At 35.1% G+C, this 72,089-nt stretch overlaps 5 protein-coding genes and 2 long non-coding RNA genes across 8 annotated transcripts; 5 read left to right on the forward strand and 2 right to left on the reverse strand.

Moving 5' to 3' along the window:
* Positions 1–24,203: 24,203 nt before the first annotated feature.
* LOC110812455 (mitochondrial import inner membrane translocase subunit TIM17-2-like) lies at positions 24,204–27,866 on the forward strand. Of its 2 annotated transcripts, none has more exons than XM_088207449.1 (2): positions 24,204–25,149; positions 27,458–27,866. In XM_088207449.1, the coding sequence occupies exon 1, from the start codon at positions 24,375–24,377 to the stop codon at positions 25,062–25,064; it is 690 nt and encodes a 229-aa protein (XP_088063575.1). In that variant the 5' UTR covers positions 24,204–24,374; the 3' UTR covers positions 25,065–25,149; positions 27,458–27,866. The 2 variants fall into 2 exon arrangements, with proteins under 2 accessions (XP_088063575.1, XP_088063576.1); XM_088207450.1 differs by having other exon boundaries at positions 27,467–27,866.
* A 132-nt stretch (positions 27,867–27,998) lies between these two features.
* On the forward strand, positions 27,999–29,347 carry LOC110812472 (6-phosphogluconate dehydrogenase family protein). Its single transcript, XM_022039257.2, has one exon. The coding sequence runs from the start codon at positions 28,155–28,157 to the stop codon at positions 29,217–29,219; it is 1,065 nt and encodes a 354-aa protein (XP_021894949.1). The 5' UTR covers positions 27,999–28,154; the 3' UTR covers positions 29,220–29,347.
* A 5,191-nt stretch (positions 29,348–34,538) lies between these two features.
* Positions 34,539–38,131, forward strand: LOC110812463 (uncharacterized; the record flags this gene model as incomplete). Its single annotated transcript, XM_022039248.2, is given in 3 exon segments — positions 34,539–34,748; positions 34,750–37,294; positions 37,387–38,131. Coding segments are annotated over 3 exon segments (3,183 nt in total), but the record flags the coding sequence as incomplete, so codon positions are not given.
* Positions 38,132–38,564: 433 nt separating this feature from the next.
* On the reverse strand, positions 38,565–44,866 carry HXK1 (hexokinase 1). The gene is made up of 9 exons (XM_022039184.2): positions 44,259–44,866; positions 42,556–42,706; positions 42,290–42,472; positions 41,567–41,641; positions 41,242–41,397; positions 40,989–41,087; positions 40,778–40,908; positions 39,643–39,724; positions 38,565–39,337 (listed from the first exon to the last, which is right to left on the reverse strand). Exons 1-9 carry the CDS (start codon positions 44,528–44,530, stop codon positions 38,990–38,992), a joined length of 1,497 nt encoding a protein of 498 aa, XP_021894876.1. The 5' UTR covers positions 44,531–44,866; the 3' UTR covers positions 38,565–38,989.
* Positions 44,867–45,962: 1,096 nt separating this feature from the next.
* On the forward strand, positions 45,963–47,014 carry LOC148252920 (uncharacterized). Its single transcript, XR_015813220.1, has 2 exons — positions 45,963–46,024; positions 46,850–47,014. It is a non-coding gene; the product is annotated as an uncharacterized LOC148252920 (long non-coding RNA).
* LOC148252921 (uncharacterized) lies at positions 46,220–47,803 on the reverse strand. Its single transcript, XR_015813219.1, has 3 exons — positions 47,627–47,803; positions 46,575–46,635; positions 46,220–46,456 (listed from the first exon to the last, which is right to left on the reverse strand). It is a non-coding gene; the product is annotated as an uncharacterized LOC148252921 (long non-coding RNA).
* Positions 47,804–63,257: 15,454 nt separating this feature from the next.
* On the forward strand, positions 63,258–65,209 carry ADS1 (MATE efflux family protein). The gene has a single exon (XM_022039251.2). The coding sequence runs from the start codon at positions 63,497–63,499 to the stop codon at positions 65,111–65,113; it is 1,617 nt and encodes a 538-aa protein (XP_021894943.1). The 5' UTR covers positions 63,258–63,496; the 3' UTR covers positions 65,114–65,209.
* The last annotated feature ends 6,880 nt before the right edge of the window (positions 65,210–72,089 follow it).

A 72,089-nucleotide genomic window follows, 5' to 3' on the forward strand; every position in this document is an offset into this window, starting at 1 on the left:
AACATAATATTTTATTTCACTTTCGCACTTAGAATTTTACATATGCGTTTCCAATTTAATTTCTGGGGCCGTTACAGTAGTTTTCTACGTATTTATATATATATATAGTATATATATATACATATATTTAAGATGATGCTTCATTTTACTTTAGCCCAACTTGATATTTGAATTTAAGAGTGTCCCTTGTGAGAGGTATGGTGGGAAGGAAATAAATCCATAAGAGTGGGTTTTGCTTGTCTGTAAGTATATAATTCTGTGATGACAAATTTGTTTATATTGTAAGAAGGATGCCGTGAGTTTTCTTCTTCTTTTTCTTTTGGAATTTTATACGGGGCGAATTTGGAAAATATATTTTAATGCATTTTTAGAAAGATTAGAAGCTATTAGTGATAAGATTTAGATAGTTGAATGGAGGTAATATACGTAGAAAATATTTATTTTATTATATGAAATACAATTGCAATGTAATTATTATTCACTAATAATGAAATTGCTAACATTATAACATTTCATTCTCAATCAGTAATAATAAATTACAAAATCTATTAACATGTTTGGTTTAATGGTATTAAAGATTTTATACAAAAAAATAATAATAATAATAGTAACTTATGAATGATTATTGTATAGGTTTAAAGTTGACAAAAGGACTAAATTATAAAATAGTCTATAGTTCAAATACTAAATTGGTTATTGACCCAATAATATATATGTAGTACATGTATATATTTTCATTTTAAGTATGAACAATATCATATGATAAATTTATTAGGCAATAAAATTATTCATATTATAGTTTAACCTCATTGGTGTAATTTTAATTGCATAAAATTATGAAAGACATAGTGTTTGCTTAACCGAGCATTGCAAATTATGAGCAATGGATCTCAAAAAAAAAATTGAAACGGGTTGGGCCTTGTATGGGAGAATGAAACAAGTGAAATGAGAAGCTTATAAAATTATTTCAAGAGATAGATTGGTATTATATAGCTGAATTTAGTTCTATTTATTTATTTTAAAAAGAATATTGAAAATATAAAATTAATACTAACAACATAAAATAAAATTTAATCTATTCAATAGGTAATAAATTATTTAAAAAATAAAAACCTATTTTTTACAAATTAAAATATTAAAATTTATCTATTGGGTAAAATAAAAAATAAAAAAAATATGAATGTTTACTATCCATCAAATCTACTAGTTGTTTACTACATAAAATTAATTCATATATATATATATATATATTAAGTTTTAGAAAGAATGATATTCACATAAATTTGCTTAGTTCCTTCGACTAAACAAATTATTAAAAACTTAATTCAACAAAAAAATATATTAATTTACATTTAATTATTTAACCAAAGATATTAGATATGCCTTCAATTGGTCATGGGAGCCTTTCCATAATCACACCTTCATCATGATGTTGTGGGATTGTTCTTATTAAGAAATAATATAAATAAAAATACACTGGTTAATAAAAAATAAAATTAAAAATTATTTATTATTCTCTTGGCGAGTATTTTTTGTAATACATCTAGTGTGATTTTAGAAAATTGTATTCAAGTTTTTTGTGTAATTGCCTTTCTGATCTCTAAAATATTATGAATTATGGAATTTTGTGAATCTAGTATACTATTAAATGATAGATAAAAAATAAAAATGTATTAAAATTAAATAAATTATATAAAGTTAAATATGACATAATTTGAATAAAATTAAGTACATTATTAATTTTAATTAATGATATAAATTTAATTTTTACTAAAAGTGTCGGGTGAATTGTTTGAGTTAATATAAAAAATAATCAATGAAAATATAAATAATTGAATATTAAAAAGTAAAATCGTTTTATAATTGTTTATCTTTATTGTATATTTAGAGAACTCATGTAACGACCCCGGAAATTTAAAAAGAAATGTATATAAAGAATTAACTTAATATGTTTGAAAGATATCACATTGAGAGGTTAATATAACATAAAAAAAATGATTCAATAGAACACAATTCAAAACATACAAAAAGTGACATTTTTAATGTACATATAATTAATTATGTATTTGCATTACATTCTAATATAAATTACAACAATTTTTGAGTCAAAATATCATTTTGAACGTTAAAACTATTAGAAAAAATAGATATCAGAATGTAAAAAAAAATAACGTATTAGGAAAACCGAAGTAAACCATAACAACTTCTTTAAAGTTGGCTGCCAATTTAAGGTTAAATTATAATTTTTTCATTCTCTTGAATTTTCTCTGATACCAACTGTAATGACCCCGAAAATTCAAAAGGAAATACATATAATAATCTGAGTGCGGAAGTAAAATAAAAGATTAAATTTAACATCCCTTACACAATAACTTAAAAGTACTAAAAAATATCACGAAATAAGTTTTCTAAAAGAAATACGAGAAAGTGAGAAAAATAAAGAAAACTATAAAGCATTTAGTATTTACTCGCTATCTTCTTGTGGATCAGGCTCGGGAACTAGGTTCTCATGATCTGAAATGGTTAAATAAGGAATGAGGTACACTAGCCCAGTAAGGACATCACACTATATCACCGTCACAGAAGTAAAGGTTGATAGGAAACCAAAAACAACTAATGGAGCACAAATTTTAAATCAATACATTTATTTAAAATAAAACTACTTACTCTTTTTTTTATCCTTGGAGAACCTGTGAAAACAACCTCTAAAGATAATAGCATCATACAGATTACAATTTCATGTATAATCAGTAACATAAAACATATCATAAATCCGTATTCATTAACAATGAATGATTATCACCGTTTTCTCATTTTCACCAGCCTACAATATCCATGGGGATCCATAGGGGTGTCCCCATTACACGTGAACCCTTCTTCTTAACAGCCTTAATTCCAAGGCCGTCCCCATACTCCGTCCGGTATGAGCACCAAGATATTAAACCTCAATACTTTGTCCAGTATGATCGTGAAGCGGACCGTCCCCGTACCCCGTCCGATACGAGTGCCAAATGACCAAGTCTCCATACATCGTCCGGTATGAGACGACGTTCACGTTAGGGTTCTCTATGAACCCAGTCCGTCCACCATCTCCCAAGATATCTAGTGAGACTATCACCTTATCTATTTATCGGATCACATCCTGTTCTTATTTTTCCTTAATCTCCGTCACCAAATCAAACAGTAGTGAAGTAAGTGATATATGTATTTAAAACTATAGAATAAATAAACTAGATACCATAATGCATTTAAACTATAAAATAAATTAAATAAGAATCGACAGAGAATAATGTCCGGTTCGGGCTCCATTAGCAATCATAATTAATTATGCATATCTATTTAATTTGTACAAAATACAATATTATTATTTTTTCAAACTTCACATCTATGATAGGAAATAGGGTGAGGAGTCCTTACTCGATTCGACACCGAAAATTAGATTGTCACTGCGCCTACGGGCGGTCCCTAGGTTCTCTGAATTTTTTTTCGAAAACTGAAACATACTTACAGTACCTACACATATCCCAAATAACCCAAAAATCAGACACAGAGCCTACTCGGTCAATTTCGAACAACTGGGGGTATTGGGCTTTAAAGTCTGATTCTAGCTCCCATGTCGCCTCCCTTGGTGTGTGGTTCTGCCATACGACCGTTACAAAGGATATTTTCCGATTGCGGAGTGATCTGCTCTTTCGATCTGTATTGCCGATTGGTAATTCCTCGTAGGATAAGTCCTTCTAAAGTGGGAGAGGTTCGTGGGCCAAGACATAAGAGGGGTCCGGGTTGTACTTACGTAACATGGACACATAAAACGCATTGTGGACCTTGTAAAGCTCTGGAGGCAATGCTAATCTGTAGGCGGCGGTACCAATCCTGTCTAAGACTTCAAATGGTTCAGTAAATTGGGAGTTCAGTTTTTCACTCCTGTCGAACCTACTAATTCCCTTGAAAGGAGTGACCTTAAGGAACACCCGGTCGCCTTTTTCAAACGCTAAATCTCTTATCTGGGTGTCCGCATAACTCTTCTGTCTACTCTGAGCCATCTGAATATTCTTTTCCTGATCTTAACTATCTTGGATGTAGTCTCCTCAACCAGCTCTGGGCCGAACAATTTTCTATCGCCCACTTCTTCCCAATAAATCGGTGATCTGCATGGGAACCTATATAATGCCTCATATGGAGCCATGCCAATGCTCGCTTGGTAGCTGTTGTTATAGGCAAACTCTATCAGGGGTAGATGGTCGTCCCAATGACCCCCAGAGTCAAGGACACAAGCTCGGAGTATATCCTCCAGCGTACGGATTGTTCTTTCTGACTGTCCATTAGTCTGAGGGTGGAAGGCAGTACTGAGGGACAGCTTCATTCTCATGGCTTGCTGAAACCTACTCAAAAATTGAGAAGTGAACCTGGGTCCCTGTCGGACACCACTGTCACTGGAACTCCATGCAATCTGACTATTTTTCAAATATACATTCTTGCCAACTTGTCCAAGGGATAGGTCATCATGATGGCTAAGAAGTGAAAATACTTGGTAAGCTGGTCAACAACTACCCAGATGGTGTCATGTCCTGAGCGTGTCTTAGGTAACCCTGTCACGAAATCCATAGTGATATGTTCACATTTTCACTCTATGATCGATAAAGGCTGAAGTAACCCGTCTGGGCGCTGATACTTTGCCTTGACCTGCTGACATACCAAGCATTTAGACATAAAGTCAGTTATGTCTCTTTTCATCCCATTCCACCAAAACTAGGGTCGCATGCTTTAGTACATTTTAGTACTTCCGAGATGCATGGCAAACTTTGAACTATAGGCCTATGTCATGATGTCTCTCTTTAACTCACTGTCACCTGGAACACACACTCTGTCCTGGAATCAGAGTAACCCATCGGTGGAGACTCAGAATTCTGAGCTAACTCTTTGTTCTGCATTGTTCTTGAGGGCTATTAAGATAGGATCAGCTGACTGAGTTTTCCTTATTCTCTGGATTAACTCAGGCTGGACGGTCAGATGGCCCAAACATATGATTCTCCTAAAGTCCTGAAGTCGAACCTATTGTGTACCCCCAATTTACCTACATTCTGAGACCATCAAATGGGCTAAGATACATGCACTTTTTATGCTGAGTGCATCAGCTACCACATTGCCCTTACCCGGATGGTACAAGATGTCACAATCATAGTCCTTAAGAAGTTCTATCTACCTTCTCTGACGCATGTTGAGATCCTTTTGAGTAAATATATGTTTTAAACTCTTGTGATCGGTATAGATTTGAAAGGTCTCTCTATATAAATAATGGCGTCAAGTCTTCAAGCCGTGTATGATTGCGGCAAGCTCTAAGTCATGGGTGAGATAATTTTTCTCATGACTCTTTAACTGTCTAGACCCATAGGCTATGACATTCCCATACTGCATTAAAACACAACCCAGGTCTAGATAGGAGGCATCACTGTAAATTGTATATCTCCCCGATCCACTCGGTAAGGCCAGCACAAGTATAGTAGTTAGCCCCTTCTTTAGTTCTGAAAAGCTTTTTTCACAATCCTCATTCCACTCAAACTTGGCATTCTTGTTTGTGAGTCGGGTTAAGGGAGCAGTTAGACTAGAAAATCCTTCAACGAACCTGCGATAATAGCCCGCCATTCCCAGAAAGCTACGAATTTCTTTAACTGATGTCAATTTCTCTCAGCCGAGCACCGGTTCAACCTTTTTAGGATTCAACGATACTCCATCCTTTATATAATGTGTCCTATGAAGGTGGTCTGCTCAAGGCAGAATCCACACTTACTTAACTTTGCATATAGTTTCTTTTTTCTAAGAACCTGCAAAACCTGAGCTAGATGGTGAGCATGTTCCTCTCTGATTTTTGAATATATCAGGATGTCATCGATGAACACGATAACAAATTGATCTAAGAATTGTCTGAAAACCCTGTTCATCATATCCATGAAGATGGATGAGGCGTTGGTTAGCCAAAATAGAAAGCCAGGAACTCATAATATCCGTATCTGGTTCAAAAAGCCGTCTTGGGGATGTCTTCTGTCCTTATTTTCACTTAATGGTAACCTGATCGCATGTCTATTTTGGAGAAGACCTGCGCGCCTTACAACTGATCGAAGAGGTCATCAATCTTGGGAATGAGATACTTGTTCTTGATTGTGACCCTGTTCAACCCTTTGTAATCAATAAATAGCCTCAACGTTCCATCTTCCTTTTTGGCAAAAGTGACTCCAGCACCCCAAAGGGATACACTATGTCTGATAAAACCACTGTCTTATAATTCAATGATCTGTTTCTTCAGCTCCTCTATCTCAACGCAGCTCATGCGTTAAGGAGCAACCGAGATAGGCTGGGTGCCTGGCTGTAGATCTATGGTGAACTCGACTTCCCTGTCCTCTGGCAGTCCGGGTAGTTCATCTGAAAACACATCAGAAAAGTCTCGGACTACTGGAATCTCTTGAATACAATTCTTTTTCTTGAGTTTGCCTAGTTAGAGAAAATACCAAAGTTAAGGTACTCGACAAATAAGAAAACTTACCATCAAGGAATAAGTACTAAATAATTTTATTAATTTATAAATAACTCATCATTAAGAGGATTGAATATAATCTTCTTGCTAAAATAATCTACGGTGACGTGATACGCCGCTAGCCAATTCATCCCTAAGATTACATCAAAATCCCTCGTGTCTAATTCTATTAGGTCTACACTTAGTTTTCTATTTGCTATCTCTACGGCACAAGCCCTAAAGACAACTTCTCCCAATAGTGTTATACTCCCAGCAGTAGACACGAATAACATTGAATCAAGTTTATCAAGTAATACATTAAAATTGGATGCAAAAACAGGTGAAACAAATGAATGCGATGCACCAGTGTCAATCAAAACATGAGCAAGATGGTTACAGATAGTATACATACCTTGTACCACGTCTAGGTCGGCGTCGGCATCCTGCTGGGTGAGGTTGTAAGCCTTGCCCTGGATACAGGTTTTTCCTGATTCTGTTTCCTTGGGCACTCTCTCGCATAGTGTTGGGCACTACCACATACGCAACAGGTGTTGTTGAGGTGGTAGCATGGTCGGTCCCCGTGATCCCTGCCGCAATGCTGACAGATCTTACTATGCCCTGCCACTGGAGCCTGAGGGGGAGCTTGGATCACCGGTCTGGACCTCTTGTTCTGTTAGACAGACGCAATAGGTGCTAGTATGTGGGGTGGAGCTGAGGGTCTGTGGTTCCCTGCTGACTAAGGGAGGGTGTTGAGGCTCCTCTCCACTAACTGTGCCTTGGCCAGAATGGCCGAGTAAATCCCGAGCTCCAGTACAAACAAATGCTGCTTGATCTTTAGGCAAAGGCCCTACTAGAACCTCCTAGCCTTCCTGCTCTCATCCATCAACGTCTCAAGGGAGTATCGGCCCAACTCCAAGAACTTACGAGCATATTCTAACATCGTCATGTTCCCCTGGACCAACTGGTCAAACTCCATCTCCTTCAGATGTCGGATGTGCTCTGGGAGGTACTTTGCATGAAAGGCTGCTAGGAATTGTTCCCAAGTAACTGGAATAGGCAGGGTGGTTTGCTTGAGTTCCCACCAACGGTTTGCTTCTCCCACCAGCATGTAGGTAGCAAGGGTGACCCTTTGCTCGGGAGTCACCCCTAGGGTCTTGAAGGCCTTCTCTGTCTCTGCCAACTAGTACTGGGCATCTTCAAAAGAGGATTCCCCTGTAAAAGTAGATGGGTTCAGTCTCCTGTACCTCTCTATGTAGCATGGGTCAATCATGGAAGGAATTGGGTCCCGTGGAAGAGGGACTGGGCCAGGCTGAGGATAGACTGAGGGGCCCTGTGGTGGTACCTGCTGATATAGTGGGGGCACTGGATTATACTGTGGCGGTACCGGGCAATATTGTGGCTGGGGCACCGGATTATACTACGACAGTGGCACTGGGTGGTACTATGGAGGAGCAGGGTCATACCGAGGCGGCTTAGGATCCTCTCGCTGCAGTGGTGGCTCAACCTGTGGTAGTGGGGGGGTCAGGTAGCTCCCTCATCTCTTCTCGGTCCTGCTGGGCCGCATTGAGTCTTTCTAACATCTTAAATATCTTGTCCACGTCTTTTCTGAGCAAACCCTCCGGGCTGCCCGATTTAGTGGGGGTCTTCCTTTTCTTATCTCTTTATACCTGCATTTCACAAGAAAGAGTTGAGTGATAATTCATTGTTTGGTGTTTCTATAAGTATTATTCTGTAAGGGACAGGTCCGAGGAACGCGACTCTGATACAACTGTAATGACCCCGAAAATTCAAAAGGAAATACATATAATAATTTGAGTGCGGAAGTGAAATAAAAGATTAAAGTTAACATCCCTTATACAATGACTTAAAAACACTAAATAATATCACGAAATAAGTTCTCTAAAAGAAATGCGAGAAAGTGAGAAAAATAAAGGAAACTATAAAGCATCTAGCATCTACTCACCGTCTTCTTGTGGATCGGGCCCGGGAACTAGGTCATCCTGATCTGAAATAGTTAAATAAGGAATGAGGTATACTAGCCCAGTAAGGACATCACACTATATCACCGTCACAGAAGTAAAGGTTGATAGAAAACCAAAAATAACCAATTAAGCATAAATTTTAAACCAATATATTTATTTAAAATAAAACCACTTATCATTTTTCTTACCCTTGAAGAACCTGTAAAAACAACCTATAAAGACAATAACATCATACAGATCACAATTTCATGTATAATCAGTAACATAAAATATATCATAAATCCGTATTCATTAACAATAACTGATTATCATTATTTTTTCGTTTTCACCAGCCTACTAATATCCATGGGGATCCATAGGGGTGTCCCCGCTACACGTGAACCCTTCTTCTTAACAGTCTTAATTTCAGGGCTGTTCCCATACTCCGTCCAGTATGAGTGCTAAGACATTAAACCTTAATACTCTGTCCGGTTTGAGGGTAAAGCATGTCGTCCTCACATCCCGTCCGGTATGAGTACTAAATGATCAAGTCTCCATACCCCGTCCGGTATGAGACGACGTTCACGGTAGGTTTTCCTATGAACCCGGTCCGTCCACCATCTCCCAAGATATCTAGTGAGGCTGTCACTTTATCCATTTATCAGATCACATCCCGTTCATATTTGTCTTTAATCTCCGTCACAAAATCAAACAGTAGTGAAGTAAGTGATACATGCATTTAAAACTATAGCATAAATAAACCATATACCATAATGCAGTTAAACTTTAAAATAAATCAAATAAGAATTGACAGAGAATAATGTCCGGTTCGGGCTCCATTAGCAATCATAATTATTATGCATATCGATTTAATTTGTACAAAATACAGTATTATTATTTTTTTAAACTTCATATCTATGATAGGAAATAGGATGAAAGGTCCTTACTTAATTCAATGCCGAAAACTAGATTGTCACTGCACTGCGCCTACGGGCGGTCCTTAGGTTTAATGAATTTTTTCTCAAAAACTGAAACGCGCTTACGGTACCTATACATGTCCTAAATAACTCAAAAATAAGACCCAAGGCCTACTCGGCCAATTTTGGAATTCCGGCACAGCGGCGCTGCCATGCTCTGATATTGGCGCTGCCGCCCATGGCGGCGATCAGCCTCAAGTTGGCCGTTTTTGGCCGAATTCAGCCAAACTTGCATTGGTTCCTGTGAGAAAATCGAAACTCACCGGCGGTGGGGCTCTCCAGTGCGACGGCTCCTCCAACTCACGTTGCAATTGGGTGTTTGCTCCGATCAACTTGTAGAGGAGGAAACGATGATCACAACGGTGAAAAAATCACATCGAACGGGAATCGGGAAGGGCCTCATCGGAGGCAAAAACTGAAATACCTGCGGCTGCGTCGCTGAGCTTCGGCGACGTTTTTCGGCCAATTGACCAGTGCTATCACTCTGATTTGGCCATAGGTATGTCAGGAATCAAATTCTGAGCAAGTGGTAGAATTTTTACTCGTTTGGCGGCCAAAAATTGCTCCGGTACGACGGCAGGTGGCCGCGGTCGGCTCCCTGGTGGCTGGGCTGTCTTCTCCGGCAAGGGGCTCAGGTGGCTAGGGTTAAGGTTTTGGTGTGGATGGGGTTATTTATACCCATCCGCTTTTGATCTGAGCCGTTCATCACTTTTAATCTGGACTGTCTGATCGCGATTAAATAGGGAGTGAATCTAGACCGTTAATCGCGATTCTATCTAGGTCGTCCGTGCGTGCGGGAACAGATCTTAACCGTTCGATCGTGCGCACGCGGATCACCCACGTGGCTCCCTCCTGCGTGGCTTCCCGCGTCAACGTCTCTGCCACCTAGTTCGTCCTGGTTGGTCAGGGCTGCTGATCGGGCAACTTATGTGGCACAACTTTTTTAAATTACGTTTTGACCTCCGGTTTCCTATTTTTCTTTCAAAAATACCCCAGAACCCAAATTTTCACCATTTTTTCCAAAATAATTTTCAATTAAATCCCTAAATAATTTTTTATCCTTTATTATTATTATTATTATTATTATTATTAAAATAAATTAAATTAAATTAAATTCAATTAATACATATTTATATTTATATAGAATTAATAAAAATAAAATAAAATAAAATAAATAAAAATAGTTGGTATTACACCCTAAATATTTTACTTATATATTTAATCTTTAAGAGAGAAATTTATAGTTTCTTTACCTTTATTCTTTTAGGACATTATAAGGAAGATTTGTAAAAATATTTTAAAAACTTTATATATTGAAGAGTATAAGAAAAAAAGGTGAGTTCGACACCTTGATAGATAATATATAATATTTAATGTAAGGTGAGTGAAATTAATTTGACACGTTTATAAATAAGCTATAGTATTTGGTAGAATAAGACTAATAGGTAAGTTTGTCATATTAATAGATAAGTTATAATATATTGATAAAATGAGTAATATGTAACCTTGATACTTTGATAGACAAACAAGTAATTTCCAGTGAAATATAAATGATTGATGAGTTAGGTATAATAATCAACTAATTTATTATAATATTTTAAAGAAAATAGTGAAAATTTAAGTAGTTGACTTAAGAAAAATGACGTCAGAATAAGTATGTGATTGAACCTCCATAAGTTTAACATATCGTAAGCCACCACTTAATAATTTTACTATAACCTACTCGGTTACACTTATTTTGCCAAGTTCGACAAGTTACACTTTCACAATGTTTATCTTACATGAAGTCGCTACTTATGTCATTTTTGTTTTACATGAGATCGAAAAGCTACACTGAAACGGCCCCGGAAAAATTTAATATTGGAAAGGCATATATATAGATAAATAATCTGAATTTGCGGAAGCGTATTAAACTTTGCAATTAACATCCCTTACGCAATACCAAAACGTGTTCAACAAATGAGGGAATAAACTAATTAAAATAAATGCTCGAAAGTAAGAACTACAATTATAACTATGGGATCTTTAGGCGTCCCCTTCGTCGTCTTCCTGCGGAACGGGCTCGCGAACCACGTCTTCCTGATCTGAAATGGTTAAGTAAGGAGTGAGCTACACAAGCGCAGTAAAGACATCACTCTACCTCACTGCCACAGGAGTAAGGGTGGGTAGAAAACAAAAATGACCAATTGAGCATAATTTGTAATAAACCCATTTGTTCATAAAAACGTTTACTTTCCATTTACCTGGGTGAGATCCATAAAACAATACACAAGCAACACATTATCATCATCACGTTATCACATAGACTTTATAATACAACATTTATCACGCATTTGCATTTCAATCTTTAAACAACATAATTCTTCTTTACCAGCCTACTAGTATCCATGGGGATCCATAGGGGTCCCGCTATCCGTGAACCCTTAACATTTATAACCTGATTCAAGGGTCGTCCCCATACCTCGTTCGGTATGGGCGCCAAAACTATGAACCTCAATACCCCGTCCGGTATGAGGGTGAAACGGGTTGTCCCCATACCCCGTCCGGTATGGGCGCCAAAAACATGAACCTTAATACCCCGTCCGGTATGAGGGTAAAACGGGCCGTCCCCATACCCCGTCCGGTATGAGAGACCACGTTCCCGGTAGGGTTCCCTACGGACCCAATCCGTCCACCATCTCCCAGGATACCTAGTCAGGCTGTCCACATTATCCGTTTGCCAATTCACATAACCTTTTATCCCTTTTTCTTTAGTCACCATCATCAAGTCACACACAAATATGCAAACCAGTAGTTCATGCCAACAAGACAACACACAACACCGGGTTCTCAGTCATTCAGTCCATAATCAATGAAACAGTGATACATGCACACGAAACTATGAAATAAAAACATCAGACATCATACTGCATTTAAAACTGTAAAATAGAACAAACAACAACTGACCGACAAATACACTAGACTCGGGCTCCATTAGCAACCTTAAATAATTTCACACAGCTATTGATTCATGAAATACCATTTTATCATTTATTGCACTTTAATACCGTGATAGAAAATAGGGTGAGGAATCCTTACTTATTTTCGGGACCCGAAATAGGCTTTTCCGAGTGCCTGCGGGTTATCCCTAAATTTTCTGAATTTTTTTCCGAAAAACTGAAACACACTATCGGTGCCTACACGTGTCCCAAAAATCTCAGAATCAGACCTAGGGCCCCTTTCAGCCAATATCGCAATTCCGGCACGGCGGCTCCGCCGTGCTCCGGCAACGGTGCCGCCACTTGCGGCGGCGATTCACCTCGGGTTGGCCGTTTTCGGCCGAATTCAGCCACACTTGCATCGGTCCCTGTGATAAAACAACCCTAGGGCCCTCGGGGGGCCAAAAAATTACGAAAAACCGAAGCTTACCGGCGGCGGTGCTCTCAGGTGCAGCGGCTCTCCGGCATGGTTCGTGTTTTGGTGATTTGGCTCCGATCAACCTGTAGAGAAAAGAATGGTGATCACGGTGATATAAAAATTGTATCAAACGGAGGCGGGGAAAGGCCTCATCGGAGGCAAAAATTAAGGAGGGACGCGGCGGCGCCGCTGGGTTTCAGTCGTGTTTTCCGGCTGTTTGGCCGGGAGTTTGGCTCTGATTTGGCCACAGGGGAACTCAACATTGAAAAATGAGCTGGGGGTATGAAATTTACCTTGATCAGCGGTCGGAAAACTCCCCAGTGCGGCGACGGGTGGCGGCGGCCGGCTCCTCCGGTGTCTGGTTCGTCTTCTCCGACGAGAGCTGGCGGCTAGGGTTTTTGTGGTTAGGTGTGGGGGGTTTATTTATACCCTTTGCCTTTTAATCACAGTCGTCCATCTTGATTTAATCTGGACCGTTTGATCGCGATTTAATTTGGATTAAATCTGGGCCGTCTATCGCGATTAAATCTGGGCCATCCGTACTTGATTGAATCTGGGCCGTCCGTGCGCGTGCATCTGTGTCGTCCGTGCGCACGCTTGATCTAGACCTTCCGTGCGCGCGGGGACGCATCTGGGCCGTCCGATATTGCGCACGCGGATCGCCCACGTGGCCTGTTCCTGGGTCGGCGTGGCCTTGCCACGCGGTAGGTCCTTGTTGGCCAGGGCTGCTGACTGGGCCGCTGACGTGGCTGATGACGTGGCGCTGACGAGGCACAATTTTTCTAAATTACATTTTGACCCACGGTTTTCAAATTTCTTTTCAAAAATACCCCCAGAATCCAAATTTTCATCCCTTTTTTTCAAAATCAATTTTAATTAAATCCAAATAATATTTTTACCCAATTTTATCATTATTAATATTTTTATATTCACAAAAATTAATTTAAATTAATTTACATCAAGAAAAATAAATAAATAAAATAAAAAAAATTATTTTGGGTGTTACATACAATTTTCAAAATGGTAGAGTAAATAGTTATTAGCTTTTAAAATTATTATCTTTATTTAAGGTAATATACACCATAATGTAGACTTACTATTAGGAGGTTTTAATTGAGAAAAAAAAAGTCATGTACCCTTAAAATTTTCAATTCAGATTCTCATTCATAAATAATAAAATAGATAATTGTTGGCCTAATGATAAAATGACCACCCTACTTAGATTTGATTTGAAAAATATTATTTTAAAAAAAAAATTCGTACCTTTATTGATATCTTATAAAATGTTAAAATAGTTTTAAAATATTTTAAAAGTATGATTTTATCTAAACTTAAACAAAAGAACAAAATAATACAAATTATTTATTATAAAAATATTCTCGAATATTTGATTGATTTATTTATTTTTAACTTATTTAATTAATTTTCAACTATTACTATTAAGGTTCTAAGCTTTTATCTTTTAAATTAATTATTTGATTAACTTATTTGTTTTAAAAAATAAATTTTTGAGTACATCATTTTTTAGTAATTATATTATAACAATGTGTATTAATACACTCTATTTAAAATTTTATCCAATCTTAGAATATCTATGTAACGACTCCGGAATGTTCAAAGGAAATAAATTATAATTTAAGTATGGAAGCGAAATAAATAGGTAACATTTACATTCCTTATACAATAACTTAAAGTATCAAATAGTATTATGTGAATTATCATTTTTTAAATAAATATAAAAAATAAGGAAATAAGCACAAAAATAGATAAAACTAGCATCCTACTCGCAACCCTCTTGTGGATTGGGCTATGGGTCCTGACCCTTTTGATATGAAATGGTTAAATAAGAAATGAGCTACACTATCCCAGTAAAAATATCACACTACTCACCGACACAAAAATGAAGGTTGGTAGAAAAATTAAAACAACTAGTGAAGAACTTAATTAAACAAATTCATTTATCACTAATAAAACCATTTACCGTCTACTTATCGTAGCGATATTTATAAAAATAATCTATAGAGACAATAATATAGCACTTATCATGATTTCATATACAATCGGTAACATGCACACATTATAAATCCATATTCAATAAGTCAAATAACAACTGTCCCTTTCCGTCAGCCTGCTAATATTCATTGGGGGTTTATAGGGATGTCCCCGCTACGTATGAATCATTTTCTTTAACATTCTCAATTAACGGGCTGTCCTCATACCCCGTTCTGTATGAACACTAAGTTACTAAACCTCAATACCCCGTCTAGTATGAGGGTGAAACGGGCTGTCCCCATACCCGTCCGGTATGAGCGCCAAATTATCAAGTATCGATACCCGTCCAGTATGAGACAACGTTCACAGTAGGGTTCCTGTATCTGGTTCGTCCACCATCTCCCAATATATCCAGTAAGGTTGTCGTTTCATCCATTCACTTAATCACACAATTTTTTGTTTTTCTTTAGTCTCTATTTTCTAATTCAATGATAATCACATAAATCAAACAATGCATGCATTCAAAACTATAAAATCCATCAATAAAATACTATCATGCAATTAACTATAAAATAATTAAACAGAATCAATAATAGATAATTTCTGATTCTGGGTCTATTAGTAACCGTAATTAATTATAAATATTTTTTAAATTACACAAAATACCGTATTATTATTTATTTAGACTTCAATTCCATAACAGAGAATAAGGTGAGTGATTCTTACTCAATTTGATGACCGAAAAGCTAAACTATTGACCGCGCCTACTGACGGTCTCCGGGTTCCCTGAATTTTTCTTCGGGAATTAAAACGTGCTATCAATACCTATAAACGTCCCAAAAACCCAAAATCAGTCTCAAGGTCCATTTTTTGCAAATTTTGGAATTCCAACACGGCGGCTCTACGGTGCTTCGGCAACGGTGCCGCTGCCCGTGGCGATAGTCCGCCTCAGGTTGGCTGTTTTCGGTCGTTTTCAGCTGAATTGGGCCGATTTTGTAACAATTCCTATGAGAAAATACGTTAAGGGGCATCAGTTGGTCGAAAAAATACAAAAAACTGAAACTCATCGATAGTGGGGCTCTCCGGTGCGGCAGATCCTCTGGCTCACGTTGCAATTAGGTGTTTTGCTCTTGTCAACCTGTAGAGAAATAAATGGTGATTACAATGGTGAAAAAATTACACATAACAGGAATCGGGAAGGGTCTCATCGTAGGCGTTTTGTGAAATTCCCCGCGCCCTCGCCACCAGGCTTTACCTGTAATTTTTGGCTAATCTGCCGATTGTTTTGCTCTGATTTGGCCATGGGGATGTTTAAAATTGAATTTTGAGTAAATGAGAAAATTTTCACCTCTTTTGGCAGTCGGAAAGGACTCCAGCGAGTGGTGGCGAACTCCCTCCCGGCGGCTGGATCTTTTTCTCCGACAAGGGGGGTCTGGCGGCTAGGGTTAGGATTTGGTGTGAAGGGGGTTATTTATATTCGTCTTCTTTTGATTTGGGCCATCCATCGCGTTTGATCTGGACTATTTGATCACAATTAAATAAAAGTGAATATGGGCCGTTCATCGTAATTCAATCTGGACCGTCCGATCGTGTTTAAATAAGAAACGGATCTGGACCATCCATCGCATTTAAATCTAACCGTCCGATCGCATTTGGGGAAGGAATGCATCCGAGCTGTTCGTGTGCGCAGGGACGAATATGGGTCGTTCGATCGCGGGCACGTGGATCGCCCACGTGGCCTCCTGCATGGCACTATGTCAGCGTCCGTTGTCACGCAGCATGTCCTAGTTCGTCAGGGCTGCTGATTGGGCATCCCACGTGACACAACTTCTCTAAATTATATTTTGACCCCTAGTTTCTGATTTTTCTTTTAAAAATACCTCCAAAACTCAAATTTTCACTCCTTTTTTTCAAAATTATTTTCAATTTCATTCTCCATCAAATTTCTTTCATTTTTACACTAAATTAAAATTAAAAATTAAAAAATTACATTTATAAATTAATTTAATTTATATTATATTAAATTTGGGCATTACAACTCTCTCCCCCTTAAAAGAAATTTGGTCTCTCAAATTTGTCTCTTTCACTCACAATCAAACAATTGGGATATTGAGCTATGAAGTCTGATTCTAGCTCCTATGTGGCCTCTCTCAGTGTGTGATTCTGCCATATGACCCTAACAAATAGAATTTTCCAGTTGCGAGGTAACCTGCTTTTTCGGTCCACAATACCGACTAGTACTTTCTCGTATGACAGATCCTCCTGAAGTGGAAGAGACTCGTGGGCCAAGATGTGAGAGGGGTCCGAGTTGTACTTGTGTAGTATGGACACATGAAATACATTATGGACTCTGAAAAGCTCTGAAGACAGTACCAGTCTGTAAGCGGCGGTACCAATTCTGTCTAAGATCTCGAATGAACCCAATAAACCGGTGGCTTAGTTTTTCTCTCTTGGTAAACCTATTGATTCTCTTGAAAGGAGTGACCTTAAGAAACACCTGATTGCCTTTCTCAAATTCTAAATCCCTCATCTGGGTGTCCACATAACTCTTCTACCTACTCTGAGCCGTCTGAATGTTCTTCCTGATCTTAACTATTTTTGCTGTAGTCTCCTCTACAAGGTCTGAGCCGAATAGTTTTTTATGACCCATTTCTTCCCAATAAATCGGCAATCTGTATGGGTGACCATACAATACATCGTACGAACCCATGTTAATACTTGTTTGGTAGCTGTTGTTGTAGGCGAACTCTATCAGGGGTAGATAGTCATCCCAATAGCCCCCGAAGTCAAGAACGCAAGCTCGTAGCATATCTTTAAGGGTGTGGATCGTCTTTTCTAACTGTCCATCGGTCTGAGGGTGGAATGCAGTATTAAGGGACAGTTTTGTTCCCATGACTTGCTGAAAGTTAGACCAGAACCGAGAAGTGAATCTGGGGTCCCTGTCGAACACTACTGTCATTGGCACTCCATGTAATCTAACTATTTCTCGGATGTACATTCTTGCCAACTTGTCTAAGGGATCAGTCAACCTGATGGCCAAGAAGTGAAAAGACTTTGTAAGTCGGTCAACAATTACCCAGATGACATCATGTTTTGAGCGTGCCTTAGGCAATCATGTCACAAAATCTATAGTGATATATTCCCACTTCCACTCCAGAATTGGTAATGGCTGAAGTAGCCCACTTGGGCGTTGATGTTCTGTCTTGACCTGCTGATATACTAAATACTTAGAAACAAAGTCAACTATATCTCTTTTCATCCCATTCCAGCAAAATCAGAGTCGTGTACCTTGATACATCTTAGTGCTTTCGGGATGCATGACAAACTTTGAGCTATGGGCCTCTGTCATGATGTCCCTTTTCAACTCACTATCACCTGAAACACACACTCTGTCCTGAAATATGAACAACCCATCAGTAGAGACTCGAAATTCTAAGTTAACTCCCTATTCTGCATCTTTCTTGATGGCTGCTAGGGTGGAATCGGCGGACTAAGCTTCCTTTATTCTCTGGATTAGCTCTGGCTGAACAATCAGATGACCCAAATATGTGACTCTCTTCAGATCCTGAAGTCATACTTATTGTGTGACCCTTATTTACCTGCATTTTGAAACTATCAAATAAGCTAATATACCTGTGATTTTCCTATTGAGTGCATTGGATACTACGTCATCCTTACCTGAATGGTACATGATGTCACAATCATAGTCTTTGAGGATTTTTATCCACCTTTTATGATGTATGTTGAGATCCTTTTGAGTGAATATGTGTTTCAAACTCTTATGATTAGTATAGATCTGAAAGGTGTCCCCATACAAAAATAATGCAAAGTCTTTAAGGCGTGGATAATTACGGTAAATTTTAAGTCATGGGTGGGGTAGTTTTTCTCATGACTCTTCAACTGGCTGGACCCATAAGCTATGAACTTTCCATGCTGCATCAAAACACAACCCAACCCTAAATAGGAAGCATCACTGTAAATTGTATATCCACCTGATCTGCTCGGCAAGGCCAACACAAGTGCGATAGTTAACCATTTCTTTAGTTCTAAAAAGCTTCTCTCACAGTGCTCGTTCCACTCAAACTTGACGTTCTTCTTTGTGAGCTGAGTCAGAGGAGCAGGTAGACAAGAAAATCTTTCTACAAACCTGCGGTAATAACCTGCCATCTCCAAAAAGTTATGGATCTCCTTAACTGATGTTAATTTTTCCCAATCGAGCACTGCCTCAACTTTTTCGGGGTTCATTGACACTCAATCCTTTAATATGATGTGTCCTAGAAAAGTAATATTCTCAAGTCAGAATCCACACTTACTCAACTTTGCATATAGCTTCTTCTCTCTAAAAACCTGTAAAACCTGAGTTAGATGGTGAACGTGTTCCTCTCTTATTTTTAAATAAATCAAGATATCATCGATGAACACAATAATAAACTGATCCAAGAATTGTCTGAAAAACTCAGTTCATCAAGTCCATAAAAATGGTTGGAGCGTTGGTTAGTCCAAATGGCATGACTAGGAACTCATAGTGTTCGTACCTGGTTCGAAAGACTATTTTGGAAATGTCTTTTGCCCTAATTTTTACCTGATGGTAACTTGAAGGCATGTCTATTTTGGAGAAGATCTGGGCACCCTACAACTGATCAAAGAGGTCATCGATCTTGGGGAGGGATACTTGTTCTTGATCGTGATTCTGTTCAAACCTCTGTAATCAATACATAACCTTAAAGTCCCATCTCTCTTTCTTTTAAATGTGACTCCGGCACCCCAAAGGAACACATTATGTCAGATGAATCCACTATCCTGCAATTCAGTGATATGTTTCTTTAGTTCCTCCATCTCAACGGCTCATGCGATAAGGAGCAATCGAAATAGGCTGGATACCTGGCTGAAGGTCTATGGTGAATTCGACTTCTCTGTCCACTGACAGTCCAGGTAGTTCATCCAGAAACACATTTGAGAAATCTCAGACTACCAAAATCTCTTGAATACAAATTTCTTTCTTGGGTTTGCCTAGTTAGAAGAAAAATATGGGTTAAAGTACTTGATAATAAGAAAATTTATCATGAGGGAACAAATGTTAAACGATTTTATTAATTTATAAATGACTCCTCATTAGGAGGGTTGAATACAACCTTCTTGCTAAAACAATCTACAGTGGTGTGATACGCCGCTAGCCAGTTCATTTTTAAAATTATATCAAAGTTTTCCGTGTCAATTTCTATTAGGTCCACACTCAATTTTCTATCTGCTATATCTATGACACAAGCTCTATACACAATCTCCCCCAGTAGTGTTTTACTCCCAAAAGTAGATACAAACAACACAGAATCAAAATTTGCAAGTAATACATTTAATTTTGATACAAAAACATGTGAAACAAATGAATGCGATGCACTAGTATCAATCAAAACATGAGCAAGATGGTTACAGATAGTGTACATATCCTGTACCACGTCGGGGTTGGATTCTGCATCCTACTGAGTGAGATTGTAAGCCTTGCCCTGGATAGGAGGTTTAGTCTGGTTCTAGTTTCTCGGTCACTCTCTTGCATAATGTTATGCACTACCACATATGCAGCAAGTGTTGTTGAAGCGATATCAGAGTCGATCCCCATGATCCTTGCCACAATGCTGACAGATCTTGCCACGTCTTGCTGTTGGAACCTGAGGGGGAGCTTGAGTCATCGACCTGGGTCTCTTATTCTGTTGAACAGGTACAGTAGGTGTCAGTTTGTGGTGAGGGGCTGAGGACCTGAGGTTCCCTACTACTTTAGAGAAGGTGCGAAGGCTCCTCTTCACTAACTGTGCCTTAGCTAGAACAACCAAATAAGTACTGAGCTTGAGCACAAACAACTACTGTTTGATCTCAGGACGGAGAACCCACTCGAACCTTCTAGCCTTCATCCATCATGCTCTCATGAAAATATCGACCCAACTCTAGGAACTTGTGAACATATTCTGATATAGTCATGTCCCCTTGGACCAAGTGTGCAAACTCCATATCCTTCATATGTCGGAGATGCTCTAGGAGATACTCTGCATGAAAAGTCGTCAGGAACTGTTCCCAAGTGACTAAAACGAGCAGGGTGGTCTGCTTGAGTTGTCACCAGCGGTCTGCTTCTCCTACTAGCATATACGTAGTAAGGATGACCTTCTATTCAAAAATCACCCCAATGGCCTTGAAGGTCTTCTCTATCTCAGCTAACTAGCATTCGGTCTCTTCAAAGGAGGATCCCCCTGTAAAAGAAGGTGAATTTAGTCTTTTATACATTTTTATGTAGTCTGGGTCCATCATGAGAGGAGCTGGGTCCTATGGATGAGGGACTGGACTGTGTTGAGGATGGACTGGATGGCCCTGCAGTGGTACTTGATGATATGGTGGAGGCACCAGATTGTACTGTGGTGGTGCCGGGTGATGCGATGGCTGAGGCACCAGATCATACTGTGGTAGCGCTGAGTGGTACTGTGAAGGAGTAGGGTCATATCGGGGTGGTGCAGGATCCTCCCGCTGCAGGAGTGGCTCAACCTATGGCAGCAGGGGAGGGTCAGGTAGCTCATTCCTTTCCTTCCGGGCCTGCTGGGCAGCAATAAGTCTCTCCACCATCTCAAATAACCGATCAACATCCTCTCTAAGCGAACCCTCTTGAGCTGCTCAGTTTAGTGGAGGTCTTCCTCTCATCATCTATCTGTATCTGCATTTCACAATGAATGGTTGAGTGACAATTTATTATTGTTGGTGTTTCCTAAGGATTTTGTGTAAGTAATAGGTCAGAGGAATACAGCTCTGATACCAACTGTAACGATCCCGGAATGTCCAAAGAAAATAAATTATAATTTAAGTGCGGAAGGAAATAGATAGCTAAGGTTTACATTCCTTACACAATAACTTAAGGTACTGAATAGTTCTACGAGAATTATCTATTTTTAAAGAAATACAAAAATAAGGAAATAAGTGCAAAAATAGATAAAACTAGCATTCTACTCACAACTCTCTTGTGGATCGGGCTCTGGGTCTTGGTCCTCTTGATCTGAAATAGTTAAATAAGAAATGAGTTATAGTAGCCTAGTAAGAATATCACGCTACTCACCAACACAGAAATAAAGGTTGTTAGAAAAATTAAAACAACTAATAGAGGACTTAATTAAACAAATTCATTTATCAATAATAAAATCATTTGTCGTCCACTTACCGTAACGAGATTTATAAAAACAACCTATAGAGACAATAACATAGCACTTATCATGATTTCATATGCAATCGGTAACATGCACCCATTATAAATCCACATTCAATAAATCAAACAACAACTATCCCTTTCCATCAGGCTGCTGGTATCCATAGAGGTTCATAGGGATGTCTCCACTACGCATGAACCATTTCCTTTAACATTCTCAATTAATAGACCGTCCTCATATCCCATCCGGTATGAGCACCAAGTTACTAAACCTCAATGCTCCGTTTGGTATTAAGGTGAAACGGGCTGTCCCCATATCCCGTCTAATATGAGCACCAAATTATCAAGTCTCGATACCCCGTCCGGTATGAGACAACGTTCACAGTAGGGTTCCTTATTGTACCGGGTTCATCCACCATCTCCTAGGATATCCAGTAAGGCTGTCGTTTCATCTATTCACTTAATCACACAATTTTCTGTTTTTTTTAGTCTATATTTTCCAATTCAATGATAATCACATAAATCAAACAATACATGCATTCAAAACTATAAAATCCATCAATGAAATATTATCATGCAATTAACTGTAAAATAATTAAACAGAATCAACTATAAATAATTTCCAGTTCTAGCTCCATTAGTAACCCGTAACTAATTATAAATATTTTTTAAATTACACAAAATGCTGTATTATTATTTATTTAGACTTCAATTCTGTAACAAAGAATAGGGTGAAAGATTCTTACTCAATTTGATACCCAAAAAGCTAAGTTGTTGACTGCGCATACTAGCGGTTTTCAGGTTCCCTGAATTTTTTTTTTGGGAATTAAAATGTACTATCAGTACCAACAAATGCCCCAAAAAATCCAAAATTAGTCTCAAGACCTATTTTTGGCCAATTTCGAAATTCTGGCACGGTGGCTCCGCCGTGCTCCGGCAACGGTGCCGATGCTCGTGACAGCGGTCTGCCTCGAGTCAGCTATTTTCGGTCAAATTTGGCTGATTTTGCATCAATCTCTATGAGAAAACACGTTAAGGGGTATCAGTTGGCCAAAAAAACATAAAAAATTGAAACTCACCGGCGGGGCTCTCCGGTGTGGTAGCTCCTCTAGCTCACGTTGCAATTGGATGTTTTGCTCCGGTCAACCTGTAGAGAAGAAAACGATGATCATAATGATGAAAAAATTACACAGAACGAGAATCAAAAAGGGTCTCATCGGAGGCGTTTTGTGAAATTTTCCGCGACGGCACTACCAGGCTTTCCCCGTGGTTTCCAGCCAATTCGCCGATCTTTTTGTTCTGATTTGGCCATGGGGGTGTTTAAAACTGAATTCCGAGCAAAAAAAAATATTTTTATCTCTTTTGGCGGTCGGAAAGGGCTCCGACGCGGCGGGGGGTGGCGGCGACCTCCTTCCCAGCGGCTAGATCTTCTTCTCCGACGAGGGGAGTCTGGCGGCTAGGGTTAGGGTTTGGTGTGAAGGGAGTTATTTATACTCGTTCTCTTTTGATCTGGATCGTCCATCGCGTTTGATCTGTACTGTTCGATCGCGATTAAATAAAGAGCGAATTTGGGTTGTTCATCATGATCTAATATGGACTGTCCGATCGCATTTAAATAGGGAACAGATCTGAACTGTCCATCGCGTTTAAATCTGATCGTCCGATCGCGTTTGAGAAATGAACACATCCAAATCGTTCGTGAGCACGAGACGAATCTGGATCGTTTGATCGCGGACATGTGGATCGCCCGCATGGCACTACATCAGCGTCCATTGTCACACAGTGTATCCTGGTTCGTCGGGGCTACTGACCGGGCATCTCACGTAGCACAACTTCTCTAAATTATATTTTAACTCTCTAGTTTCTGATTTTTCTTTCAAAAATATTCTTAAAATCAAAATTTTCATACATTTTCTTCGAAATCGTTTTCAATTTCATTATCCATCAAATTTTTTTATTTTTACACTAAATTAAAATTAAAAAATTAAAAAATTATATTTATAAATTAATTTAATTTACATTAAATTAAATTTGAGCATTACAATCTAAATATGATTTTTATTTTTTATTTGAATATGTTATATTTCATTAATCCTAATAACATAATTATGCCAAAAAATTATTTATTTTAATAAATAAATTATCAAGGGAAAATTGAGGGCGGCTGCCAATTCCAAATATAACTAAGAGTTTTCTGTAATTAGAAAAGCAGAGAGGTTCAACTTTAAAACACTCAATAAACTCCCAATCACATTAAGAGAGATTAGGGTTTCCTCTTTCCCCGATCTCTCTCTTTGATCGTCAACCCCTTAAACGTCGTCAACCAAATATCTCATATCGAATCAAAGCAAAAGACTTTCACATCCATGGGAACTCCAGAGACTTCGCGCGAACCCTGCCCAGATCGTATCCTTGACGATGTTGGTGGAGCCTTCGGGATGGGAGCTGTAGGCGGTTCCGCCTTCAACTTTCTCAAGGGCGTCTCCAACACCCCCAAGGGTGAGAAGTTTTTTGGTGGCGTCCAGGCCGTTCGTATGAATGCACCGCGTGTCGGCGGAAGTTTCGCCGTTTGGGGTGGCCTTTTCTCTACCTTTGATTGCAGTATGGTCTACCTGCGGCAGAAGGAAGACCCTTGGAACTCCATCATTGCAGGGGCTGCCACCGGTGGCTTCTTACAGCTGCGCCAAGGTCTCGGCGCCTCTGCCCGATCAGCTGTTTTTGGAGGCGTCCTTTTGGCGCTCATCGAAGGAGCCGGCATCATGCTCAACAAGGTCCTCAGCGCGCAGCAGAACATGCCTATCATGATCGAAGAGCCTGGCGGCGGCATGCCTGGAGCGTCCGGGATCCCTATGGGGCTCCCTGACAGGGCGGCGGTCCAGCCCATGCCGGAGGTTGCCTCAACAAGCGGATCTTCTTCTGATTCGAGTTCAAGTTCATGGTTTGGAGGGTGGTTTGGTGGCGGGAAGAAGCAAGAGACTGTGCCCAGTGGGGGAAGCAAGACGGAGATTCTCGAAAGCTTCGACGCTCCTCCAGTGCCGAATTTTGAGTATAAGTGAAACTGAGGTTTTATAAGCAGCTCATATCTTTTAACGTTAAGTTAATTATGAGTGAGATATGACTTTCATCAAATACTTAAGTGAGGTGGGTTTAGGAATCGCTGGAATGCCAAATTTATATTTACATTGTTCTTTTTTGCTCTTGTTGAAGAATATAGTCTTAGAATTGTGCAATAAGAAATTCTTGGCAATTTTGTCCTTGAACTCGATCATTACTTGAATTCTGGTGTATTGAAGCATTTCACTGAGGGCTTCCGTTTTAGTTTAGTCAGCAAGTTGTTCTAATGTTAGCTTTTGTATAGAATGCACTTTCCGTGTGTTGTTTACATCTTTCTTTTCTAAATGGAAAAAAAAAAGTTATGGTAACATATGTGGATCTCTATCATCAAGCTGTTTTGGAATAGCTTTTTTCTCCTGGAGTATTTGTTTAAGAAGGTAATTTGTCATAAAGAACACACATTTATTTGCTTGCTCAGTGGTTACCAAAGTGTTTTTATGGCCTTGTTATGTTCAATTGTCCATCTCTTTCACACTTTTGTAATGGCTATTTTCTGCGTTAAACTATTGCCGGGTGCATTGAAGCATTATTTTGTTGAGGGCTTTGGTTTTGTCTTAGTCAGCGCTAAGCGAGTTGTCCTATTGTTAGCTCTTATATGCGCCCTCTATGTGTTGTTACATTTTTCTAAATGAAGAAAAAAACATTTTGTGGTATCATCTATGGATCTCTATTGCTCAGTGGATATTGGAGTGTTTTCTTGGCCTTGTTATTTTCATTTATCCATCTCTTTCATGCGACTGTAATAGTCTGCTTTACTGTAAGCTTGCCATTGGTTAAAAATAAAATAGGAATACACTAGAAGTGAGATAAAGATTGAATAGGAATCCAACCTTTTAGAGTTAAATGGAAGTAGATTTTGTTAATTGTGAGTTAAATATGTAATCATAATTTATATTCTAATATATCAAGTTATTGAGATTTAGGAATATAAAATGAGACTAGAATATGTTTGAGCTATGAGAGCTAGACTTGTGCAATTTTTGCTTGTCATGGTCAAAGCTTTGTCGAGCTTTTGTTTATCCTCTGTTGTTTCTGCTTTTTCTTCTATTTTCTATTTAAATGATATAACACACTCGACTTATGTAGCTGGTGAACTTGAAAGTTGAAGCATCAGATTGGAATATAATGCTCATGGAAATTCTCTTGTGTTCTGCCTCATTGCACATACAGCATTTGTCAGTTCTTATTGTATTGTTTGGCACAGTGTTATTAGCAAATTAGGTTCAGCAGACAGCAAGGCTTGCACATGGTGTTGTGAAACTGAAGTGCAGAACTCTGTCAAATATCTAACATGTTTAGCATTTTGTTCCCAGTATTCTCAATATCAATTGCGATAATAATTTCCAACATGGTAAAGATGTACTAACTTTTAGATTATAGTTTTTGAACATGTTAACATGTATAATTAGCTTTACTCGTGATTGCATATTTTTGATAGCCTTCGGTTAATATCTTCTCCTTTAAAACTGTTATATATTTTCATTTTCTAATGTAGTATTACCTTTGAAACATGAAGATACATGAAGTTGCAAGTGAAAATGATATTTGAAAGATAGTGTATCGCATGAGTTTAAGAAATTTTTTTTATTCTTTTCACCATATTTTGTTTAATGGTTTCTAGATCTTGTTTACATGTTCAATTATTACATGTATTTTTCTGTATAAACATGTATGAACTTGTGGAAAAAAGAATTAAATAGTTTTCTATAGCTAAACAGGGCCTTAGTGTTTGAAACAAATAGGTGCAAAATTATGTACTAATCCTTACAGGGGTCATATTTTTTAGGAACATGTGAGAGATTTTTTATCGGCCTACTTTTTGAAAATACCTTGGCAGGGTAGGCTTAGTTGTGTGCTGGTCCTTGTAGGCGTGTCATATGCTTCATGTAACTGAGATCAGATTCTCGGCTGTAATTCTTGTTTTGTGCCTTGCTATATTCTCATTCTATTTTTATTTAGTTGTCACATCAAAACTTTCTATTAATATTAGGGTACATAATTATTAGATGTTTTATGTTCGACCTCTTCTCTCAATCTCACTTTGAATCCTATTAAGGTAGAAATTCCATTCTTACCTCCAAAGAATTCAAAGTGAATGTAGATTTGAGATTAAAGATGCAAATTACATTCCAGTTCTACATTTCAAACTAATATGAAGCTTAGGTAGAAATTGGGTGAGAATGGAATGTGGTTCAAGCAAATGCAACCTTAGAACACTGGAGTTGTGGCTATGTCATGTTTCTTGTGTTTTCCCCATTTTTTTTTTTCATGTCCCTGAATGGAAGTTAAGTTGTAGAGTTTTTCCCCCGAATGATTGCTTTATCTTGTTGCATAGTTTATGCAGGATGTTTTGATTGCACAACGTGTTCAAACTCTTTGAAGTCATCTGCGGAGAATTTTTGTCAAGATCTATTTTCTGTAGATTCACTTATCAACAATTGTCTACTGATGATTTATGTTCAACGGGAATCAGTCATTTGCTCTTCCATGAAGAGCACGAGGCAAATGTTAGATTGCGATACCAGTCAAATTATGTGGGAAATTTTTTGGAGAAGAGTTTGGCAAGATCTGTAATTTGAAATATGAGCGTACCTACTAACCATGTTAAATATATTACTGAAGGGGTGGTCAATTAATCCTCTTATATGGACGGGTTCAAGCTGGGTTGTGTTTTTATATTTCATATCAGATGTTATGGGATTTCTGTATGTTAACCAATGAAAATTTATTCGTAGTTTTTGTTTGGTGGTGTGACTAACTATATATATATGAATGAAGATTCATTTATCTATGAGAATACATATAAATTATAAATAAAATTTTATATATGAATATAAATAAAATGGATTTGAAACTATAAAACTATTACTTGTTTCTTCACTTTCAGCCAGAGTAGTTTGGTTTGGATCAGTTTCGCGCTAGGTTTTAGTTGCCAAGCTCAATTTACTTGAATCAAGAGTATAATCAACTCAAGTATAATTACTATTTCAGCCTCACAGCGCCGTGAACTAATACGACATCGTCAGAAGATTATGTCGCGATTACTCCGCTCGCTTTCTGACCTTCACCACTCATGTTCTCATCCCCCTGCTGCTGCATCTATCTCATCCTCGGCTCGCCATTTACACCGCCGCTCCATGGCCACCACTACCACCATCACCGACTCTGTAAGTCCATCAAACACACGCGTAGGCTGGATCGGAACGGGCGTCATGGGCCGCTTCATGTGCGCTCACCTAATCAAAGCCGGGTATACTGTCACTGTCTTCAATCGGACCCTCTCTAAGGCGCAGCCCCTTCTCGACATGGGGGCCAAACTGGCTAACTCCCCTCAAGCCGTCGCCGCACAATCCGAGGTCGTCTTTTCAATTGTTGGTTATCCCTCCGACGTCCGCAATGTCCTTCTCCATCCAACTACCGGGGCTCTTTCTGGTCTCCAACCCGGGGGTGTCCTGGTCGACATGACCACTTCGGAACCCTCCCTCGCCTCTGAGATCGAAGAAGAAGCTTCCGCTAAGAACTGCTTCTCAATCGATGCCCCTGTCTCTGGCGGAGACCGCGGTGCCAAGAACGGCACTCTGGCTATATTCGCCGGCGGGGACAAGACCGTCATCCAGCGCCTGAATCCCCTTTTTAGCCTCCTTGGGAAGGTCAATTACATGGGAAGCAGCGGCAAAGGCCAGTTCGCGAAGCTAGCGAACCAAATAACGATTGCGTCGACAATGGTTGGCTTAGTGGAAGGAATCATATATGCGCACAAGGCAGGGCTAGAGGTGGGGCTGTTTCTGGATGCCATATCGACGGGAGCTGCGGGGTCAAAGTCGCTGGATTTGTACGGAAGTAGGATATTGAAGAGGGATTTGGAACCAGGGTTTTACGTGAACCATTTTATTAAGGATTTGGGGATTTGTCTAAAGGAATGCCAAAAGATGGGACTTGCTTTGCCTGGTCTGGCTCTTGCCCAACAGCTTTACCTGTCGCTCAAGGCTCACGGGGAGGGTAATTTAGGCACACAAGCGCTTATTTTAGCTCTTGAGAGGCTCAACAATGTTTCTGTTGCTCCTGCAGATTCGTCTTGTGTTGCTTCATCGCCCTGAGACTGATAAAATTATGGAGCTATTGAAATGGTATATTTGTTGTTTCAATTATGATCAGTCCAATAATAGAATGCTCTATATATGTTGATGCCTCATATTTATAGTTAAAATGTGTTGAAATTTGTGTTCTTGTTGTGCTTGTTTGCATTTTGGTGGGGTGGGAAAAGTAGAGGGAAGCGTGGTTGTTGAAGACCTGAACTTGAGAATTCATATTATGGTGAGGCCAGTAGGCCAAATGCCTTGCGCCTTCTGGAAAATGCTAATAGTCTGTTAACAGTCTACGACATGCTCTAGTCGTCTGCTGGATGGTATATTATAGCAGCTTTTGTTAGTTATGACAGGTGGGGAGACATCACGCCTGTCAAAACTAATGTATTTTTGCCTTTAGGATGAGTTTGGTTTAGATTCAAATTCTATAGAATAGAAATAAGAATAGGAAAACAATAGAAATCATGTAGAAATCTGAATGAAAACATAACTTCTATATTGTAAGTTAATTGTACATTTAATTTAAGCTAATTATTTTTGTGATTCATTCTTTGACAAGCTAGAATACAAATACTTGATTTTGAAATTGGAGATATAAGTGAAGGTTGATTCAATTGTGAATATGTAAACCGTGACTAATTTTTGTGTATTTAAGATTTAGGAGTTGAACAAGAACATAATAAGTTTGGGTTAAACTCAACATCAGAGAAAGGGAGGATTAAGGGCTTATCCAATGTCGAGTCTAAACTCTAATGGGATTTTCTCCGTCAAATCTTTCTACCTTTGCTTGGCTAAGGGAGATGAAACTTGTATGGAGATCCCCTCAAGACAGAATTGGAAGGTTAAAACATTGTCTGGGGTGGTTTTTTTCGCTTAGTAAACAGTTAGAAAGTATGTAAAGACTCAGAACTTAAAAGAAAATAAAATTATAAATTAAATGCAGAAGTAAAATAATAGAGTTTAAAATATACATTTCTTACACAATAATTTAAAATACCCAGTAGCAATACGAGAATATCTTTTCTAAAATAACAAACGAAAATCAAATAAATAAATAAAAGACAATATACTGAACATTTTATGACAACTTTCACTAGTTTTTGAAGAGAGTTTGGGTAGTGAACTATTCACAGTTCTCTTGTTGATCGAGATCTGGGTCTTGATTTTTTTTATCTGAAATAGTTAATGAAATGGTGAGTTACACTAATGTAGTAAGAATATCACACTACTCACCGATATAGAAACTGAAAATTGGTAAAAATAATAAAAATAACCAATTGAGCTCTTGATTTAAATAAATTCATTTATTATAAGAAAAACCATTTATTGTATATATTTACCGTTGCGAGATTTTAAAAATCGACTTATAGAGATTATAACTCAAATAACATTCTAATATCATATTCAAGTGAGTTAAAATAACAACTTTTCTTTTTTATTTGCCTACTAGTATGTTTCAGGGTCCATAGGGATGTCGCATTATGCGTGAATCAATATCTAACATTGTCAACTAACCGGCTATTCTCATATTCCGTCCGGTATGAGTGCCAAAAATACCATATTTCACTATCATGTCCGGTATGAGAGTAAATCAGACTGTTTTCATAACCCGTCAGGTATGAGCGCCAAAAATATTATTTTTCGATATCCCATCCGGTATGAGGTAACGTTCACGATAGGGTTCCCTATGTACCCAATCCGTCCACCATCTTATAGGATATGCAGTAAGACCACTATTCATTAATTCACATAATCAAGTAATTTTCTATTTGCATATTAATTTTTAATTTCATAAATTAACTGTAAATCATGTAAGACAATCAATAAATATACATCAAAGAAGCACATCCGCAGTTTTCGGATTACTCGTCATTTCTTTTGCTCCGATTTGGCCATGAGAATGATCGGAATTAAATTCTGAGCAGATGGAAGAATTTTTATATTTTTTTGGCGGTCGGATGTGGCTCCGACGCGGTGATGGTCAGCGGTCAACTCTTTTCTCTGGTGATTGGTTCTTCTTCTCTAGCGGGAGACTGGTGGCTAGGGTTTGGGTTCAGTGTGATGTGAAATATTTATATCCGTCTTGCGTTAATCTGGACCGTTCATCACATTTGATCTCGACCGTCTAATCGTCTTTAAAGAAGAAATAAATTTGAACCGTTCATCGCAATTTGGTCTCGACCGTCCGATCGCGTTTAAAGAATGAACGAATCTGGGTCATTCATTATGTTTGATCGCAACCGTCCGATCGCGCCTGAGGAGGGAACAGATCCGGACAGTTCTTGCGTGCGGGAACGCTTCCGGGTCGTCTGATTGCGGGGCATGCGGATCGCCAGCGTGGACTCCCGCATGGCACCAAGTCAGTGTGTCTTGCTATACGGCGCGCTCTGATTCGTTGAGACTGTTGACTGGGCGGTTCTACATGGCAAAATTTTTCTTAATTGCGTTCTGACTTATAGTTTCTGATTTTTCTTTCAAAAACATCATCCAAATCCAAATGTTTATCCTTTTTTTTCAAAATTATTTTCAATTTTATCATCAACCTATTTTTTTCCATAATTTAACATTAAATTAAAATTTATTAATTTTAAAAATAGATTTTTATACATTTTTTAAATGTTGAAATTGATTCCGAACCAAATTTCAGATCTGGGTATTACAAAGTAAATTGATCAGAAGGGAAAGACTCTTAGTTGATAGTTGTTTCCTGTTTAAGAGTGATGTGGAATCTTGTCATCATATTGTCTTGTAGTATCTAACAATACTGCTTGTGGACTCTAGGAACATAATTGGGTGATGGTTGGTTCTGTGAGAGATGAGATTCTGGTGATTTCAAATCCCCTTTCCATGTTCTGGGAAACTTGAATAAAAATAAATATGAAAACTTTTAAGGGCACAGAGGCTAATTTTGATAAATTTAAATATATATGGTTTCCGACTCTAGATTTTTTTATCAATGGTAGAGAGGAGATTTGATAGGCATTTTTCTTAACGTATAAATAATTTGTTAATGGGTTGTATCTACGCATAGATAATATTTTTCTCATCTTAGAGGCATGCTAACACTTCCTTACCATCACATAAATGACAATACTTTTAAATATTTATCTTTTTTTATGGATAACTCTGAATTGTTATTCGAGGACGAAGCAGTAGGAATATTAAATGAAAGAATAAGCCGTACTCCAAAGTCACAGAACTTGTTGAACCTTGCGAGATATGCAACTTTGTGCTTCTTAGACAATGGCTTCAGGTGTTTGGCTCCACGTTAAAGGTTAAAGTGTGTGGCATACAAGTTCTTGTCTAGATAAAAAAAAAAAAATGATTATTGGCTTGATTTTCATGGTTTTGAGATGAAGGCTTACTACAATGCTGAAAAAAATGAAAGATTTAATAAAAAATTGAAAAATGTGTAATCGTTAAAAGGTTCGGTAAGGTTTAGGCTAAGGGAAGACCATGGATAAGGTTGGAGGAGAGGGTGGGACAATTATCGCGTTATGCACGGAGGAAAGATGAGGACAAACGCTTTCATGATTTCTGAACCATACTTTGCAATTCCGTGATAGTCCGCTATCAGGTTCTATATGTTTGTTTGCACATGTCAGGTAAAGTAGATTGTTTATTTCACACCTAGGTATTATATCCTTGGAAAAGAGATTGCTTTCTTAGCTTATATTGACTGACTGTGTATATTTTCCAGTAATGGTTAGTGGCCTAGCGCCTGCATTTTCTTTTCATAAAAGAAGGCTTAATGTCAGCCTCTAAATCTATTGAAGCAAGGGGGGGGGGGGGGGGGAATAGGATGTAACATGGTTCAGTTACAATGTGAAGATTGTTCTCATGTCTTCTTGGTCAAATATTGTAGAGGATTACACAAACAGCACCTAATGAGGTTACTCTTGATAGAGATTGATTCAAATGTATTTTCCATTCTTGGATCGTAATGGAAAAGATAAACCAATGCACAAGAAGATTTCCATGTTAAATCAGAGTAATTGTTTCTTGTTTTTAACATTCAGTTCATAAAGATTCACTATTGTATACATAGATAAATTTTACATTATCATAAAATCGGACCTTAAATGGAGCTTCAATTTCTGAATAACCCATTAATGGCAAATCATTCTTCCCCTGCTTCCTCATGGACCCGCATATTTAATTCACCATCTGCCAGTGCTGCAAAACAGGAAGTCTACTGTCAAAACCCGTAAAATCAACTTTTTTCTTTTCCTTTGATTGACTTTGCCGAAAGCTGGAAAACAATAAATGCTTTGTCAAATTCTTCATGAATGAGCAACTTTTCCATTAGTTGTTGAACATGTTCATCCTACACATTAGTTTAATCCAAATCCAAGCATGTTAGGCACAGCAATCATGTTTTTCATGCTCATCTATTCATAGATCAAGCTCCTCAAATCATTGCATTCTGTTTCTTTTGCTAAAAATAAACACACACACACACACACACATATATATATGTACGTTAAGTTTTCTTACATAAATGTTAAACTTAATTTAATTTTTGTTTTTTTAAAAAAAAAAAAAATCTATGGTTGATACTACTTAATAACAATATTGTCTAGTGGGTAAGAATTAATTGTTACTAATTAATATTTATTTTGAAATAAAATTTATTTCTATTATGTTATTTTTAGACATACAAAGTATAATAATGTGCATGAATAAAAAAAATATGATATTAAATTTATATAAATAAATAAGCATTGGCATATATGTCTACTTTCACATCTAAAAATAAAGTAAATTTATATTCATCTCACATTTGGTATGGGTAAAATTTTTATTAAATAATTTTAATTAAGACAAAATATTAACATTAATAAATATAATATTTATTATTACGCTGATCTGGTGTTTATGTATGATTCAAGACTGTGAAATTAAATGCAGAATTGTTTTTTCTGTACGTGCGCACGTGCATAGAAATCTTTACTCTGCTAAACATTTTTTCTCGGCCACATAAATTTCCTTGACATAAAATATTTTTTAAGAAAAAAAGTAAAATTCATTTTACTCTGAAAATAAAATATTCTTTGTATTTAAAAAAGTAAATATATATATATATATTATATTAAGTAGTTTTCCATTTTTTCTAAACAATAATCTCACAGTGCTGGTGGCGACTTTCTGGTAAGTCCTCGTTCAACACTGGCGGTTCTCTTCTCTTCTTTGCTCCTACTGCTGAGAAATGAACTCATCTAATAAGTATATATACACACGCACACCATTTTACTGTAAAGTCCACCTTGATTACGAATTCACTGTTAGAAAACAAGCGAGTACTCGCCACTAAAATTTTCAAACTTTTGAACGTTGAACGTTCAAACTTACACTTCTGTTTCCACGTCTCAATTTCCATCCTCCCGCGTTTACACGCCATTTGATTCTCTCTTCAGATCTGCTTCCTTGTCACCCCCTGCAACTTTCGATTACACCACCCACCATCAAAATGGTTCCAACTCACTTCTTCTTCTTCTTCTTCTTCTTCTTCTTCTTCTTCCTCTTCTCACACTTGTTTTGTCCTGCAAACTCCCAAAATCTCTACGATCAAGAACATCAAGTCCTGCTCAAACTCTTCCAGCACTGGGAAAACCCGTCCTCCATTCAACACTGGATCTCCACCAACTCATCCTCTCACTGCACCTGGCCAGAAATCATCTGTACCCAAAACTCAATAACCTCTCTGCTAATCTATGATTTAGGCATCAGACGACCAATTCCTGACTTCATTTGCGACCTCAAAAACCTTACTGTCCTCGATCTTCAGTACAATTACATACCCGGAAATTTTCCTACACTTCTATACAACTGTTCTAAGCTTGAGTACCTTGACCTCTCTCAGAACTACTTTGTTGGTCCGCTTCCTAATGACATTGATCGCTTGCATCGCCTCCAATATCTCAGCCTTGCTGCTAATAACTTCTCGGGTGATATTCCGCCAGCCATAGGGAGTCTAAAGGAATTGAGGGATCTTCATCTTCACCAGAACCAGTTCAATGGTACCTTCCCCCCAGGAATCGGCAACTTGTCTAAGCTTGAAAGGTTGTATTTGGCTTACAACACTAAATTCCAGCCATCCAAGTTGCACTCTAGTTTTACCCAGCTGAGAAACCTCAAGGAGCTGTGGATTTCAGATTCAAATTTGGTGGGTGAACTGCCTGAGACGATGGGGGACATAGCAGCCCTGGAGAAACTGGATTTGTCAACCAATGGTTTAACAGGAAATATTCCCAGCAGTTTGTTCACGTTGAAGAATCTGAGACAAGTTTACCTGTTTAAGAACAATCTATCAGGAGAGATTCCGCAAATGATGGAGTCCTTAAACTTGACCGAGCTGGATCTTTCAGAGAATAACTTATGGGGGAAAATTCCAAATGACATTGAGAAGCTCAGCAACTTATCAGTTCTGGTTCTCTTTTCTAATAAATTATCAGGTGAAGTACCTGAAAACATAAGCCGAATTTCAACACTAAAAGATGTTAGATTGTTTGACAACCGTTTAACGGGAATTCTGCCTCAGGATTTTGGAAGATACTCGTTTCTTGAGGCATTTGAGGTTGCATCCAACAGGTTCACCGGCCAGCTACCTCAACACTTGTGCTATGGTGGTAAGCTGCAAGGAGTGGTGGCTTTTGATAATAATCTGATTGGTGAATTGCCAGATTCTCTTGGTAATTGTAACAGTTTGGTCACTGTTATGATTCAAAACAATAAGTTCACTGGTAAAATTCCTGTTGGGTTATGGACATCACTCAATCTTTCTGTCCTGATTGTCAATGACAATTTGTTTACGGGTAAGCTTCCCGATAAATTGTCCCATAATCTTTCGCTGATTGACATTAGTAACAACATGTTTTCTGGGGAAATTCCCATGGGAGCCAGTAGCTGGGTGAATCTTGTTGTGTTCAAAGCTAGCAATAACCTCTTTAATGGTACCATTCCAAGAGAATTAACAGCTCTTCCTTCACTTACTACTCTTTTGCTGGATCGGAATCAACTTGTTGGCTCTCTTCCATCAGATATAATTTCTTGGAAGTCATTAGCGAATCTAAACCTCAGTGGAAATCAGCTTTCTGGAAAAATTCCAGAACAAATTGGTGTTTTGCCAGTCTTGAATGAATTGGACTTATCAGACAACCAACTTTCTGGCCAAATTCCTTTTCAAATTGGCCTCCTCAAGCTGACTTCTTTAAATCTCTCTTCCAATCATCTCACTGGGAAAATTCCAAATGAGTTTGAAAATGAGGCCTTCTCCACTAGCTTCTTGAACAACCGCGGTCTTTGTGCCAGCAGCCCAGATCTAAACCTCAATGCCTGCAACTCCAGACCCCAAAAATCATCTAGAGGTTCTTCCCAGCATCTTGCTTTGATTTTATGTATTGTTGTAGCAGTATCTGCATTGTTGCTTACGTTCCTCATGATCAAAGTATGCTGGAAAAGAAATAATGGACTTCACTCAACATGGAAACTCACCTCATTTCACAAGTTAAACTTTACAGAATGCAACATTCTCTCAGAACTGAAAGAAAATAACATGATTGGAAGTGGTGGTTCGGGGAAAGTATACCGTGTTGCATTAACCAATTCATTAGTTGTTGCAGTAAAGAAGATTTGGAATAATAGGAAGTTAGAGGAGAAACTTGAGAAGGAGTTTTTTGCTGAAGTTGAGATTCTTGGGACAATCAGGCATATGAACATAGTGAAACTGATGTGTTGTGTTTCCAGTGAGAATTACAAGCTTCTTGTCTATGAATACTTGGAAAATAACAGCCTAGATCAGTGGCTGCATAGAAAGAAACTGCCATCATCACCTACTGCTTCTCAGCTTGTTCTAAATTGGCCCAAGAGGTTACATATTGCAACTGGGGCTGCCAAGGGGCTCTGCTACATGCACCATGGCTGCTCACCACCCATTGTTCATCGAGATGTGAAGTCAAGCAACATTCTTTTAGATTCTGAATTTAATGCCAAAATAGCTGATTTTGGTCTAGCTAGGATGCTGATCAAGACTGAAGAAGTTGCAACAATGTCAACTGTGGCTGGTTCTTTTGGATACATAGCTCCAGGTAACTAATATAACAAGCCCCTAATGTTGGTTGCTTTGTCCGCTTCATTTTGCCTAATGTAACTTCATTTGTGTTTTAAATTTAAATTGCAGAATATGCTAGTACGACAAAGGTAAACGAGAAAATTGATGTCTATAGCTTCGGGGTAATCCTGTTGGAGCTGACAACAGGAAGAAAAGCGAATTATGGAGATGAGCATACAAATCTTGCAGATTGGGCATGGCGTTATATTGAAGAAGGGAATCATATAGCAGATGCTTTGGATGAGGAGATCAAGGAAGCTTGTTATGTGGATGAGATGAGCAATGTGTTCAAACTTGGGATCATTTGCACTAGCAAACTGCCATCTTCCAGGCCCTCGATGAATGAGGTTGTAGAAATTCTACTGCGAAGCAACTGTCTGCATTTTTACAGGGAAAAACCTAATGGAAGTGAGTATGACGCAGACCCTCTTCTCAAGAATTCAAGCCGGGAGCAGTGGTTAAGAAATGCAGATGCTACTTTGGCATATCAAGTGTGAAGTTTGTGTATCAGGATGCCTTTGGGTGTGAAACTATGAACAGGAGTGCAGGGAAACTAGTAAAGTCAAGGTGAAACTAGGATACATGAAGCAATAACTAGATGGTTTAGTGTTTCATTAAAAGCTTTGTGATTATTTTAACTGTGAAAATTTTTAGATCCCTAGCAAAGATGCTCTTTGTCATATCCCAATATGTTTAGATTATCTAATTTTTTACCTTCATCTCTGCAAAGATGTTTATCGGTTTAAAATTGAACCATGATGAGAACCGAACTAAAAAAATAATTGGACCAAAAATCAAACAGTTTCTCATTCAATCTAGTTGTGAGTTTTCTCTTTTCTCTTATTTTTTTAAGGTTTTAACTTTCAATTTTTATATGCTTTTTCTTTTTCTAATCCGTTTTTAACTGAAGTTCAGACCAGACAGATATAGACCGAATACTTCGGTTCAGAAAAGCTAAAACTGAATACTGTTGGTTATCCAGTCCGGTCCAATATAATCCAAAGTCACTGGTCCAATTCAGTACAAGTAATTAAAGAGGCAAACCAAGAGTACCTTGGAGAAGAAAGCATATATAGAGTAATTCCATAATATAACCCAAATCAAAAAGTTTAAACAGAATTTGAGCAAACGAAATTATCTGTAAAATTGAAAATCTTCCACATTTTCTTCAACAGAAAGTTGTGTCAAAACACTCAGAAACTGTAGCTACGAAATAATGTCATCTTGGACACTGACAGAACTGCAAAGACAAAAATAGTTTAACGTTTGTATTTCTATATCCATGAAATTCAATTTTATTTGCAGCGGAAGAAAAAAAGATCCGCAAATGCAACTCAAACAAAAGTTTAGAATCTCCCCCCCCCCCCCCCATTTTATTTCCTATTTCAAAGAGAAATCAACGTTGCTACCAACAAAATGCTCCCAACATTAGGAATGGAGCAGAATAACAGCTGCAGCTTCAGCTTGTACCGTTAAAGAGTGTCACTTGACTGCCTATTCGATCCATTGCTCACTGAAATTCAGCTACGACCATAAATTAAGATTTGCAGCCGCAATCTTTTGGACTTGGTGCAGAAAGATCTAATTTACTCCAGGGGAATTATGGTAAAAGAGGGGGAAGCTAAAATATACAAATACTTAATGTTTCTTCAAATGCCTAAACTTCCAACTTTCAAGGCTCCTCCACCTCAGCATACTGGGAATGAGAGGCTGCCAGGAGGGCAGCTCCAATGCCAGACCCATCATTGGAGTGCTCAATGACAACGTTCTCAGAAACTTCACCTCCTAGCAACTCTCTGAGTGTGGCCTCCATGCAGACACTGAATTTAGTGTAATGCTCAAACAACCCACCATCCATTGCTATCACTGACCTCTGATTTTCACCATCTTTTACAGTATCTTTTCCCAATTTCTTGAGGATGCCCACAACTCCAGCAGCAGCTAGTTGGGCACCACGGCTTGCAGTAATTTCACAGAGCTGAACAATGACTTTTCTCATTTTCAGGGAGGTATTAGAAATCTGGGACAAAAAGAATGGTAACACATTAGAAACTCGTCAAGTTGTTTTTGTCTTCTTCCGTCAGTAACAATTTCAGAAGGCAGAAAAGTTTGGTAAATATCTTTTGAAGAAGGAATGCTTTCTGTCTGTTATCCAGTGCCAGATATCCACCTAATATCACAGTGCTTTCCACTTTTAAGAGAATTTAAGGGTTTTATTCTTTTCCTCTCAGGATTCAAATGTTAGGACCTAGAACAATAAGAGTAAAGAATAGATTTGAAGTGCTCAACACATATACTGCTACTAACAGCATGATCAGAGTGTACCTCCAATATATCCTTCAGTTTGCTTCCTACCACTCTTAAATCTGGAGAAGTGTCGTGATGCATGGCAGACATGTGAGGAGTCCTGCATTGCAGTAACAGTTAACAGTTAAGAAAACTGTTAATTGATATGCTACTTACAAAAAACTATAATAATGCATTCAGAAACTTTACATGTTAAAAACACAAAAACTCAAAATGGACCTACATAAGTAGCATGCTTCTCAGGAACATCCAAATAATCAAGATGTAGAAATCAGGTTAAGTTCATTTCGGGTTCAACATACAGAGAGTTGGGAGGTTAGGCTCAGGTTAGCGATGTCGATGCCATTGCAGTACTCAAGACTGCTCTCAGGTGCTAGAGGTCCATATAAAAATAAGTCATCAACTTAATCGGCATATAGAAGTATGCACCCTCTCTTTCTTGAGTAGGTACTCATGTTATGAAGCTTAACCATTAATGACCTACCAGCTAGTTACTTGAGTGGTTAGTACCTAGCCAGTAACGGTCAGGAGTTGAGCTGGAAAGGAATCTAATGTCTTGCATTATATTATTTCCAACCAAAGATAACAGATACGATCTATAGTTTCTTTCTTTGAGCTAACATCTTGCAAATTGTTGCATGTAAATTTTACATTTTTCTTTTTTGATTTTTTTCAAAAGGGGAAAAAGAAAATAAGTGTGAGGAGAAATGACAAAAAAAATTGTGGATAATTTAATTTGGAAGGAAAAAATCGAAACTAGAGTTCATTTAGTCAAGGTGCTAGAAAATAAGTTATAGAATAGCCTAATATCTAGCAAAGCTTAAAGGTATTTTATTTTACAAATCTACCTAGAATGTCGGATTTAGTGTTTGACACAGCAAGGGAAAGCGGTTCTTAGTTGTCGGGAACAAAAAATTAATTCAACAGTGTGGCCACAATATCAGATCAGTATCATCATGTTAATAAACTAATAAAACGATCTGAATTATGTGAAATAAATATTATACTTTCTGAGAAGATTACATATATATATAAAATAAAAATGGTATGTAATAAATTCAGCCATTACGGAAAGAGGTGTCTTAAATCACTATTTAGGGACGGAAGAGTCTTCCTGAATGGCAATTAAGCTAGGAAGATAAAGGAATAATACCTTAATATGAATGGAATTTTCAGTTTTGGTGGAACTGTATCGCCAAAGAAGGCAGCTTCCTCAGCCATTTTGCAAAGAACTCTGCGCAATATCTCTCCCAAATACATACCAGAAATTAATTTTTCAAAAATCTGCAAGCAGGAGTTAATAAAGGGTCACCACTCCATTTATTACTATACTATAGATCAGCTACTGGAAGTGACGGGCTAACCTGTTCTCCCGGGTTCAAACTCTCAGCATCCAGTGCTTGATCATATTCTGTTAACGGAAGATGAGATGACCTGAAATTTCCCCATTCCATGTTGATCACCTAAATCAAGTAAAAGGATATTACGTAAGCACTTTCACCTTGATATTGAGCTCATTCCAGAGAACTTCAGCTCTCACAGAAAACTCAATACTGAAGGACAATACCCTTCCAACTGCAAGTAAGTAATAGTAGACAAAGAAGATCCACAAAGTACCATGTCCCCTGATTTAGGTAGTAGACCGTGCCATTTTGGAATTGCATGGGCACGCTCAACATATGCTGCATTTGTGCCAGTACCCAAAATTACTGCAGCAATGACATCCTGGTTGGAGTATCTACCACCGGCTAGTGTTCCAATTGTATCATTAACCTGTGTACCAGGTAAGCAGGTTAGGGAAATGAATTCAAAACATGTAAATGACTTAGAAAGTACCAAAAGAAGTTTAATGCAGTTGGCAATCTGCTAGTAGCAAAAACTCTCAATACATCCATCTGAGGTGGAAGAGAAACAAAGCATTTCAGCATAGAATCACACTAACCAAAGCTGAAACACGCATATCAAGCCCAATTCGTTCCATGGCTTTGGTCAGTTCTCCTACCACATCTTGTCCAACCTATAGAGATAGCAGGCAAGAAATAGTCAGAAGAGACATTGGAAATATGGAGAAAAATCGTCATAATAAATATAATACAGAAAAGAAACCACTTTTAACTATTCTCCAACACAAGCAATTTCATATTGGAACTACAACTTGCATAAATCAAAGAAAATTAACATTAAGCAGAATTAAGATGTTGAAGACAAAAGCATTATTTACAAAGAGTAACAATTGCAAGGCATAATGCTCAAATACAAACACTTCCATTCTAGAAGGTTTATCTCAGAAGTTAGGTGGAGTTTGATAGTATATTATATCAGAATGCCCTTTAGTTAATGACTATTCAGAAATTTGACAGTAAATTTTTTCTACCTTATATCCTTCAATACTTATACCTCCTTTCAACAGTGTGCACAAAAAACAATAATCAACTAGTAATTATCAGGTCAATGAAAGTAGTAATCTTTGTAAAATCTTTTAAGGAGTTATAGGAAAGCCACAACACAAGAAAAAAGGTGGGATTTGCATACACTGCTTCTTTGTGTTCTTGGGGGTGGGTTCAACAGAGAGTTAAAGACCAGAAACACCATAAACAACTGTGTGTAACAACCACATGATCAATACAAATGACAGCAAAGCTGGAGATAAGGCACTTAGGATTACCGTATCTTCTATAGAGAATCCCTTTGTCCACTTTATAAGAGTCCCTGATGCAATTGATGTTTGTCTAACTGGAAATGAGAAGGTAAAACCCAATTCCCTTTGTCTACCTGGGGAAAGATGGAAGCCTTCACCTTCAGTTGCAACAAATCTTGCAAGTGCATCAGCAATGTAGTCGAATAATGCCTGAAAGTCACCATAGACAACAAGAATTTAGAGTCAATCTACACCACAAAAATTTCATCAGATAGATCAGGAAAGCCACTTACCTCAGAAGTTCCTGTCATCAAATGAGGAGGGATTGAAACTTCCTCAAATTCTTGTTTAGCGACACTGCCTTCCTTGCCACCTAATTGTACACGTAAAACTCGGAAGTTCGTGCCCCCAAGATCCAGTGCATAAAACAATCCTTTTTCATCCCTGTAGAATTAAGGATGAAAATCATGAGCATGCTTAGCTTGGACTGATTCATCAGCGTAGAAGATGGAGAAAATGACTTCTTTAAACAATCTTTTTACCAGTTCCAGTAAAATCTTCTCTTATTTGAGAAAGTGCAACTATCCCTCAAGATATAATGATATAAGTTGTTGCCGGAGATCATTCAACAGCAGAAATCTACTAAACAATCACTCAGAAAAAAATGATGCCTCCCAGCCCTATCTGTGACTATCTAACCAAATGTGAATTAACCAAAGCTAACAATGAGTTACTTCTTCTATATTAATGAACCTAATGAAGGGATTGCTAAAAAAGAAAATTGTAAAGGAAGAAACAGAGAACTTCCAGATAGAGTAAATAGAAAATAAGCCCCTAACACGTAAAACATATACAAGATGGCCACATCTCGTTTAAGTAAGATCAATCACGACAGTTAAGGAAGAAACTTTAAAAGTCTATCCAATCTGCATGGGAGACAACCCAATCTGTCAAAATACGACGGATTATTCTCTTATCTCACGTAACCTATTTACTTTATTAAACCAAATCAACACTTTAAAACATAGCTAATATAGAAGGAATAAATACATTAGAATTTTCATAACAGTACATGATGACTAAAAGGCTAAATGCAATGGATCAAGGGGGGCACCGAACAGGTTTAAAAGGGAAAGTGTGAGTTTGGTTAACTTATATCAAAAGATAAGAGAATAATCCAACAAAATAAAGCAAAAGGTGCATGCAGGACAAGCGATGAGGAAAAGAGAGAATATAATAAGTAATAGTCAACAAGTTAAAACTTCAGGGATCAACCAAACAAGAGTGATGCCTCTAATAGAGGAAACGAAAGAACGGAATAACTTTTTCCTTGAGGGAGAGAAAATAACTTACCGAGGCAAATAATGCTAGATTTACCAGACACCATAAAAAAGTATTAAGTAAATTCAATAAGTTGACTCAATGTAATTCTAGAAAAAGAAAATTCGACAAACAATCAAGCCACGCAAATCAGCACTATTAGCAATCAGAAAAACAAAAAATATCAACTAATCGGCAAGGCAGAAGAAATTAGAAAAGTTGTAAAAATTTATTCTCAAAATCAACTTGAGTTACATGAATGCATAGGACAACCAAAACTAAAAGGACATAGCAAATTATAAATAAGAACAAATAAAAATTCTCAGACGAGAACAGATACAAACAGATGATAAATTTGGAGCAAGGCATTTTCTTACTAATTGATATGGATTAAAATACTACGAAAGACGAGTTAGTACACAACATAAAACCCGTTTGTGTTACAAGAAAAAGAGTCAATGATTCAATAACCATTAGAAATTTTGAAATATATTCAACATGATTTCGCCAAAGCAATCAAAATCTTCGAATTTATTTATTAATCGCACTCGAAACACTAGAATTCTGTTTTCCCCAATCAAAGCGTTTCCTTTATCAACTCAAGATTAATGCATCAAGCACTTAATTAATTGAATTTAGGAAAAAAAGAACCAAAGGGATAAAGAGATAACATTACCCAGTGGGAAGATTATCGACATAGCTGATGATCATCTTAAGCTTGCTGCCACCCTCGGATGCGAGTCCGGCATGCATCTCAACGGTCATGGCGTCAGCCACCTGTTTGAGCTTCGCAATGGGCGTCCCAGACTTCTCCTCAAAGTCCTTGAGTATGGCCATAACCTTGGCCCACCTTCCCGAGCTCCGCATCTGGTGACGCACCAAGAGCGCCGCTGCTGCACATGCCGCAGCCGCGCAAACTACCGCTGTCCCGACCGCCACCTTCCCCATAGCACCGCCGCGGCCGATAAAGACGAATCGAACGATGAAAACTAAAAGGAATGACCTTTTCCTCTCTCTCTCTCTCTCTCTCTCTCTCTCTCCCTTGTTGAACGGCAGCAGTGGATTGGCTTTGATTTAGTTTAAGAAAACGAGGCTGATAGAAACATATATAGTGATATATATATAGAATGAGAGTTAGATTAGGAGTAAACAGGAGGAGAAACCCTAGATTGATGGCGAGGATTTAATGAAAAATTGTATCAAGTACGAGTTCGTCTCTCGTTCGGAAAACAAAGAAACAATAGAAAAAAAAAAAAAAAAAGAGAAGAGAGTCGGAGGCAGATTGATTTTATTAGCAGAAAAAAAGAATAATGTTTGGATGAAGAATTGGGAATTGGAGAGGGAAGATAATGTTAATGTTAGAGAAAGTGGTCACCCATTTGGATTATAATTACGATTGTGTCAGCTTCTTCCAGGACTTGCTGTACTTTTGTTCTTTCATAACCCTCACGTGTAAATCTACTCCAAAAACGGTTTGTTTTGATTTCTAAATTTCTACTTCCATTTTTTTAGTTCTATTTATATATATATATATATATAATACAATTGGCATGGATTATTGTTTTAAAGTCAACGATTGTGGGTTTTTTTAATTCAACAAAAAATTTGGGATGAACTTGATTTTATTGGTGGGTAAATTTGTGAAGGAGAAAATTGCAATCTAAGCATGGAAGATGTTGAGAGATAAAAGTTGGATTTCAAAATAAGGCAATGCAAATGCGTGTAAAATATTGACAAACCATTTTAACAAATATAATAAACATACTTTTTTTGTTTCCACATATTAAATTCTTCATCAAATCTTTATCAATAACTAAAAACGTTATCATAATTCTTCAAATTTTGGTAATTTTCTAATACTGAATTCACATTTCTCAGGTCTTAATTTAATGATATAAATTGTATTAAAAGTCTTATTTAATAAAATAAAATAAAAAATCAATTTGAAAAGGTAAGACTTATGATGAATTAATTCGATAGTAAATTGGAGTTTATGAAATAAGTAGCCTGTAACCCAGCAGCTAATAATGATTGATACAAGTTGGTGGGTTGCCAACTATGACAAAATATGTACATACAATATATATATATATATATATATGTAAAAGACATAGATGTATGTAAGAGGGTTTTAAGGGTTAAAAGGAAGTCTATCCCTTCTCTGGAACTTGTATTACCTGGAGGTGAGTTCCATAAAGGCTGGAATCTCAAAAAGCAGATCAGATCAGATTTAGAACACGCGTCTCTCAAATCTAACGTTAATGTTGCATTCCTGTCTTAAACCCACTTTATCTTGTCTTTCTTTCACTTCAACCCTCTCAACTCCACTCCATCTTACTTTTCCTTTTTTTTTTTTTTTTTTTTTTTTTTGTTCTATTGAACTACTCATCACATGGGGGAAAACAATTCAAGGCACCCAAATCTTTATCCTTTCTGAAAGAGGTAACCAAGTATTTTCTTTTTCTTTTTCATAAAAGGTTTCTTTAATACAAAACAAAATATTATGTTATATATTCCCTTCCAACACTCGATCACTTCATCCCAACTAGTAATTGGTAAAACTCTAGTTCTTGGGTGGTTTGATCACTTAATGAAATAAATAAAAAGACAATTTTTCTCCAAAGGGTATTATTAAAGTAAAGAAATAAATGGTATATATTCATCATGATCTTTATTATGATTATTATGCTTCATGTTGGGTGAGTTAGTTAAGAGTCTAATCAGAATAGCAAAAGCTTATCTAGATAACTCTGCCTGGTTAGGAACTACAGGCACTAAAAAATTCCCATGTAAGGAATCAATAACTCTGAAGTTCCCTTTACACCCTTCTTCTTGTGCCTGTGCCACTGCAAAATTTTTTACTTCTTCAATGTCCTGTAGTTATATAATCATCACACTCAGGCCATATATGTGTATGCATATATTATATTCATTACTTTTCTTATATTCAGTAGGAAAATACGACATTCAAATAAATTGCAATTGCTCTCACCTTTAAGTATCCTGTTGCTCTTGCAGCCATCGCTTTCTTCTCAGTCTCCCAATGGTGTGTCCTGCATCATCATATTAAAACTCTGTCAATTTGTAACAAAAATAATGCAGAAATTAACAAGTCACATGTTTTCTTATTTAGTCGAATGCTTTTCCTGTTATTAATTATTTGAGTAAGTCAATTACTTAGTCGTAGTCTTGTGGTTAGTGGGTAAGTGTCGGATATTTAAGGGATGTGTTTATCTATTTACTAAATTAGTGAAATTGTGGTTGCAGCGTGTATAAATTTGCCGGCCGAGAATAATCCAAGTGTATTAGTTCTTCAGCATTTTTGTTTTCTGCCCATAAACTGTTTGATAAAATTCCTAAGCAAATTTTCTAATTTGCCACTCTGCCTCTCTTGATTTTGTAGTCGAAGAGAAGCTCTTTGTTTATTCATAACCAGAATTTAAACTAACACAATTTCACAACTTGCTTGCAAAATATCAAAACCTATTTTGCAGTCAAGAATTTTCTAACTTGTTGCTCTGCTTCTCTTGATTTTTGCAGTCAAGAGGAGAAGATCTTTATTTATTCATAACCAGAATTTAAATTAACACAATTTCACAACTTGCTTGCCAAATATCAAAACCTACTTTTGCATATCATCTACAAACTACCATCCTCCATTTTTGGGGAACACAGCAGGAAGGGGTTTTTCGAAACCTTACCCTATCTTTCCATATAAACATACTTAAACAACCAGTAAAATTCAAGGAATGATATAATACAAAAGTATTATTGAACATGTTAATATCAATAATATGAAAAAGAATTGCTGAACAATCCCAAACCTATTTTGAAAGAAACCAAGGTCTCTTTCGAATTCCACATAATAAACAGATAAATTTCTAGTCATAATCACAGACTTCATCTAATAATAAACAACTAAACCAAAAATTAGGGAAATACTTTTCTTTTCTGCCAAACAGCAAGTAATTTTTTGGGTTGATATCATCAGACAAAAAGATGAGTAAATCTTAAAATACAATTAGAAGGCGAGAAGAGGCTAACCCTTTAGCGAACTCACGATCTATCCTTCTCCTCTTGGGTTCAGATGCCATGAACGCAGGAGAGCTTACTGCCTTTCGCTTTCAACACAATAAAATCTGCAGGGGTTTAAAGATGAATCATCAGCCGTTCAAAATCAAATCTGAATTTCAAGTGGGACCCAAGAAGACATTAGCGTCTGTGATTGCAAACGAAGAATTTGGCATATCAGAAGATCAAATGGCTAAGATTTTATGGACCGAACAAATCAATTTTAAAGTTCAGATATGGTCTCAGGCCTAAATTAGTGATCCAATTTAAAAATTAAGATGGCCCATTCTAAACCCAAGAACACTTATTTAATTCATTTTCACTCAGGTATTTTTATTAATAAATAGAAATTAAATTAAACTAATTTAATATTTTACATGATATTTATGATATATTTAGACATTTTTTAGGATATAATTGCTGATATCTGCAATTTTTTCGAGTAAAAAATGCTATATAAAGTTGATCTTTTTATTTTTTTGAAATAATTAAGCCTTTGATCAACAACCTACGCCCAAATGTAAAATTAATTTGAAACTGAAAACATTACTTTTATCCAGTTTTCTGCTTCATTTATTTTTATTTATGTTTCAATAAATTAGAATTTGAATTAAACTCAACATTTCAACTTTATTTATCATATAAAATGTCTATAGTATAATTGGTGTTATCATTTGCATTTTGGCATGATAAAATTGCTATAATCGCTACTCAACAAAATTTCAAATGCTATCCTTCTTTTTCTGTTTAAAGGGTGACATCTTCGATAATTTAATCTTAACAACGTATTTTTATACGGAGACTTGAACGAAGAGATATATATGGAGTTGCCACCAAGATACCCTAATGAAGGAAGGTCAAGAGTACGTAAACTGATGAAAATCATATAAGGATTGAAGCAACCTTCATGTAAATGGTATACTGAGTTGTCATCGTTCATTCTTCAGTAGACCTTCATGTAAATGATATGAAAGACATCAAATACGTTTTTAGGATAGAAGTGACATTATTCAAGAATGAAATTCATATATGTAGAAGAAAATATGTTTTAGATTCGTTGATTGAAACAAGGACATTGAGTGGCTTTAAAGTTATCACTAAATCAGAATCTCATGCTATCAATAGAAGATGGTGAACTAATTTCTGATGCAATCAGTTATAAAAGGCTCTAACTCTTATGAAACTAAATCTATCATATTTAATATAGCTACTGAGTTAATTCAAGAAATGTCCACGTAATTAATATCTTAATGCTACTTACAATGTGCTCACGTATGTCAAAGTCACGACGAGATATGAGTTATTTTACTCATTTTCTTCATAATTATACATCAAGACCTATTAGGATAATGATTGGGGAGCTTGCGTTGATACACGTAAGTCTATCATAAGATATTATATCCTTCTTGAAACGTCTTTGATTTCTTAAAAATCAAAGAAGCAATCAATTATGTCACCATTATCCACTAAGGCAGGATACCAAACAATTGTTGCAATTAGTTGGGAAATAACCTGGATAAGGTACCTACTATCAGATTTGGAAGCTGAACACCCATAAGTTATAATTTTATATTATGATAATAAAACTATCTTGCACATTGTAGACAATCCAGTTTATCATAAAAGAACAAAATACAAAAAGTTAGATTGTCATTTGATTCATGAGAGGATCTAAGATAAAAGTTTAATGATAGAACATGTTAGGTGCTCCAAGTTACAAAAGCCTTGACTAAGCCATTGTTGGTGGCATTATTCCATTTGCACATGTCCAAGATGGGAATAAGAAACATCAACTCTCTATGGAGGGCAGATGTGGGGGAAAGGAGCTGACTCACGGAGTTTGACGGAGCCCCACAGGGGATCCACGTGTGTACGTGTATATAATGTATATAAATGTGTATTTATACAAAAGACACTGTTTGCATTTAAAATTTTGATGATGATATATTTGTATACTTGCGTAATGTAGGTACATTAGTTTCTTCCCCATATGTATGTATATATATTTATATATATCCTTCACTTATTATATTGATGATCGTAAGAAGGAAAAAAAATTCTAGAGGCGACCTATTAAGATTTCTATCCTTTCAAATCACCTCTGTCTCCTTCCTTGCTCCGTAGTTCATTTTATAGTTGATTATTTTCATCGTTTTTTTGTAAATTCTTCTCTGAAGTAAACTAGGTATATTCTATTGCAAAAATAATTTATAAAATATATAAATTTTTATTTATGACGTTAGCTGAATAGTATTCTTATTGTATTTTGCTATATATGTTATTGGAAAAATATATATGTAGAATCAATTTTTTCATGGGACTTAATTTTAACGAAGATAATTTTTAGATATCTATTTGTGGAGTGTAGTACTTCATCAATCATCATAGAGTGAAATACATATACATTACTTGAAAAAGACAAGACATTCCATTGTGGGCTCAGGGTATTTAATTGAAGCTCCCTATGTATACATATATGTATATTTATAACCCAATATGCAGAACATGCGCGGGTATGGGAAATATCGCGGAAGTACCAATAATGTTTCCTATTTTGTTGGGCCCAAAAACTGTACGCACACAATATATATATACACACACACACATTCAAAACTTAGAAAATTCAACTAAAAGATGAAATTTTGACCAACTTAACCCAATGTTTACAAATATCAATTGCGTGAAAGGCACTGAGGAAAAAGAGAGAAAAAAGAAAAGAAGGATTTAAGGAAACGATTGCTTGTAAAATATTCTCACTATATTTACAAGCAACATATATATATAACAATCTCATTTACATAATCTATATGTATGTATGTATGTATGTATGTATATATACGCATAAAACTAATGCAATACAACCTACCGTGCGTGGTTGTTTTTGTAGAAAAATAGTTTAAAAAAGAAACAAAAATCAAAATTGTCAAATTCATTGCTATTGGCTGATTAACGACGAGAACTTAGAGAAAAGAAATAACAAAATCAAATTGAAATTAAAGAATAAATACTTTAAATGAAACCTTTATTGATAGACTGATAAGAGTCATACAGAATATATATATATATATATATATATATATATATATATGTAGATAATTCTTAATAAACTATTTTAAAGACTTTTTTTCAATACAGTACTCTAAAGAAAATTATATATACATATATAAATATATATATGTACATATTAGTTTTTATCGGTATAGAACTCAATGAAACCAGTAACATGCATTTTGGATAAGATCGATCTCGATTGACTTTTCTCTTTTTTTCTTTTATTTTTTTATTATTTTTTTAAGTTATGATGTTTAAGTAAAAATAATTAATAAAATTAAAACAAATAATAAATTCGTGAATTATAATCATTTTTCAGATTTCTAGTTATTGAAAATTATAATTTATTAAATATTACAATAATTAATATTTTTTTAATAATTTCAATCCAAAACCGAACAAAACTTTCAATAATATCACTTTTAAACTATGTTTACTACAATGTGGTCCAGTTTCTTAGTCTATCTTAACATTTGAAAAAACTTCGATACCCATGCGTGTGTATGTATATATATATATGTGTGTGTGTGTGTGTATATGTATGTAATTATGTATGCATGGGGGGAAGGGGGTAGGAGTGAATTGAAAAGAACAAATGACGGATGAATATAGGGAAGGGGTGAGCTATATGTCCACTACTTTAGTTGGTGTTGCATAGGAGAGACATATCAAAAGGCCCATTTAGATGCTTTTCATGTTTCGTGTCCCGTTAACATCCTACTCTTATGGTTTTAGACTTTTAGGGTTCAATAAAATATTAACAACATATATACATATATATATATATATATATTTTATAAAAAAATCAAGAGAGATTCCCGGGATATTGTGGTCGTTCGTGTAGATAATATTAAAAAAATATATATTTAATAACTTAAATACTTGAAAGAAAAAAAAGATTTTGATATCTTAAAGAAATTACTTTGATTAACACTTTGGTGTAATTTTTTATACATTAGTTATGAAACAAACAATGATCCTCTAAAGAAATAACATTGCCTCTTCAATTTTAGGATTAATTTTCAAAAAATAATAAACATATATGTGTGTGTATATATATAAATAGAGTTAATTTACCCAATGAATGGAAATTACAAAATAATAAAATAAAATTGAATAATTAACGAGGAGATCTGTAATTGGCAACCCCACCTAGATTGTGTTATTTGAAAATAAGACATTCTCATCAATAGTCTCAAGGCTAAAAGATATTTTTTGTTTAATTAAGACTGTAAACTATCGAGGATCTTTGTAATAATTCTCATCGCATCCCACAATCTATTCAAATTATCATGCCCATTAATTGAACTCCATGCAGCACAAGACCACAAACCAGCATATTAATGGCCGATTTCCCATTAATTAAATCAACCAGACAAATGGAATGAAGAAAGTTAATTGTTAGTAAGGACAAAAGGTAGAATAATTTGTATTTATGTGTCAAACTTAATGGGAGAAGCAGTAAGACAATGATAGATTGGAAGGTGATCGATATAATCATTGGTTAGGAGAAACTGGAACAAGGTTAATATAACTAGGAATCAATCACAAAGTGAAGCAGCATACACTTTAAGTTGACCTCAAATTCCTACATTAATTAATACCAACTTCATATCATCATATATAATAATTAGTGTTACTTGAGGTGCTAGTGGTCCATGTTTGTATAATATATACGTGTGTGTGTGTGTGTGTGTATGTGGTGGGATCTATATCAGATGGCAAAGCAAATGCTTTTGATTTCTTTCTCCAAAAATCTACCTACATATGATATTTTTTTCCTTCTCTCTTTTCAACGAGGTTTCAAACATATGTACCACCTCTTTCACAGGAATGTTGGGCTGATTAAGTTGACCCCTCAAATCCGATCAAATCCAAAACTCATCATTTGATGATGTTTTGGTGGATTATTATTTATGGCGTTAATGCAGGCTTGATTTGATAATTATTTTTTCCATCTATATCTTATTATATATTTCATTACAGTTTTTATAACTAATATTGTGTTTGTTCAGATTTCCAAATTCTTCCATATCACCTTAATTTTTTCAAATTATGTTTGAGTAACTCTTAAAAAATTTTTAAAACTAGTTATTTTATAAATTTATATCAATAGAAAAATATTCAATTAATTTTTTATATTCTAACATATTTTTCAAACATAATCACCAAGTTTGAAGGATTGATCAAATATAGAAATAAATTTTGTGCAAACTTAAAAATTCTTGTAGAAATAGACTGAGTCATGACTCAAACATTAAAGTTTTAGCTAGTTTTATATACAATTGATTAAACTAATTATTTCAAAAGTTAAACTATAAAAAAAAAGATTCAATTAGTTATTTATATTCTTAGAGTAATATAAAGTTCTTCGTATACAAAGATTCATTATCTTAAATGCATTAGAGACGAGATAATCTTCTTACTTAGAAGAAGAGGCTTTGTATATAGTATCAATTCATTAGCAAAAACAATACATGCAAGGATATTTAAATGACGCCCTGTGGTGTAACTCTTGCTTGAGATGATTTATGTTTTTTGAGCTTTTTCTTTCCTCTATTTGTTGCTTAAATGTATGGGTCTCACTTGTGAGAATCCTGGTAATTTTACATATATTTTATCAAGTATACATATATACACACGTATACAGAGCCATTACTTTTTGTTCTAGATATCTTTTTCACTCTCCTCTTTTAATAATTTGAATGAGTCGTAAAAAGAGTCTATAATTATAATAATAAAGGTAATAATCAAGACAATAATAATAGTGAAAAGATTTTAATAGTCATTTTAAAAATATTGATCAAGAGGAAAATGTCTAATGTAATTATGACTTAACGAACAAAGTTACTGAGTTCTAAAGATGATGAATTAGGCAGCAATTTTTCTTTTTTTTTTAATTTATTTCTTTTTTCGATGTTCCCTTACTGCAGCTTTTAAATTTTTGTTAAGGTTCGAACTTGTAAATTTTTTTAGTATTTTAGACGCTTTGCAAATGAAAAAATAATAAAATTTTTCTATTATCGTAATACTTTTTAAAGTGATCCAAATAAATTAATTTTTCCTTATTTTTGCAGGATTATTTGTTTATTAATTTATCGGATAAAATGGGTGGATTCTTGCGTAGGAGCAAATGGTAGGAGAGAATCCACAGAAATTATGAAGATGTTCCTCCCTCCCACTACTCTTTCATCAAAACATATTTAGCGTATTGTGGAAAAGAAGACAGAGAGTTTGACTAGTTTGGAACAGGAGTTATGTCCACGTGGCATAAGACCCAGTTTGCCACGTGGATCTCCACCTTCTGTAATTCCTCAAAATCCATCCATCTCATACTTCCAAGCCTAATTGGAGAGATAGACAATTAATGGGTCAAACAATATTAATGTGGGAAAAGAGCGGCGCGAATTGGCTTAATGATTTTGTAACTAAAGTTCATACTTCTTTTTTCTCAATTTCATGAGTATTTTGAAAATGGTTATATTGTTTTTTTTTTTTTAAAAAATAATACATGTATTAATGCTAAATTATGTGACTATGATAAATTTTTAACAAACTTAATCGGTCAACTTTATATTTTATGTAAAAATATATAAATAATCAAGTGTAATTATTACTATATTAAGTCACGTTAATCTATTAATTTAATATTATTTTTATTATTTACACGATAATAAGTTTTTCAATTTATAATTTATTAGTACATATATATTATATGTGATATATTCAATATTAGGCATTTAATGATCATTAAAATAAAAAAGTTTATAAATATTTTTACAAAACAATATATAATTTAAGAAGTGCATGAATGTATTTTCAATATATTAAAATTTAGTCTAAATCATTCATATATGTGTGTGTGTGTATATGTATATATAGAGAGAGAGAGAGAGAGAGTTTAAATAGTAACCATATAAATAAAATCTAAAGGAGTCAAATGGGCATTAAACATCAAAATCTATTATTTCTTATAAGTTTTTGTAAGAGAAAAATAAAATAAATATTGAAAGAAGAAAGTGGAAAAGAGCATGTGACGCGACCCACGTGGGATATGGGCAAATGGGATCCGTGTGGGTTGTGTTTAGGCTTTGCTTTGAGCATTTAAGGAAGCTATACATACACACCCAACTCCACAACCACAATTAACACACAAAAATAAATTAAATAAATAATTATTATTAATTACGGAAAAAGCAAAGCCCCACACACAAACCACACTTTTCCAAATAATACAAATTTAACCAATTAACAATATTTAAATACCTGTATATAAGAGCGAGCACATACATATATATATATATATATATATACATGTAGAGTTTTAATTTCTCTTTTCTTACCGCCGAGTTAAGTTGGCCGCTAGCTTCCCTCTTCAACTCCCCCTCCCCCTCCCCCCATCTCTCTTATACCTCGACATATATTGTTAAAAAAATACATTCAAACTCATTTGGGTATACATGTAAATATACGCGTACATATGATTATATTTTTAGTTTATGTACAACTTACGTAAAATGAATGGCAAAAGAATCAGGAACTAAAACTTTAATAGTTTTGGCATAAAAGAAAAACCAAAGTGCATGAGATTCTTATGACGAGATGGTTGGGTGTTAATTCCATTAAATTACATGATTAATTTTAATTTAATTAGTGCAGCTTCACCGGTCCATTTTCCTTCTCACCTTTTTTTGCTTCTGGGAAAAATGTTGATAGGCTTTTGACGTGGGACAATGCACTAATGTTTCCATTTTTTGATATAATCTCATATTGCCTTGATAGAAACTGTAAGTAATAATTAGATTCTAACATGAAGCTGGATCCAATTTAAAATCATATATAAAATATTAATTAATGACAAACTTTTTTATATGAGGAAAGGTTTTGTCTAAGGATTTAGTAGAAATGGGTAATTTTTGCATTATAGTGGGAATCGGAGAGTGCAGCACAAATGGGGTATTAAAGCATGCTTTAGTTGCCTATTTCATTTATTTACCCAATATAAATATATATATATATATTTTAATTTGTTATTGTGTATTTTTTGTTTCCTTTTTTTTTTTTTAATTTCATTTAGGAAGTTAGGAGAATACACGCAACTAGAAAATGGGACCAACCCCATGTTAGGAGCCAAATTAATGGTCAGCTTTGCCTATCCAAATGCACATGCTCTACATTCCTTTCAAAACTCCCTTGTTTATTAATTCCATTTTAATTTCTTCAAAATTAAGTTTTTATTTAATTCAAATTTATTTCTTCTCATTTAATTTTTAATTACTAACTATTTTATACATTAAAAAATAAATAAATAATGGGGTCATGGTTTACGTCTGTGATTCTTCTTCTCATTTGTTAATTCAATGCATATTTGAGAAACTAATGTACATACCACATCAATGATAAGGTTGCATATGAGCAGTTTCAAGATGCTGTGACTTTATACACATATAGTAGTAGTCATTTAAGACATAATAAAAGGGTATTTCGCTTATGATCGGAAAAGAACAAAAAAAAAATTAAATTCAAGTCCCAATTTTTATGGGTATTACACCAATTTTGCTTTATACTTTCTGTGGCCTTTTGCCTCCTGATTTGGCTGCTTAATTAATTTAATTAATTAATTTACAAGAGCCTTTTTGAAAAAGGGAAAGCATTGATGAACAAAAAAAATTGTAAAAGTAATATGACCAGAAGCAATCGAATCAGAAAGATTGATTTATAAAAGCTTTAAATTTTTATTTTCTTTTTTATTTACAGGCATTTAAAGTGCTGCCACTTAAGCCTCTAGCAGAGAAATTGATATATACATATATATATTTTTTTCTAAAAAAAAAAAAAAAATTATTGATTGATATATCATAATATATGAAAAAGTAAACATAAAAATTTTATATTCCGTATATATAATATATTTCATATGTGATGGTTGTTGGGAGGAATTTGAAAATTGAATATCTCTGACCGCCCACACAAAATGTAAAGCTTCAAAACAATTGTTTACATTATCTACTAAATCATTTTACAAATAATGCATAATATTAATGGAGCCCATACATATCGTAGCTGGGGAGGAGAAAAATAAGTTTAGTATTAATTCTTTTCCATTAATTAACTCTCTATAATTCATTAATATGATATTAAAATATATATTTCCAATAGCAGATAATTAAATCGATTTGAATTTTAGGGTAGTTAGATACATTTTGTCAATGTTGAGTTCGCACGGTGAAAAGTAATCGCACACATACATACATCATCATGTGCCTCTGTCAATGCTATATTTGCTAACAACACACTGTGAAAGCCACACATTCATCGTCTCCCAAAAAGATACCTCCTACTATATTTCAGGCGGGACCCACCTCCCAATAAGCCATCCAATAGGAATCCACATATTCCATACCAACAATCTGAATGTTTATATCCATGGTGTCAGGCTCTTTGGCACCCAGACTCTCCATCCCCTACCTCTCTCTTTGTGTTTCTTTTTCCAAGTTAAAAATATGTCGATCTCCTGTCTCTCCTTTTCTTTTTTCTTTTATTCCCATTGTGAGTTAAGACTCGGTCATCTTCCCTACTCAATTAGGGCCACTATGCAAGTACATATATATGCCTGACATATATACATAGATAGATATAGATATGTAAGTAATAGATGATTAAGAAGGACATGTTATAACCAACTTTGTTAGTTGAGGCTTAAGTGAGTAATTAGAGAAGTTGAGCACATAGAGTTGTACGTAAAAAAGGACATGTGCATATAAGTTGAAAACAAAAGTGGGAACATGCAAACACGTGGGTGATGCATGATACGCAGGATGGCAGCTGCTCTAGCTACTTCTACTATATATATTATATAATCAATTATTATTGTTTAAGCTATTCGTGTGGAGTTTGAAGAGCTTGGTCGTCGCGTGGTCAAAACACAGTAGCATTGAAAATCTTGGAGTAGGGTCCACCCATGATCATCAAGAACAGCGCGGTAGAAAGATGAGAGACGGAAGGAGAAAATTAACTAGAGGATTAACTGAGTTCCCGTTATAGAAACAGAATATGTGGTGGTGGATGATTGAGTGTCACAGATTTATGATAAGCGCTCTTGCAGGAAATATGAAAATATATATATGTGGGTCATCACACATGTATACATACACTCACAACACACCAATTGCATACAAAAGATGACATGACTATCTCTTTCTCACACACACACACACACACACACACATATATATATGCATAACTGTTGAAGCCGAAACAAAAAACAAAAATATATATTGAGAAACGACAAGAAGACCCAACTCAACATCGAAAAAGAAAGAGAGAGGATGCGTGGATTAAGGTGGGGTGGGGGAGAGTAAAAACGAAGATATATACATGATGATAAAGGATATGTCTCATTTCTTCCATCTGTTTGAATAAACGGAGTCGCATGCAAAACTACATATTTATGCGCGTATATTTATATATAATATATCTTGGGTTGGATCATATCATGTATGTATCGTCTTCCAGCTGTGGTTTTTGACCACTCCTCCATTTGCATGTGACGCTCTGTCTCCGGATCACTATCCATGCACTTGCAACGTATAATCATCATCATCATCATTTCATTATTACCCACTTCGTATAGTTTCAATGCTTCTCTATCAATACCTAAAAATAATATCTACGTCTTTTTTCTTGGAAGCAAAACTTCATATATTTAATTTTCAACGACATATACACTCCAATTATGATAGAAAGGGTAAAGCTATGAACCAAAAAATTGATGAGTAAAAATATAATATAACTTATAAATATTCTGTGAAGATAAAAAGGGTGGTGACGTGGAAAAAATGAGGGACGGAAAACAAAAGAAGATAATTTTGGAGAATAGAGGAGGGGGGGGCCATCTTTTCATATTTTACTGAGATTCGCAGTCGCCAATCAGATTGAGTGAAAAAGTGCCTAACTCCATCCCTTGCAGCCACAAACCACACGTGTGATTTCAGGTACTTTAATTTGAGTTTATAATTATAATTTAATTTCCTAAATAGTATTTAAGGAACAAAATTCAAAACATTTAGAATATTGTTATCAACCGTTCAACAAATTTGATAATTTTTTTTTTCTTCAGGGAAATGAATTTGGTAAATTAAAAATAATTTTGCACGTTTTTAGTTTAGTAAGTTTGATGGCGATAAGAAGGTTTCGTACTCAAATTAAGTTATAAATTTTAATAAATTAATTTCAAAATATATTTTCCAAATTTTGTTTAGAAATAATTTTATATACTATTAATTAAATCAAACATAAATTTCAAAATAAAGTTTATAAAACATTCTTAACTTGTTCCAAAAATAAGTTAAATGAATACAAATGATGATCATGGATTGTAAACTAATAATAAAATAAAGAACAAATTACCATTTTAACCTCTCTATCACTATATATGTTATTATTTAATATTATATACAAGTGTTATGTTGTAAAGGCCTCGGTTACTCTTATAGGTATGCCATTAATATCATCAATTTTTTTTTGTTGATTAATTAAGTGGCAAAGTATTGGAATATCCCATTAATTCTAGAGGATTAAGTCAGATATCCTGTTCATATGGGTACGTAAAGATCTTGTGAAATCACAAGCAATCTAATTATCCAAACATTTAGTTTGGAGTCATCCTTAATTATCAATCATAATCCTTCTTTACCTACAACGACATATGCCAAGATACTCTTTTTGTTTTAACTTGGTTTTCGACTAAGAATGGTTGATAAAAACTCATTATAAAAATAGTACCTTGCTTTGACTAATTTGGATAAAAGAGAATTAGGATTGGATACTAATCTACATGTTTGTTTTGCTAGCATAGCCTTGTTAAAGCATTAAAAATCCTAGAAACACAAATCTCTCACATACTTATTTGAACATAATGTTAACAACTTGTTCAATGTATCATCCTCCCTTTTGTCTGACTACCCTACATGATTATGATATATGTTGGAATGTGTTGTGCTATTAATTTTATAAGCAGCTTGTGTCTCATACTAGATAGTTTCTTGGCTTGCCAACTTTGTAATCTCTTGGCTATTTGATCCATTAGAAGCACAAAAATGGTAGTAAGGAATTTACCAAGTAATGCTAGAACTTCAAGATATTTCAATGAGCCTCCTCAACTTTTCCATCCAATTGATATATTAATTTTAACTTTTTATTCATACTAAAATTTTTAAAGAAAATTATAGATGAGTTTTAGAGATTGATGAACTGGCTTGATGTAGCTTTATATTCATGGCGAAATTTTTTAATAAGATTAATTTCCATCACCTAAGCTCTTTTAAATAATAGGTTGCCATATGCAAATAATAAATGTAGAATTGTTAATACAAATCATGCAATCTCGAGGGCTCATATTTTGTATTTTTATTCTCTACTTGCCTAAATAGTGTCAAAAATATCTCTACATATAAAATAAATAAATAAATATAGAGATAAAGAATCTCTTTGATAAAAATTTCACTTGTGAAAAAAGAATTCGTGAAGGTTTCCTATTTATCAATATAAAATATGACACATACGATACACAAGATATGATCGAATTCACAAACAAAAGGCTAAATCTTAAATGCCTAAACCACCTTCTAAAAAAGTCCAAGCAATATGGTTGTTGGCGTTACTAAGATCTTATTTCAGTACAAAGCTCTTATCTATAATAATACTTCTTTTTCATATATTAAAAAAACTCGAAAATAATTAGGACACTATTTGTTATAAGTCTACCCAAGATGAATGAAGATTGAGAATCATGTATTATATCATATAGAAAGAATTTTAAACAATTCATAATACATTTGGTATTAATCTTCTTCTTCATATCATATAGACTAATAGGTCTATAATTAAATGGAACCCTAGGTTTAGAAACCTATGGAATAAAAGTAGTAAAAAGAAAAGAATGATTTAGAGTACTAAGTATAAAACTAGTGATTTACAATCAACCAACTTTTTTGAAAGAAAATAAGATATGTACCGTCTAATCCAGATACTTTTAGTTACGTATCTTTATTTTAGAATTTTATATGGCTATTTTGCAATATACTGTATCAGTTACCGTTCATTCATTTCTTAAGTTATTAGTTGTTCCACACATAATAGCACATGGGCCATGCCACCTCCAATATCTTCCCTAAAAACCATGAAAATGCTCAACAAAGACATCCAAAATTTTATCTTATTCACCCCCTCCCCCCCATCCGTTACCCCAATAATCATATAACTACCCACAACGTTCGTGTTGTATTTCAAATGTAACGATGTATTTCCTTATCTTTTACTAGAAGATCCACCTCCACAATACCTTCCACACTTTTAGTTTTTATAATAGTCCCACTCTATATAACAGCTTTCATATAGCTAGCTTGTCCCGCTTTAATTCGCATGGTACCTAGGCTTTCCAATAACTCTGTCATGTCCATCACTGCAACTTATTTTCCTTCATTTGGCACAACCTTTATCCATAAGAGTAAAGCAGTTGCTTCCTCTCTCCTCATTCTTCCTCTTGTTCATATAGACCACAAGCTCAATATGATGACCTAGTGTCCCCCATAGGTATAACAAAACAAAGGTAACTATTCATAGTTGAAATCAACCAATAGTTTCCTCCCCTTAATTGATACAAAAGTGCCACATGGTAATGGGTTCCATATATCCATACGTACTTTAATATGTGAAAAATAGGACTCATTCCCAACTAATGCAAAATCAATTATTAAAACTTGTTCCATCCATCCATGTTTTTCATTTATGAAAGCCTTAAAAAGATTACTTATTTATAAAATAACGAACAAAATAATTTTCTAATAACTACAAGAAAACATTTTAAGTTTTTTTTTTTAATTTCATCATTATTTTCATAATTATTCCTTCATTATTAATTAAATTATGTAGTTTTATGGATGAAATACATGTAAATTTGCTATAATTAGAAAATCCTTTATGTACGGAAACAAAGTTTATACTCTTAAGTAATTTTTATATCTTTTAATTAAACTAGGAAAAATCTTGCTATTTTTGTAAAAAAGAAATCACAAAAGATTATATTAAAATATAATTTTATAAGTTTAGGGACGGAACTAGGACGATTTTTAAATGAATTGTAACATATTGTCTATAGTTCATAAATGAAATTAATAATTTATTTAAAAACGAATCTGGCTATTCACCCTTAGCATAGACTATCCTATGTCAATTCCATCTATTTCAAAATTATGAACGTTCTCCTTAGTTAATTAAAAATGTTAATTCTAAAAAAATATAAATTATGTAATTACCGTTTTATAGAGTATAAACTGGTTTAAATGGAATACTATGTATTTTTTTCACTAAATTAATATGTTTTACATATAAAAAAAAGACAAGTTAATACATCTCCGTGAACATAAATTCAAACATTTTTTTTTTAAAGAATTTTTGCAATACATGATGTAATCAATGTAGTTGGTAAATGTTCAAGTGAAAAATATGAAGTAATAAATATAGTAAAGTAAATAGTCAAGTTTAAAATTAGTAAGCACTCAATTGTTAATTGCATGGAGAGACATTGCTAGTAAAATCTACATTGACCCAGAAGGAAATTCATATGAACATATTTTGTACAATGATGAGTTAATGCCAACATACTTCTTCTTTTTTAAATAAAATTAAAAAAATTTGCACTCTTTTTTTTTCATGGTTGGTTGAAACACTATATGGGTTTACCATATGCTCATTGAGGAGCTTTGGTTTATGGTGCTGTTATGGAGAATAAGGTGGAGCTCAGTTCGTTGTGCTATTATGAAGTGTACGTTGGAGTATAAACGAATAGATCTACAAAAAGGAGATGCTCTTGTTTCCAAATTTGCAGTCAAATTTCTGTAAGCTGGAGTAAATGAATAAACCATAGAATTTCAAGCAAATACAATAAAATCTAAATGTAGTAAGTCATTCACTTTTTTATAACTTAGTCACTACCATTTAAAAGTTCTTACAAACTCAGATTCATGTGATTGACAAATAAAAAATTTGATTTACAAATTGAACATGATGAATGTAAGTAAATTAAGCTAAAGGAGCATTAATGTAATTGAACTCTTAGGAAATTAGGGTAAAAGTGTGAATAGGAAAATTAAAAAATTTAGGGGTGGGCGGGAATCAGAACAGAGGAAAGCAGAGGGCAGAGGGGGGGAAGTGGGAGAAGGCGGAGGGCACAAACTCACCAAAAACTCTCCCCCTCTGCCTTGTCTGTCTCTCGTAAAAATACCATTTTACTTATCGGAAATTGAACAATCTGACACCCTCACGTCTCTTTCTTCAAACCCACATAAAAGTAACATGAATATTAACCCACCCCCCCCACATCATAAAATAACCAAACCACACACGCGCATATTCATTTTAACATTATATTATTATTATTATTATTATTATTATTATAGTAAAAACAATCGAACTTGAAAATTAAAAAAATAAAAATAAAAATAAAAAAGAAAGAAATTCCATCTCAACTTCTCTATTAATACCTCCCATATCTTCATCTACGGCAAAGAGGTATCCATCTATCCTTGAAGAGAAAGTTGGCATCCATACACATTGAGAGATAGTGAGAGCCTCTGGTAAGAGAGAAAAACAGTTCTCTTCATGAGAATATCTCTTTTTAAACTTCAAGATTGGCAGGCCACTCACTAATAACACGAATGAAACTAAGATTTTCTTGATCAATATCGTCGTCATCTTCATCTTCATCTTCATCTTCATCTTCATCTTGTCATCATGTGTAATCTGAATACCACCACTACCATGCCCGTATCAGACAATCCAGACCAAGCACCAGATACTCACTTGTTTTTCGATCTTCGCTCGCTACCCATCTACTCAAAACAAACAGAGGACCCAATAACGGACCCTGAAAAGCAAGACCCACATTGCACATCTTTCTCCTTCTCCGACATCATCAATGAGACCAAATCTCTGTTCAGCCTTGCTTTTCCTATAGCACTCGCCGCTCTCATTCTCTATTCTCGCTCTGCTGTTTCCATGCTCTTTCTTGGCCACCTCGGCGACCTACACTTGGCTGCCGGCTCTCTTGCTATTGCTTTCGCCAACATCACTGGCTATGCCGTCCTCTCCGGCCTGGCTTTAGGGATGGAGCCTCTCTGCTCACAGGCCTTCGGTGCTCGAAGACCTAAGCTCCTCTCCTTAACACTTCACCGTTCCGTGATTTTCCTCTTGGTCTCTTCCATACCCATTTCCCTTCTCTGGCTCAACATGTCCAAAATCATGGTGTATCTTCACCAGGATCCTCACATAACAGGTTTGGCTCACACTTACCTTCTCTTCTCTCTCCCTGAACTTTTGACCAACTCTTTTGTTCACCCAATCCGCATTTACCTTCGCGCACAAGGCATCACTCTCCCCCTCACTCTAGCATCCCTCGCTGGCAGCATCCTCCATTTTCCTATTAACCTCTTTCTCGTCTCTCATCTCCAGCTAGGCTTAGCCGGCGTCGCTGCAGCAAGCGCAGCCTCCAACTGCTTCGTCCTCCTTTCCCTCGTGTCCTACATCTGGGCATCCGGCTTGTACAAGCCCACGTGGATAAGGCCTAGCCTAGACTCTCTCACCGGCTGGAAGCCGCTCCTTCGGTTGGCTGCCCCAAGCTGCGTGTCTGTATGTCTGGAGTGGTGGTGGTACGAGATCATGATCGTGCTTTGCGGCCTCTTGGTGGAGCCCAAGTCAACGGTCGCATCAATGGGCGTCCTGATCCAAACGACGTCGTTGATTTACGTATTCCCGTCGTCGCTCGGGTTCGCCGTCTCCACTCGGGTGGGCAACGAGCTCGGAGCCAACCGTCCCCAAAAAGCGAAACAATCGGCGATGGTGGCGATACTGGCGGCTCTGATGATGGGGTTATCAGCCATGATATTCGCATCCGGGATGAGGGATAGGTGGGGCCGGATGTTCACCAACGAAGCGGAGATCCTACGGCTGACATCGGTAGCGTTGCCGATCATAGGGTTATGCGAACTCGGGAACTGCCCACAAACCGTAGGCTGCGGTGTACTGAGGGGGAGTGCACGGCCATCGACCGCGGCTAACGTGAACCTCGGGGCATTTTATCTGGTGGGCATGCCGGTAGCGATTGGGCTCGGGTTCTGGGTCGGGTTCGGGTTCCGTGGGTTATGGTTGGGCCTGCTGGCAGCCCAGGTGAGCTGCGCTGGGCTGATGCTGTATGTGGTAGGGTCCACCGACTGGGAATTCGAAGCTAAGAGAGCCCAGATGCTTACGTGTGGCGCGAATGTAGATATCGGCGTATGTAGTGACGATTATAAAGGCGGGGAAGATGATGATCAAAAGCAACCGTTGATTAATGTTATGGTCAATTCTTCTTGATGAATAAAAACATTGACTATATTGTTTATTTATTTAATTATTTATATTTGTGTTTTGAGGATGAGAGGTAGTGAATATTATTATTGTTTGTTGTCATTTCAAATTTTATTTTCTCCCCGTTTCTCAGAAATGGTGAATTGGGTAAAAATTAGGCAGGAATTTGGTTGACTGTGTTTGAAGAAAACAAGAAAACAAAATTTTTTTTTTCTTAAAAGTAATTTGGTAACAAGTAAATGTATAATACGAGAAGGAACTGAGAGTAATTGCTACATTTGATGTGTTGATGATTAACTGGGCAGCGATTGGTGCTTTAATAAATATAAAGAAATAATGAAAAGCGATGAAGATGTTATACGTATATCAGAGAAGAGTAAAAGAAATGAAAATTTAGAAAGGGGTAAGTGTCTCAAAAATACAGACATATATGTTTGATGTCTGGTTTTGTTGGGTTTTAGAATCAACAACTGACACATGTCAGTCTACTCATTGGGAAAATGGGTGTAAAAATTTTTCTCTTAAAAAAAAAAAAATCAGATTGGGGTGGGGAGGAGTTACTCATCTCAATTGGCTACCTGTCCTTTCATTATCCGAAAGCTATTGAACACGGGACTTGTTTTTCACACAAAAACAAAGGAGTGTAATTTTCATTCACCACCTTTTTCTCTTTTGCCTCATTCATTCAATTACCTCAAAAATCATGCGATACAATTTGATTTGATTCTCAGAAATATCTTGCTCGTCATCTGATCAACTCCCAATGCTTCAAGTGATGAAAGATAAGTAACCCACTTAAGATTTGTTATTTTTGTTCAGACAGTTGTAAACTAAGCTGTGATACAAATGAATTAAATCAAGCGTTACTATATATATATATATATATACATACATACATACATACATCTTGTATAGGAACAAAAAAGAGGTCCCGTGGTAATGCCCCTTTTACAATCATGATATTGTATATATGAGTGTGTGTGTGTGTGTACGTATATATGTATGTATATGGAGATGAATATTTCCAAAAGCATGCAATGCAACTATACTCAATCACGTCCGTATATATATAATATAAAAGGAGGGGAGAGGCTGAGAAAGAAACAAATTAACCCGCTATAATTCGAAGAGAAAAGAGGGCGGTCTGTTCGGAGCGAGAAGTGAAAGGCGCAGTGGAGGAAGATGAGGATGGCAGGTCTCCTTTTTGAAGGAGAAAAACAAAACAAGGTGTTGTCTTGTTAGTAAAATGTGTCAGTTAGGGCAGAATGCGCACGAGGGGGTTACCACCCAATTCAGTCTCACCTTTGTTCCTTTTCCATCATTCGTATATACTTCTACATACTCACACACACACACATATTTATATTTCATCTCTCCAAAAAAATCAAATAAATGAATGACATTCTGATCATTCAAGAACCAAGAATCTTCATTTCATTTACACAAATATATATATATATATGTACATATAATTAACAGTTTTATACATATAGTTCCAGTCACACCACATTCCAGCTAGATATCACATATATATTAATAGATAATATATATGCACGGAGACACCGGTAACCTTCAATAATATATATAATATATATTTATTTGGCAATTCAAATATCTGTTTTCGGTTTCCTCTTTGGTGTTATGTGCATATAAAAAGGCTGATCATGGTTTGGCCCATCTGCATTTGTGGGATCCATGCCTCATCAATCAGATACATCCATATTCGTTTCAAATCAAAGAGACTGTTTAATTTGGTTCACGTCATTAGTTTCTATCTATATTATATAAATTAGGTGTATTGTCTATGTTATTTTATTTTTTCCCACCACCATGCTTGTATCATTGCTTCTTTACCATCATGTCAATTGTATATACTATTTACTCCTCTTTGCTGTAAACAAGGAACCTTTAAGAGGTTATATATATATATATATATATGTATATCTATATACACATAGTTAGCACAAGTCTAGTGCCTGGTGGTTGATGTGTATATATATATATATATATATATTTTTTTTTTTAAATATAACGTTGGTATATTTATTTTTACTTTTAAAAAAATCAAAATTCTAATATTCACTTTTTCTGAAGCTGAAAAAATAATACACGACTCAATAATCAGTTATGTGCTTGATATATGTTACATGTACCATAATAAGATAAGCTAGCTGCCCCATAAGGAATTTTTAACATTAACGAATTAATAACTATATATATATATATTTAACCAGTAAATAATGAGATCAAGCACTATTACATGCTAGCAGTTCGATTAATATAGATTGCTAATCATAATTAGCAATATTAATTCGGTCATAGTTAAAACTTTAGAGTTTCATACAGGATTCTTGTTCTGTTTTACAATATAGAACTATCATTGTTTTCATTATGATCTATAAGTATTTTTATAATTTTGTAGGTGGCATTATAAGTATTAAAAATTAAGAAATTATAAGAAAAATAGGAATGAATAAAGAAACATTTTAATTTCACAAGTGTCTCGCAACTTTAAGAAGAAAAAAAAAAAAAAAGCTTTCTAAAATTTGGAATGCTGATCAAAATTAGAAGAAACATTACTTTCCTTTTTTTGGTAAGTAAGAAATATTTTATTAAGAAGGAGAGAGATGCCGACTGATTTTCAAAAATAAGCAATAAGCAATGAATTTTTTAAATCAAAGATGTAACATAAAATTTGCAATTGAAAACAAAACACTTAACTTTAGAATGATTAATTATTTTTAAGTCCTTAAAAAAATTTCCCTTTGTAGACCACAAATTTAATGTTAATCAAATTTAGACTATTTCATTCTAGGTGCTTTCTCTCTTCCAAATTTGCCCTTAAATGCCTCTTGTTAACCTCCCAACATTCAAGATTAATCTTTCTTGTAATTCCGTCCAAAAATCTCTCACAAATTAATGTTTTAAATTCAAGTTCTTTCTCTTCTATGCTCAATGAACCTAATACACTTATTCCTCCATATACATCATCCCTTACCTAAACTAACATTCTTTATTTCTTTCAATAGAAAATTCCCTCATCTTTTAATTGTCAAATTAATGTTGAAATCTCAACAATAACAATTTTTTCATGCCCAATGACCTACATCACCTACTATTCACATACATCATCTCTATCAAAAAACTTCATGATTAACCTTATGTTTTATCGTTATGCTCTTCCTCTTCCAACTCTTTTATCACAAATTGTCCGATCTTATTTTCACATACTTATTCCTCCCTCTATTCAAACTCACCCTATGATCCTTCGTGTATCTTCAATTTAAAGATGTCAAAACAATCTCTCTCATCTTTCTACCTTTTCTACATAACTATATAGTAAAAACTAAACCAATCACCTATAACTAAGTCAATAACTTGAAGTATGGAAAAAGAACACGGTAAAAGAAATTTACGCCCTCATTTCAACCACACCTGATTTTTAGTCCATAAATTTAAATTGAAATCTCATCTTATTGGTAACAGATGAGTTTATCTAACCAAAATACATCCCACATAAATATTTATCAATATAAACTCTTATAGCAAAAGGATTAAATCAAAGAGAATAAGTTGATTACAAAAAGAAATTTAACCTAATTTTTAACGATATAACTATTTGTTTAATATTTTTTCATTATAATTACTGCACATTAAGCAACTAGATATCTCAAATTCTATTTATACGGTCATCTTAAAGAGAAAATTTGCATGATTCAACCCCTTGGCTTTATACAAGCACTTATGGTAGTTATTTGTTTTAGTTAGTTTATACTGAAAAAATGATTTTTGACTCTAAGACTAGTAACCTTTTATCTATTTTAAAACGAGATTGACATATTATTTTTATTATGCTATATGTTGATTATATTAATGTAAGACTATCACCACACTCTAGAATTTCAATCAAATATTTGAGCGCTATTTCCTTACCATAAAGGTCTTCCATGACAAATGCACTCTAACCCCTTTCACAATACAATATTATCTCAATGATATATTGAAAAAAACTAAAATCGTTTAATCCAAATATTATTCTACCACAATGGCTACCATATCTATTTTAGTCAAGATTAGCATACAACCATTTTTTGATTTAGAACAACAAAAACAGGTGGTTGGAGTCTTGCAATATACCAATCTTACCAAAATTGATCTTGGATTTTATGTGAAAAAAGTATGCCAGTTCATGCATATCTCATCATTTATTACTGGATTGTTGTCAAACAACTCTTTCAACATGTCAAACAAACCTTGTATTTGGTTCATCGATTTGTTTCATACTCATTTTCTATGCAAATATTTTTTCATGTAGATTAGAAGTCACTATCTTGATTATCATTTTTCTATAAAATGAGTTTGTTATAAACTCATACTCTAACTTTATTTACTGGTAAACAAAGAAGCAATCCATCATCGTGTGTTTTACAACCAAAGGTGAGCAAAAATTGTTGCTAGTGCCATTGCTGGACTCCTCTAGCTACAATCATTATTTCTTGAACTTGGACTATCTTTAAAATTTTCACATATTATTTAGGATGACAATATTGGTGCTATATATCTCACTTCAATCCAGTTTTTTATAAAAAAAAATAACATATATTAAAATTAATTATCAACCGTAAACAAGTTACTCAAAGAAATTAAAAGTTCGTGTCATTTATTATAAAGACCAAGACATTGACATTGTCACTAAATCTCTTCCCCAGCTCATGTTTATCAAATTTCATAACAAATTAAGACTTTGTTCCACACTATTATCAAGTTTTTGAGAAGTCAAGAATTTAGAATCCTTACAAAATTAATCATGTCATTGTAATGTAAATATTTCATTTATTATATTTGATTTTCTTTTAATTTAGAATTGTATCATATGTCTAAAAATAGCAGACGATAAAAAAATAAAATTCGTTCTATTCATCTCCAAAAAATTCACGAATATGATTTTTTTAGTCCTAAAATTTTTGTTATGGTATTATGTATATTTAAGTTAATTTCTTTTTTTATTTTTTTTTTAAATTTTAGTAGTATAGTTCTTGTTAATATTTAATTTTTATATTTTAATATACTATAACTTAATTAATACTTATTTTGCAAATTTTAATAAGATTACATTTTAGAATTAATATGTTTTCTGACATTAAATTTTTTTAAAAGTTTAAATATTAAGATCCTATCAATATTTTAAACTTGATATATATTATATATTAGAAATTATAAGTAATTCTATTCTGAGTATCTTAGTACATTCTAATAACGTCCGTAAACTTAATTTTAGGGGAAAAGAAAAAAACAAAAACAAAAACAGAGAACCTACTTAGAAGGTTTCCATTTGTTTTACAGCAGCCTAAAAATGTCAAATTGTTGAAATTTCAATTTATATAATTTTGGCAGGAGAAAAATGAAGGGTTGTATGTCATATGCGGTATCATGTCTGTAACATTTCCAACACCAAGTGTATAATATATAGTTATACAAATATATATATATATATATAATTGTAGTTAATAAAAATTAAAGTGTGAATTTGATTGATTCGATCGTTTCCGAATTATGGCCAAACCTACCTTATAGTCAACGACAGAGATATTTGCCACCCCCTGTTGTAATGCAGATTTAATTAATTTAATCACGTAATTAATTAATAATTTTACTTTATTATGATTTGAGAGCGTACCTATTTTGTACCCGATGCAACATGTGAATTTCAAACAAAATTATATCATCCTAAGATTTTCTCTGATTGTGGTTGCCCTCATCAAAATCTAAACCATCCCATCAAATATAATCACTTAATTACAATTATTAATAACTAATCATTTTCAATTAGATTTGCAACTTTTTGAAAAAAAGATATTTCATGTTCGTCATCCAATATTAAACGTGGAGGGGGAAAAAAGAAAAAAAAAAAACCCCCCGCTATTAGAGCATTCTGTTTTCGAAATTTATCAATTTTTTTACTTTGATTATGTACCCAATTTTTTTATTGCTTTTAAATTATAAGTTAACTAAGTAATTATATAAAAAAAAATTAAAATTTATTATTATATTTATTACATTATATTAAGTATATAATAATTTTATTTTATATTAAAATTTTAATTTGTAACATAAATAGAGCAAATAAGATTTTAAATTTTTTTTTTCTTTTTGGAGAAACAAGAGAATAAACTTAACTATTTACAAAATGCTATTTTAAAATCATTTGCGAAACAATAAAATTTATATACTCGAAAGACTCAAATATACTAAAATAAAAAACGGACATTAGTTTATAATATCAAGCACTTAAGTAAAATAATTTTATAATCTTATATCATAATATATTAAATAATAATATTTTTGAAAGTATTGAATAAAAATGTCAATATCTATTAACAAGAACTATAAAATAGTATAGATAAGAGTAATTTAAATTTTACATAATTACGTAATTGTTATAGTCAAAATACTTATTAAACAAAGTTACTTGTGTCCTCGTATAAAAATATGTTTGATATCTCCACTTACAAAATATATTAGTGGCTCATCTTACCCTATTCAACATCATCTTTATCCCTGTTAATATGTTGTAGGAAACCAAGTTCCAATCAAACAGAAACCTATAACTTTGTGCCATAAATGTATTTGGTCACTTTACAACTGCTAATTACATATAAACTAGGCTGGGAAAGCGAATAAAATAATTGGTGAGGAAAAGAAAAGAAAGATCACCAAGTCGGCCATTAAATATTGGAGCAAGATCAAAGTCTAGCTAGAGCTTCTTTCTGTGTCATTTCAATATTCCTTATCTTCAAGAAAAATTATTTTATTAAAAATGTATACAAATTTCAGCTTCCCAAGTCACCAACCATGCTACTTACTTACTGTGTACACACACACACACACACACATATATATATATATATATGTATTCTCATTGATTAATGATAAAGATGCTGGGATTTATATTTCTTCCCTCAACTCCACTCAACCTCTGCCA

The sequence above is a fragment of the Carica papaya genome, chromosome 7, assembly GCF_054855325.1.
Source record: "Carica papaya isolate Zhongbai chromosome 7, ASM5485532v1, whole genome shotgun sequence".
In the NCBI taxonomy this organism is placed as follows: Eukaryota; Viridiplantae; Streptophyta; class Magnoliopsida; order Brassicales; family Caricaceae; genus Carica; species Carica papaya.

Coding starts and splice junctions, on each gene's coding strand:
- LOC110812455 (XM_088207449.1), top strand. CDS start 24,375: ATGGGAACTCCAGAGACTTCGCGCGAACCCTGCCCAGATCGTATCCTT.
- LOC110812472 (XM_022039257.2), top strand. CDS start 28,155: ATGTCGCGATTACTCCGCTCGCTTTCTGACCTTCACCACTCATGTTCT.
- HXK1 (XM_022039184.2), bottom strand. CDS start 44,530: ATGGGGAAGGTGGCGGTCGGGACAGCGGTAGTTTGCGCGGCTGCGGCA. Junction 41,088..41,241: donor TACCTAAATCAGGGGACATG/GTACTTTGTGGA, acceptor TACTTGATTTAG/GTGATCAACATGGAATGGGG. Junction 40,909..40,988: donor GTTTGAACCCGGGAGAACAG/GTTAGCCCGTCA, acceptor TCCTGCTTGCAG/ATTTTTGAAAAATTAATTTC.
- ADS1 (XM_022039251.2), top strand. CDS start 63,497: ATGTGTAATCTGAATACCACCACTACCATGCCCGTATCAGACAATCCA.